Raw genomic sequence first — 72,089 nt, forward strand, 5'->3', positions numbered from 1 at the left:
GATCAATCACAAGAACAAAACTGGAAAGACTATAAGTACTTGTGGATTAAAGAACATCTTACTGAAGCATGAATGGGTTAACCAAGAAGTTAAAGAGGAAATTAAAATGTACATGGAAGCAAATGAAATTGAAAACATGACAGTCCAAAACCTTTGGGATGCAGCAAAAGTGGTTATAAGAGAGAAGTAAATGGCAATCCAGGCCTTCCTAAGGGAGGAAGAAATCTCTCAAATATACAAACTAACCTTACATCTAAAGAATGCAGAAAAACAACAGCAAAAGCCCAAAAACCAGCAGAAGAAGGGAAATAATAAAGATTAGTGCAGAAATCAATGATATTGAAATTAAAAAAAAAAGCAGTAAACAAATCAATGAAACTAGGAGCTGGTTCTTTGAAAGAATTAACAAAATTGACAAAACCCTCACCAGATAGATTAAAAAGAAAAAGCAAAGGAAGGACCCAAATAAATAAACTCACGAATGAAAGAGGAAAGATCACAACCAACATTGCAGAAACACAAACAATAGTAAGAGAATATTATGAGTAACTATATGCAAACAAATTGGACAATTTGGAAGAAATGGACAAATTCCTACAAACATAAACTACCAAAACTGAGTCTGGAAGAAATAGAAAATTTGAACAGACCCATAACCAGTGAAGAAATTGAATCAGCAATCAAAAATCCCCCAACAAACAAGAATCCAGGGCTGGATGACTTCCCCAGAGAATTCTATCTAACATTTAAAGAAGAGTTAATACCTATTGTTTTGAAGCTGTTCCAAAAAAATTGAAATGGAAGCAAAACTTTCAAACTCATTCTATGAGGCCAGAATTACCTGGAATCTAAAACCAGACAAAGACCACACTACAAAGGAGATTTACAGATCAGTTTCCCTGATGAACACGGATACATGTATTCTCAAGAAGATACCAGCAAATTGAATCCAACAATGCATTCAATGAATTATTCACCACTATCAGGTAGGATTTATTCCTGGGCTGCAGGGATCATTCAGTATCCACAAATCAATCAATGTGGTACAACATTAATAAAAAGAAAGGATATGAACCACCTATCCCCTCAATAGATTCAGAAAAAGCCTTTGACAAAATACAATATCCTTTCTTGGTAAAAAACCTCAAGAAAGTAAGGATAGAAGAAACATACCTCAAGATCATAAAGACCATATATGAAAGACCTACAGCTATTATCATCCTCCATGGGGAAAAACAGAGCTTTTCCCCTAGGGTTAAGACATTGTATTGGAAGTCCTAGCCTCAGCACAGACAACAAAAAGAAATAAATGATATCCAAATAGGCAAGGAAGAAGTCAAATTTTCACTGTTCACAGATGACATGATCCTCTACATGAAAAATCTGAGATACTCTACCAAAAACCTGCTAGAACTATACATGAATTCAGTAAAGTCACAGGATATAAAATCAACGTATAGAAATCAGTTGCATTTCTATGCACCAATAACGAAGCAGCAGAAAGAGAAGTCAAGAAACCTATCTCATTTACAATTGCATAGGATATCATAAAATATCTAGAAATAAACCCAACCATAGAGGTAAATGATCTGTATACTGAAAACTATGGAAAGCCTATGAAAGAAATTGAAGAAAACACACACACACACACACAAATAGGGAAAAAAATTCCATGTGCATGGATTGGAAGAACAAATATTGTTAAAATGTTGATACTACCCAAAGTTTTCACACATTCGATGCCACCCCTATCAAAGTGACATCAGCATTCTTCACAGAGCTAGGACAAACAATTCTAAAATTTGGGTGGAACCAGAGAAGACTAATGTATTAACTCTTCTTTAAATGTTTGATGGCATTCATCTGTAATGCCATTTGGTTTTAGACTTTTGTTTCAGGGGAGGTTTGTCTTGTTTTGTTTTGTTTTGTTTGTTTTTTAAGTTTTATTATCCTGAGAGAGAGAAAGCATGGGGAAAGGGAGAGGAGAGAAAGGGAGAGAGAGAATTCCAAGTTAGCTCCATGTAGTCAGCACAGAGTCCAACATGGGGGTCAGTCCCACAAACTGAGATCATAACCTGAGCTGAAATCAATAGCGTGATACATAGCTGACTGAGCCATCCAGGTGGCTCTTTTTGGGGGGAGTTTTTGATTACTGATTCAGCTTCATTGCTGGTAATCAGTCTGCTCAGATTTTTTATTTTCCTACTTTAGTTTTAGTAGGTTATATGTTTCTAGGAATGTATTCATTTCTTCTAAGGGTCCAATTTGTTGACATATAGGTTTTCATAGTATCTTGTTATAATTGTTTGTATTTCTGTAGAATGTTGATTGTTATTTCTCTTTCATTAGTCATTTTGATTCTTTGGGTCCCCTCTCTTTTTAATATATTAGCACACAGACTCCTACATTATATTAAAAATTATACAGCATGAATGTATATGTGGGGTTTATTTATTTTGGGGTGGGAAGGTGGTTGAGTATCTGTAAAACAATCAGAGTGATACATCATATCGGTAAGAGAATGGATAAAAACCATATGATCATTTCAATAGATGCAGAAAAAGCATTTGACAAAGTACATCTATTCATGATAAAAACCCTCTGCTGGAGTGCATGGGTGGCTCAGTCAGTTACATCTGATTCTTGATTTTGGCTTGGATCATGATCTCAACAATTCGTTTGTTTGAGCCCCGTGTTGGACTGTGCACTGACAGCACTCAGCCTGCTTTGGAATTTCTCTTCCTCTCTCCCTGTCCCTTCACTGCTTGCTCTCTCTTCCTCACGAAATAAATAAAAATAAACTTGAAGAACCCTCTACAAAGTAGGTTTAGAGGGAACATGCCTCAACATAATAAAGACCTTATATGAAAAACCCCCAACCAACATCATTCGTAATGGTAAAAAAACTGAGAGCTTTTCCCCTTAGGTCAGGAACAAAATGAGAATGTCCATTCTCATCACTTTTATTCAATACAGTGCTGGAATTCCTAGCCACAGCATTTAAACGGCATAAAGAAATAAAGGCTTACATATTGTTAAGGAAGAAGTAAAACTCTTACTATTTGGAGATGACATGATACTATATATAGAAAACCCAAAAGACTCCAAGAGAACACTGCTAGAACTGGTAAGTGATTTTAGTAAAGTCATAGGATACAAAATCAATGTACAGAAATATGTCACATTCCTATACACTCATAATGAAGCATTAGAAAGTGGAATTAAGTAAACAGTCCCCTTTAGAATTACACCAAAACCAATAAAATATCAAGGAATAAACTTAACAAAGAGGTAAAAGACTTGCACTCTGAAAAATATAAAATACCGGTTAAGGAAATTCAAGATGATGCAAAGAAATAGAAAGACATTCCATACTTACAGGTTGGAAGAAAAAATATTATTAAAATATCCATTGTACCCAAAGCAATCTACAGATTTAATGCAATCTCTGTGAAAACACCAACAGAATTTTTTACAGCACTATAAAAAACAATCCAAAAATTTCTGTGGAACTACAGAGACCTTGAATAGCCAAAGCAATCTAGAAAAAGAAAAACAAAACAGGAGTTATCATAATTCCAGATTTCAAGTTATAGTACAAAGTGGTAGTAATTAAAACAGTGTTGTACTGGCATAAAAATAAACACATAGGCCAATACAATAGAATAGAAAACTCATAAATAAACCCACAGTTATATGATCAATTAATCTTTGACAGAGGAAGAATACACATTAGGAAAAAGGCAATCTCTTCAACAAATGGTGTTGGGAAAACTGGGCAGCCACATCAAAAGAATGAAACTTTCATTCTTTCACAATACTCAAATAAAATTCAAAATGGATTAAAGACCTAAATGTGAGACCTGAAACCATAAAAATCCTTGAAGCAAGCACAGGCAGTAATGTCTCTGACATGGTCATAGCTACATTTTTCTAGATATGTCTCCTGAGGCACCCAAGGCAGTGGAAACGAGCAAAAATAAACTATTGGGAGTACATCAAATTAAAAGGCTTCTGCACAGTAAGGGAAACAATCAACAAAACTAAAAAGCAACTTACAAAATCAGAGGATATATTTGAAAGTGACATATCAGATAAAGGGTTAGTATGCAAAATCTATAAAGAACTTATCAAACTTAACATCCTGAAGCTAAATAATCCAATTAAAAACTGGACAGAAGACATAAATAGATATTTCTCTAAAAACAGACACACTGGTAGCTAACAGACACATGAAAAGATGCACATCACTCATCTTCAGAGAAATGTAATTTAAACCCATAATGAGATATCACCTTATACCTGTCAATTCTAAGATAACAAACATAAGAAACAGCAAGTGTTCATGAGATTGTATAGAAAAGTGTACCCTCATACAGTGTTGGTAGGAAAACAAGCTTGTGCAACCACTGTGGGAAATTCCTCAGAAAATTAAAAATAGAACTACCCTAAGATCCCATAACCACGTTACTGGGTCCCTGCCCCCCAGATACAAGAACACTAATTCAAAGGAATTCATACACACCTGTGTTTATTGCTGCATGATTTACAATGGCCAAACTATGGCAGCAGCCCCTGTATCCATTGATAGCTGCCCAGATATGTAAAGTCATGTACAGAGGTTGAGAAATTATCTCAAGGTCACAAAACTAGTGAGTGGCAGTTAGTGAAGGATAGACCCTTCAGTATAAGAAGTCTTTGAAGTTTGAGCTCTTAATTTTTATACCATTGGGGCTCTCATAACTGTCTTTTCTCCTTTGCAACTACTATAGGTATTATTTCTGGTTAGTGTTTCATTGTTTAACTAAAGCTTTTAAAGCAGTGTTAAGTATTAGCAATGATATGGGTACCTTTTAGCTATATTTATACCTTAATGGGATTCTTTTTTGTTGTTTACTATTAAAGTTGTTGGGGGAGGCTGTAGTTATTGTTATGATAAGCGTAGCTTTCATAATGTAACAATGTACTCATATTTCTTTTGAACTTAGAATGTTTGTCAAAAATGTGTTTTGAATACTATTAAATTACTCTAGTAGCAATATGATCATAGATATTTTTTCTTTTGAATCAGAGATATGATATATTTTATTGAGAAGTTTCTAAATAGCTGAATAGGTTTTTTTGTAGTCTAATGATAAATAACACTTAGTCATGGTTCTGAATTCAATTTGCCTAGAGTTTGCTTTTAATTTTTGCATTTATATTCTTTTTTTTTTCTTGTTGATCTGCCTGTTAGTTTATTTTTTTTATTTTTTTTTCTTTTTATCTTTTTTCTTTTTTTTATTTTTTTACAAATAGTTTATTGTCAAATTAGTTTCTACATAACACTCAGTGCTCATCCCCAAAGTGCCCTCCTCCATGCCCATCCCCCCCTCCCCCCCACATCCATCAGTCCTCAGTTTTTGTCAGCATTCAAGAGTCTCTCATGGTTTGCCTCTCTCCCTTTCCCCCACCATTTCTGCCCTTCTTCTCCCCCTTGTTCCTCCGTCAAGTTCCTCCTAATCCTCCTATACGTGCAAACATATGATATTTGTCCTTCTCTGCCTGACTTATTTCGCTCAGCATAACACCCTCAAGGTCCATCCATGTTGCTACACATGGCCAGATTTCATTGTTTCTCATTGCCATGTAGCATTTATATTCTTAAAGAGGCTTTATATCTTGTAATCTTTTGTCAGGTTTTTATATGAAAATCATATTAGATAATTCTTGGTCTTTCTTGGTCTTTGTGGATGTTTGTACCTGGTCTCTTATTTCCACACCCTTCCTCTCTCAGCTCAGTATTGGTTGTAAGAAAGAAGGGTTTATTTATTTATTTTTTAATGTTTTATTTATTTCTAAGAGAGAGATTGAGAGAGAGAGAGAGAGACAGACAGACAGACAGCGTGAGCAGGGGAGGGTCAGAGAGAGAGGGAGTCACAGACTGAAACAGGCTCCAGGCTCTGAGCTGGCAGTCAGCACAGAGCCCGATGCGGGGCTTGAACCCATGAACCGCGAGATCATGACCTAAGCGAAAGTCGGACGCTCAACCGACTAAGCCACCCAGGCGCCCCAGAAAGAAGGGTTTATATAACCTTATGGCACGAGGATCCATGGCATTACATTAATGAATACTAAATTGTGATTGCTGATATCAGTAGATGCCAGTCTTACTCTGTGCTCTCTGAACTTTGTTAGAGCTTAATGACTCCTTCGTGGGCCAATTTGGGCACCTTGGACTGGATCAAATTATGTAATCCTTTATTCGTTCTTCCTCTTAAGCCTCAGCTTAGTTGGCTTATATCTGAATGATACAATTATCATTCTCTCCTTTCTAAGCTGGGTTCATGGCAGACTGTAGGCTTTAAAATTAGTGTACATGCTTTTAGCAACTGAAAGAGACTGAGAAGTACAAATTATTTTCTTTCCTTTTCCTGACCACAGACCAGCTCTTTTAACATGCTGAGCTCTTCTTTCTATTCATTCTAGGCATGTCTTACACAGCAGACACAAGAAGCTCCAAAATGGTGATCTGAATTTTAAGTATTCTTCTAAACATATCAAGCATGCCCCACCTTCATTTGGAGTGAAACCTAAAAAAGTGAATTGGGACACCTGATAATAAATAGTTATCTGGTTCTTTCAAATAGAAATATTAAATTATTACTGTATTGGTTATCATGGTGTTGGAAGGGCAAAGGAGGGAAAGATAAAGTTATGGGGCAATAAGAAGAAAAGATGAAGCAACTCAGGAATTTTTTACTTTGTTCCTTTCTGGGCTGGAGATGGCAGAAACTTCTCCACACACTAAGGGTTCTGTGCTGAGAAGGCTTCTGTTGATGGATCCCGATGCCCAGGAGCTTACTCTTGGCTAAAGCAGCTGCCCAGATCCCTCACTGCCGCTGTCCTCTCCCTTAGTCCTGAAACTTCTGCCACACTGTCCTTCTGGAGATGCCACCAGAAACTTGAGGTGAAGGGAGTCACCTTTCCCTTTCTCCTGCCTTCTCATCTTCAGTATTTGCCTCCTATTGGAAGACCTTAATTGGAAACTTACCTAAGAGAATTTGGAAATATAGTTTGTAACATCATAGACTTCTTACAGCAGCACAGAAGAGTAGGATTGGAGATTGAGAGCAAAGAGACAAAAGAAGAAACCTTCGGTTTCTCAGTGTCTATTCTCAATTTCCTATGCATATCTAACTTCTGTACAACAATGGCCATGGTTTCATGCTCTGCCTAGTATGATAAAACCATACCCTCTTTCCCAAAAGGAAGAAGCAGTGTTTTATTGGACCTCATTGCCATCTCTGAGAATGGCAGTTCTTGTGGTTTAGTAATATTCTGACTGTATCCACAGTAACCTAAAAACCATATTTTAAGGATACTACCTCCATTACTCTTTATATAAAATAGTTGAAAGCAGGAGGGAAAAATAAGTTTATGTATTCAAATAAATAAGGAAGGACAATACCAATCTGTAGCTAATGGCTTCACTTCTAAAACTGTAGCTTTCTGTTCACCATGAATTCCGTCTTTCCCTGTTATTATCCAGAACTTCAGTTTGTAGAGGTTCTTTATCTAAGCAGTGACTCTCACTTTCATTACCAGGAAGTCTTTGTCTGTGGTCCTATATTCATAGGGTTGCTGTAGATTTCCATGAACACCTACCACTGCATGTGGAATAGTAAGAGAAACTCTAGAGAATTCCTTAGGTTCCAAGTGTAATTGTCTCTGTCGTAGTATATATAAAAAACTAGTTTCCTTCTCATAAGTGGGATTAGTCAATGTAACCAGTAAAATTACTTTTCCTTTACTAGTTAGTTCAATGAGAAGATAATTCAGTGATGGGCTTGTGGTAGTTTCAATGTCCAATTAAATAAAAAGAGTATTTTATCTCTTGGGGGAAGCATCACACCCTTGGAAACAAAGAACTCTGAACCATTAAGGACAGATGTTTTAGATAATGGAAGTAAAAAATCTGTAGGCAGGTATTTTGATCCAATATAAAAGAGGAATCACTTCCACTTAATCCTTGATTTCTGGACCCAGGTATTCTCGCTGTCAGAGAGGACATTAGAGATTTGTTTAATCCATATACTACGCCTTATGAGACTGTATTCCAACTTCACAGAATGCTTGAATTGAGCGTTTAGTAGGCTATTCTACCATTCTGCCAGTGTAGGTGCTATTGGGCGATGGGATATATCTGAGTACAGTGAATTCCCTGACACAGGCTTTTCTTGTTCTTGGATTAAAACCAATGTTGTTTGGAATACATGATGGTGAATAAAGCCTACGCAAGTTCACAGACTTTAAGCCTTGCAGAAACATTTTGCTTAGAGGAGACACATGCATATCCAGAATAAATGTCTATCAGTGAATATAAATTGTGATTCATATCACAAAGGAAGAGATTCAGTGTAACTATTGACAAGTGGCTTTCTGGTTCTTCCTAGCGAGTCATTGGTTTGATAATAGTGGACTCAGTATTGATCTATGCTGCAGGCAAGTTAGGCAGCCAGCAATAGTAGTAGTAAGGTAAGCCTCTAAGAGGAAAGACCATATTGTTGAGCCATGTATAATTGCTGTCTCCACCAGTATGGCTACTTTGTGTCCTTTTTACTCGAGGTTAGTAGAGAATTATGACAACCATGCACATTTTGTGTCATCTTTTTAATTTTTTCTACCTGATGTTTCAGATCTTCTACACACACACACACGCACACACACGCACACACATACACCATTTTGTTAGCACTTCATGGGTCTACTTAGATATTATTTCCTCTAGCAAAGTTTCCCTGAAATTCCAGGAATTAGATTCTGTTTTTTGCCACATAATATCCATTTAGTAACACTGCAACATTTGTAAACTATTCGTAATTGCCTCTTGAATATCATTCCCAGTTTGACTATAAAGTACTTGTAGACAGGACATCTCTTGTTTTTTAAATCTCTATTTGCTAGCTCTTGTTTATCACATAGTACTTTATGCTAATATTTATTGGCATTGATTACAAGTTTTTACTTAATATTTGCATTTATTATTTAGAAAAGTATCCTTTAAAAATTTCAGTGATTGTCATTTTTTGAATACTTATTCACTCTTTGTTATTAATATCTATTTTATTAACTATATTCTTAGATTATGACATTTAATTTCATTTTTTGTAATTTGAAATTTTCCTCTTGACTTCCTAGTACATTTGCTTTAGAAAATATGTCAATATTTTTAAAATGTGTATTTATGTTATCAAATATATGTATAATGTTATGTATAATGTTTAATTCAAGTATATATCATTCAGTGCTCTATCTCTGTTATTACTTGTTTATTTTTAATTTATAAGATCTGTCAGGGACCGAGAGAGAGGTGTGAAAATTTCTCATTCTTTCCAAAGCTGATATTTGTCACCAGACTGATATTGGTGTGACATTATTTCTTTCACAGTCCCTTGGATACTGGTTAAATTACCTTCTGAAGTTTGTGCAGGAGTGCAGATTGATGGCAGAGCTTTCTCCCAGCTGCTTTGTTCTGCAGTCATTTTCAAGGTTGCCCTGCTGTTCTGCAGTGGAGTGATTTCCTGGGCCCACAGCCTAGGTCCTGAACACTTCACTTAAGTGTAATTCATAGAGCAATAGTCTTCAGCTTTTCTTCATGATCTTTTACTACCCTAAGCTTTTGGGTTTGACTCATGATATTCAAATGGTAGCCATTCTTTCTCCCCCCCCCCCAGTGTTCGTCAAACATCACATTCAGGTTAGTTTTTCTCTTAGTTTTATAACTGTGGTGTCTGCCCTGCTTTTGCCACCTGATGATGTTTCTCAATCTCATTCTATCAGTTGTCAGTTTCCTTAAACTTTCCTCACTAAAATGTGAGGAAGCCACATATTGCTTGTTATAATGTATTTTCTGTCACGAGTTTTTGCCTTTTTAATATTTTCCTAAGTATTTTATTATGAATCTGATGAATGTGATTCAAAAGATAATGTGATACTTTCAACGAAAATGATACAAACACCAGTATCATGGATACATACTAGTGTAGCAAAAATCATTTGTAGAACTCTTTATTTTACATTTCTTTAGAATAAGTTCACAGAAGTTGAATGACTAAGTCATTGGGTATGAACATTTCAGAGCCATTGTGAAATTCTGAGCCAATAGTGAAAATTTCCTTCCAAATTGTTTAATGCTTGCATCAGTACACATGAGAGTCTTTTTTCAACAATTTTCAGCTATCTTACAATTTTTATTGAAATTATTTTTATACAAAATTGCATGGCAAAGTGGTTTTTCATTGATTTAATTTATGTTGAATTGGTTAGTGGTTTTTGTCCTTTCTTCATATTTCATTAGGTCCTTGAATTTTCACTTTAGTGTGTTGTGTGATATCATGCTTTGCCGATTTATCTGTTGACTTTTAAAAATATTTCTTATTAATACTATTCCAGTTTAGGATAAGTATCCATCACCCTTTTATTATGTTTTCATAGAAGTATATCTTTTGTTCAAAAAATTTTAGAAGCAGTTGTATTTAATTATCATGTGTTCATCTTCTATGAATACAAGTATGAAGATAAAAATCAAATGATATTATGTTTCTAAAATCCTGTCACATTGTTCAGGATTTATACTCAGAAGACTATTATTTAACAGTTGCATAGACAAAATTAAATATTCAGTGTCATATTTTGTTATTTAGTTGATTCTTTTTCTTCAGAAGAGAAAGAAAATACATCATTTTGAATGCTCGCTACTTTTCACAAGATAAGGATATTATTGCCTTGATGACTAAGTTTTATAGTTAAGTGAATTTAAGTTACTGTAGGAAATGTAATCTCCCAGCTCATATCTCAGGAGCACTACTGGGATCGTTCTAGGTAAGATCGTGTTTTCATCCAGTTTAAAATTCTGTCTTTGATGTTGACTATAAAAAAAAAATTTCCCATACATTTATACGTTCAATCTGTTTCCATTTTAGCATATATCTTTCCTTACATGTAATTAAAAATAAAGTAATCCCTATTGTATAAAACGTGTTTCTATGTTGAAAAATTCTGTGTCTCTACTTTTATTATTATCATATTAAGTTTTCTTTTTGGATAGACTTTATTTTTTTATTTAAAAATTGTTTAATGTTCATTTTTGAGAGAGAGAGAGACAGAATGTAAGTGGAGAAAGAGCAGAGAAAGAGGGACACACAGAATCTGAAGCAGGCTCCAGGCTCAGAGCTGTCAGCACAGAGCCTGAAGTGGGGCCTGAACTCACAAACCTTGAGGTCATGACCTGAGCTAAAGTCTGACTTTTAAGTTGACTGAGCCACCCAGGTGCCCTGGATTGATAGACCTTCAACAGATGTCCTCTGAGCCTTTACACATACAGGTTATAAGTAATCTTTTATTTTAAAAATTTACAAATATGAAATAATCTTGATAAGAAAACATGAAATCAGGGCATCTGGGTGGCTCAGTTGGTTGAGCATCCTACTCTTGGTTTTGGCTCAGGTCATGATCCCAGGGTTGTGGGATTGAATCCCAAATTGGGCTCTGGACTGAGCATGAAGCCTGCTTGAAATTGTCTCTCTCTCACTCTCTCTGTCTCTCATTCCCTCTCTCTCTCTGTTCCTCCCTCTCTCCCTCTCTCTCTCCCCCACTTGCAATTCACTCTCTCTCTCTCTCTAACATAAATAATGATAATAATAATAATAAAATTATAAAAAGAAAACATTAAATAATTGAAATTAATTTTATGTTAGCTTTTCATCCTATAGAATTATCAAGCTATTTTTAGTACCCTTTGAAACCCAATTACTCTATCATTTTATGTGGAAGTAGAGTAATATTTACATATTTTTGATGTATAAATCATGAATCCTGAAAGACTTCCAGTATCTCTCTTAAAGTCTTATTGCATTGGGAGAAAAACAAATGTGCTCTTAACAAAGTTGGTTAATTATATTGTAATTTCTCTGACATCTAAATTAGTCCTGCTACTATTTTCTCATTTATGGTTGGGGTGGCGGAAATAATTTTCTGGTTCCTAATATCCCGTCAGGTATTGAAAGACCACTTTTAGGTAATGTACATCTGAGTATTTAACTTTCTGCTGCATTCTGGTGTCAGACATCCTCTCCTTCAAATGTAATAGTGATTGTGGAATGATTGGGGTGATGAGGGCCTAACATGATGTAAGAATTTTTCCAGATCCCAGTTGGATTTTGTATCTTTTAGCATGGAGGGTCTGAGAAAATTCTATCATTTATGGAATACAATGAAGATTTGTTTAGTTCCTTGAGGAGACTACAGAATTGTTTTCTTTTTTCTAAAATCCCTTGGATTTATGCTGAATTAAACAAGTTATTCTATGCTAATGTACATATAGCTGGGAACCTGGGATGAAGATAGATTTGTCAAAGGAATAACTTGTAAACATAGAATGTTCATCTTAGATAGTTTTAATTGATTCAATGTGTTTTTCTAACTTTAATCCATGAAAATAACATAATTAATGGATACTATGAGAACCTACATGAATCCTTTACTATCTATTTTACTTTTCTCACTGATTGTACATATAATACTTTGCCTGTTTACATTTTTATTTCTTCATGTTCTTACTCATAACAATTATAACTGCTTAATAAGTAGACTAGAAAATTTTTTCTTATTGAGAATATGATTATGGTAATTCATTATGCCATATAACTTTGAAATATTTATGCAGTGTATTTTACATAAAATACAGAATATTTCTAGCCAATGCTAATTGAGAGGGAAGAAAAATGTTTACTCTAATAATAGAGATGTGGTTATTGATTCTTTTTCACCATCTTTCAGCCCTTACAAGACAGATAAAATCTTAGCAAATTGTCCAAAACATCTGAATCCAGTTGGCTAAGTTACCTGTACTTCATGTCTGAGGTAAAGTCATGTGATAGCACCCCAACAGCATTGGTCTGTTTGCCTGCAATTGCTAAAACATATTCCTTTTACTTCTTGATTAAATAAATATTTATTATGTGCATACTGTGCTCCAAACACTGTATTAAGTGCTTTTTATATCAAAACCTACTAAAGAAATTTTAAGGTTAGTTTTCATGTCATTATACTTTTAATAATTTCAATTTTATAGTTATTGTTGCATTCTGTCCTTCAATAATTTCATAGATACTCTTTCCTCCTCTCAAACCACCTACCATCTTCCCAGAATTATATCAGATTGTGTCAGTCCACATTCATGATGGCAAATCATTAAAAGAGATTATTTGTTTTTAGTGATAATTGACATTCTTAATTAGTATTCTTTTTTTCACTTACTATCTATTAATTCCTTGAAGTTTAGTGCCATGTGATTGACTGATTAAAAATAGAGTATGAATTCTTCTGGGCTTAAATACGACTCTGCCACTTTTTAGCCATGTGGCTGCTGATCTAAACATTTGGGTTCTTAATCTGTAACATGGGTATGTGAAATAGCTCAATGAGATAATGTATAATATATAATTAACGTTGAATCAATATCACTCTTTAATTTTTTCCCTTGTTGATTTATTTTTGAGAGAGACAGAGACAGAGAAGGAGTGGGGTAGGGACAGAGAAAGGGAGACACAGAACTCAAAGCAGGCTCCAGGCTCTGTCCTGTCAGCACAGAGCCCAACATGTGGCTTGAACTCGTGAACCATGAGAACATGATCTGAGCTGAAGTCAGACACTTAACTGACTGAGCCACCCAGGTGCCCCGAAATGGCTTCATATTTTGAAGCAAACGTTTAGTTCAGAAAAATCATAGTGTATTGTGTTTTTCTAATGATTATCATTTGAGAAGATCTATGGTGCATCTCCATGGCAAATGTTGATTTTTAGCTAGTATTTATTAAGTTTGTATAGCAGTCTCAGACATAGGCAATAAAAGTGTGCACTGGTGTATCAAACTGAATGAACACTTGAAAATGGAAGCATATTCAGAAAAATTATATTTTGTCCTTTAGGGCTAATGATGTTTAGCCTTTGATAAAATTATGTGTCTGTATTTGAAATGAGCTAGAAAAACATTACTTTGGAAGATTGTACTTCCAGAAAGCATATCATTTGCTTTTACTTGCCTTTTCCTTCTTTTCAGCTATTTTTATTTATTTATTTATTTATTTATTATTTTATTACAAGTCATAAATTTCTTGTAATAATTAAATTACTCATCCTTGTATAAAATTTTTATGTAACTTATAGAATCAAGATGTGTGACAAGATTTATTTTTGTCATAATTCAATGTTTACCTGGCTTCCGTTGTATCCTATTTTATCTCACTCCTATCAAGAAGAGTGGTGAGGAATACAGAATCATAAGTATGTTTTCATAACTTTGAATTTGCACTACAGAATTGCTGCGAGTATATTGAAAAACAAAACAAAAACAAAACTCAGTTGGCATTTGCCTTTGAGAAACCTGTAATAACTATACTTCTATTTAGGTGCCCAAGAGTTTATTCTTGATAACTTTGTATGATTTTTAACGCAGAAAAGCTCTTAAATTACAATATCCTTTCTTCAGTCTGTGCCTTGATGTTTATGAGAATTTGGCAAATAAAGTGACAAAAGGTGTGCTTGAAGGGAAAGTCCTTTTGTTGAGGGCATACAATGACTTGTGATTACAATGCTGTGCTATTGGGTTGGAGAATATAAGGCTCTTGTATCTGAGTATGCAGAATTTTATTTTTTTATCTTTAGTTCAATCATCACACTGTACACAGTGAGGTAAATAAGAGATTCTTCTAAAAGTACATGGTTGAAGGGGCTGAAAATCTTTTATGTAAGAGCAAATTTAACTTGTACTAAATCTTTGCCAGTTATTGTCTGTAAAAATCTCCTAGAGCTAATAGTTTTTATTTATCTAGGAATTTCAAACAAATTAGAAATCAAAGCATATCTTGGATTAATATAAAGACCTATATAAATAGAATCTTGAAATATGAATTTTGTCATGACTCAAATAATAGATCCGCTCCCTGAATCGTGTTTCAGTGGCTGGAAGTGGGTACAGTGCAGAGTTGGGGCAGCGCTGTGAAATAGACCATTGGCTTCAACGAAACAAAACAGTGTATTCTCTTTGGAGCAATCTTTTTGCTGATTGCATCTGTCTGTTTTCTTCATAATGAAAGCAACGCCTTTCTTTGGTCTGGCTGTTGTCCCTTCCTTGTGTCCTTGTTGCTCCTTCCCTTCCTGATGCTGAGGTCCCTTTATGAGCCAGGAGTACACCCACTGCATCAGGACTTCCCGTCCAAAATGCCCCTTTAGAAAGCATATGACAAGATGGATCACCCGTATATCAATTTAATTTTGTATGCCACTTGATCTAAGAGAAAGCCGGCTATCATTTAAATACAACTTTAAATTTTTACTCTACCTCCAACCTCATCTGACTTTATTGTCCCACACCACAGACACCAGCCAAGACTTTCTCATCCCTTACCCACCTGAGCTCCTACTTGCGGTTTCTGAGAAGAGGGAGTAGAAGTATCACATTGGTGACTTCTTTTGTCCCATTATAATAATCACTATAAAAATGTCACGTGTTCCAAGTGAGGGAAAGGAAGGAAGTTTAGTAAATAGGGAGAACTTCTCAGTCAAAACCACCATTTCCATATCTTTTCTGGTGAAATATGGGAGGAAGTGTCTCAATATGTGAGAAGAGCTTTGAGATTCAGGGCAGAATAATGGCAACATGAGTTTTTAATGTCGATTCTAATTTAAGTATTCCGCATGGCTGGTGCAGATTTGTAGCAGTGATTTCTGAGGATGTGCTTCATTACAATCCTGTTCTCCTCGGCTTAAAATGGATTGCAAGTCAGGATAAGGCACCAAATTTGGCTAATTTCAGGAATGATCACATTGCTTGCTTCGTGGGCTTGAAAATGAGACACAATTTATGAATTAGTCTATTTTTAACACATGCATTTTTTCTTGCCATTACTCTGAACAAATGAAAGCAATAATACAGTGCCCAGTAACTCGATGTCTTTGGTGAAGTGGCCTCATAATAATGTGCCAGGTTAAAGCACAGAAAATGTTAGTATGTGTGCTTTCTAGGAAATGTGTGCATCTTTTTAATGAGGTGAAAATTTTACACTCCTTTTCTGCTTTTTCTTTTTTAATCTCATAAAATTGATATCCTTTGGATTATAAGCTAAATGAAAACCATGTGGAAGACCAAAGGCAGGGGTATGGTGGCAGATAGCAATTATTGTAAAGGCCTTTCGTATGTTACTTCATTCATTATAATGCATTTTTGGGGCAAATGATATAATGGGGTTTTTGAAAGGATATATTTAAGCTGATGGCAATAAGAAATAGAACGTCTGTTGCTAATATTCTGGAGGATAATTTACTTCACTAATACATAATTTCATGCCTTGTGAAAACGGGAGAAACTCTTGACTGCTGAAGGTGAAATGAAAACACAAGCTTCACTGGAGAAAAACAAACTTCTGTGGTCTTCAGAGAATTTGACGTTTCCAGGGAATATGCATATGCATGTGTGGGGAGGACAAGACTTTGGGAACAGTAGTCTCCTGGGGCTGTTTTTATAACTTGGAAAACACTAATACGTGAATAACTTGCCTTACTGTGTTGGTAAGGTAGACAAGATGACGTGCACAGAGCATAGTGAACAGGCCCGTGTACATTTGCCAGCCAGATGGTACAAAACCGTGTATCAGCAGTGTGCTTAGATGATGTCTTCAATAGCCTTCTTAGTCAAGATGACTGTTAGTCTAGCGTGGCTCTCATGGAACCATGGATAGAATTTACATAGTAGGAAAAACCAAAGTCTAAAAAAACCAAAAGTACAGAGAGAAAGGTCTACTGACCAAATTTCCTAATACCTCACAAGGATAGAGGAAGACCCATGATCTGGTATCTGGATTATTTTGTATGTGTATGTGGGTGCGCACGCATGCGTGCTTTTGTGACTCGTAAACCGAGTTAGGATACCTGGATTGTACGAAAGGCATTTTTGTTGTTGTTGTTGTAGTCGCCACAAAACTAAGAAGAGACCTGATGCTATAATCTTAAGTGATGATTAAAGGAACATTCATAAAAATATGTTTAGCTTCCTGTATTCCCCCTGGAGATCTCAGGATTCTGAGAAGGTTTTCTTCTTTGGAGGGCTTAGGTTATATCTTTGAAAAAGGAAAAACAGTATTATTTTTTATTTAGGGACTTGTCAGAAAAGTTCTTATTTCACAGAAATCTTGCTTTGCTAAGTTATTTCAAAAAGTACTTATGTGATATGAAACAGTATTATTTCTCATAAATTTATATAAAGTCAGTGAACAAAACCGCTAACATAATTATGTGCTATTTTGAAGCAGAAATATTACTGATTTTGATAGTTTAATCTATAAATAGTATCTCTCAGCTTCCAGATATTTATCTAATTTGGCATTGTTAAATTATGATGATGTGAAAAATTTACCAGTGATAACTGCCTTGACCTTCACCCAACATTTTTTAGAAGTTTTTTTTTGTGACTTGAGAATTTCATATCTAATTCTCTGAGCATTTAGGGACTTCTATACTATTCCTGCTTTTAAAATATGTATATCTTTTTTCTTTTGAATCTTAAGCCAATGTGTTGCGAAAATATGTATCTTACTTTTATCAAAATAAAATAGGATGTATATGTAATAAAATAATATTGACATGATACTTTGAAATCTATAGAAGATATCGAGGAACAAATCTCAGTAGAATCTTCTGGTTCACTACAGGAAAATGAAAGAAGAGATTCTTTGAAAATGTTTATCTCATCTATAACTCAAACGTTTCTTCTAGTGAAAATCTGTGCTTCATTTTCTCCCTCAACCCTGCCCACTCTCATCTTTGTGAAAATGGGAATGTGATAAATTCTGATGTTGGAAAGGCTAGGAATCTGTCTTATCCTGTATAGTCTCAGGACTTCTTCTTCCTGTAACATGTCCAGATATCCTTTTCAGCCACATAGCCAGCGTACTTACTTGGTCTCACCGGGCACAAGTTTCCAAGCCTTCTTAAGGCTTAGGTTGAAAAGTAGCACAGTGTCAATTTAACCAAATTTTATTAATCTGAGTGTGCCACAGGGACAGGCCCAAATCAAGAGAATTAGTTTATATTAGAGCATGAATACTACACTGTGGATTATTATGAAGTATGTAATAGACATTGATCCACATTGATATCAATAGATTATGTCTATAATACCATTCATTCTTTCCATAATAAATTTGTATTATTACTGTTAACAGAAAGATACGGCACTTTAAGTGCAAGTGAACCCTTCATTTCAAATATGTGTGTTGTGAAATTCTATTTTATTTTGATGATAGTCAAATCATTACTACTGAAAAGCAGATAAAAATAAATAGAAAGGAAGATGAAATTCACCAAAAGGAAAAGACACAAATCCTTTTACAAGTGAATGTGAATACTTAGGAAAGTTTCTAGATGAGAAGGTTCATTGAATTGCCATGTTGGAAACTCTTACTATTTATTAAATTAGCAGTTATATTAAGCCTTCAGTTTATTCTCTGTTCTGCTAGTATTTTCGTATGTATCTCTTTCTTAGTGAATTCTATTAAAAATGAGAAGACATTGTCTAGACAATATGTTACAATAAGAAACTTGTATGTATTTACTAACATTATAAGGAATAGAGTTTCTGTAATAGTTCTGACTTTGGCAGTGACTATAATTGTTGATTGCTTTGTGGTAAATAAGTATAATCATCGTGAACATCTGATTTCCATTTTCTGATTTCAGTTTGGCTGCAAATACAAACTTCTCTTTTGTTCAGAGGCTTTCCTCCTGTTTTTTTTTTTTTTCAAATAGTGGTTTTCCAGGAAGAGTGAAACCATAATTTTTTGACAAAGAAAATATTTACCATTGTAACATATAGAATAGTGTTAATATCATAATATAAAATATATTCTTCAGTAAAATAAACAAATACAGAGACAGAGCATGAGCAGGGGAGGGGCAGAGAGAGAGGGAGACACAGAATCTGAAACAGGCTCCAGGCTCTAAGCTGTCAGCACAGAGTCCGACGCGGGGCTCGAACTCACAAACCGCAAGATCATGACCTGAACTGAAGTTGGACGTTTAACCAACTGAGCCACCCAGGTGCCCCCAGAAACACCTTTTAATAAAGAAGGTAAACTAGTCACATCTAATCTCTTAACCCAGGCCTTGAATTTTTAACTTCAGCATTAATATTCATTTTTTAAAGTTCCATGTAGTTCCTTTTAAAAAATGCGAAGTTATTACTCATAGTTTCCTGTTACCTGATACTATGGTAAATTTTGTCTTTTTTTCTTTAAACATGGTGATGATAGTTTTTAAATCCATTTCTTTGAATTCTCATATCTAATATATTTCTAAGTCTTTTTCTGCTCTTTGTTCTAATTTTTGTTCATAGTTCCTTATTTCCTAATGTTCTGGATTCTGGTTATTTTTTTCCCGATGAGCTGCTTATTATTATTTTTTATTTTTGAGAAAATGCATTGTTGGAATTCTTTGAGTTCTAAAAAGAAAGCTGTCGTTCTTCAAAGAGATACTTGCTTTTCCTCTGTCACGCGCCTGGGTCGCTACTTTGGAGACCTCTTAGAACTCACCCCCACCTTGAGTTCGCACCCTGGCATTCAACACTCTTTCCTACTCCGTGTAAATATCAAAATGAAAGCATATACACCATGCGGACTGTAGTTACTGATACTGTTCTGTATGTTTGAACGTTGCTAAGAGAGTAGATTTAAAAATTTTCAACACACACACACAAATCATAATTATGTGAGGTGATGATGTGTTAACAAACCTTTTTGTGGTAATGATTTTATGTCATATACATATTTTAAAAGCGTAAGTCATTCAAGTTGACAAACACCCTCAGGACAAAACAGAGTTCTAGCTTCCAGTTAATCATCTACATTCCAACTATCACTCAGACTTTGGCTTAGATATCAGCTATCTATTACTGCAGTAATGCTATGCAGCAAATATACACAGTACTTTAGTGATATATGGACATAAGGATATATTGCTTATGTATCTGAGGGAGTCACAGAGGCAGCTCTGAGAATCTTCAAGGGGCTTGTTTAGCTGTGTGTGGGTCAGCTGGCTGTCAGCAGAAGATGGTCTCAGTTGACATGATGGTGAATTGACACGATTTCTGATGGTTGTTCTCGTCTTCTCCCGGGGACTCCACAGGGCTAGCTGAGGCATAGCCCTCTCATGGTCATCTCGGAGGATATGAATGAAAAAATCCAAACTCTTAAGCACCTTTCAAGCTTTTGCTTTTGCAGCATGTTGACTAATTTCCCATTGGTTCAAATCAAGCCATATAGTAAAAACCATGGCAGAGTGCAAAGTCACTACATAACAAGGGGTATGGATACACTTTGGATTGAAAAATGGGGGCATTTTTTCCATTTGACAGGATTCAGTAACTTATTATTTTGTCAGCTCTGTGATGCTATTAAGTTTATTGTTTTAATATTTATGTTTTATAATATAAATAATATTATATTATATTTATTATAGGATATATTATATAATATATAATATAATATTTATTATAATAAAATAAATAATATAACATTTAGTATAAGTGTTTGAAATAGAATACCCTAAGAGAAGAGGTTTCTGTTCTCATCATTTGCATTATCTATAATTACTGATCTCCTTTAACATTTTGAGGCAGATGTCATGAAATACAAAGCATATATGAGGTTATCTTTACGTATGGGTAATTGAATTGGTGGGACCAAACATTAATGTAATTTAGGGTGATATTTGTTTTGTTTGGAATTAGATAAAAGATTAAGTTTTTCTTATATAACAGTTGAGCATATAGATTTATAAAATGAAGAAAATTTGAACCGTACTTACATAAGGCTTCTAGAAGAAATCACTGCAGATAGATTAAAAAAAAAAAAAAGATAGTAAGGATGCCGGAATGGCTCAGTTGGTTAAGCATCTGACTTTGACTCAGGTCACGATCTCATGGTTTGTGGTTTGAGCCCTGTGTCGGGCTCTGTGCTCACAGCTCAGAGCCTGGAGTCAACTTCAGATTCTGTCTCCCTGCCTTTCTGCCCCTCTCTGCTCATGCTCTGTCTTACTCTTTGAAAAAATAAATGAACATTAAAAAGTTTAAAAAAAATAATTAGATAGTGTCATTTGTACTATATATAGTGTTTCAGTTTACTTGAGAACATACTGAAGAAAAATTTTCCATGTCTATAAATACTCCTTTACTATATACTTTTAATGACTACATGTTATTTTATTCTGTTGTTTACTACAATTTATTCAGCCAAACTCTTATTTTTAGGTAGGTTGGCTGTATTTTTAAAATATTATTAATAAAGCAACAAGGAATATTCATGTATATTTCTATGTACTTTGTATTTATTTTTTTAGGATAAATTACTGAAATGAGATTGAATTGATTAAAGTTTATGCCCATATTCAAGGATGTGATACCTATTTCTTTTTTTTAAGAAGAAACAAAATGTTATTTTTATTTATTTATTTTTTAGCTTTTTAAAAGAAAATTCCAGTGTAGTTAGCATACAGTGTTATATTAGTTTCAGGTGTTGGATACAGTGATTCAACAATTCCATATATTACTCAGTGTTCCCATCACAATAAGTGTACTTTTAATTCCCTTTGCCCATTTCATCGATTCCCTCACCTACTTCCCCTCTGGTAACCATCAGGTCTTCCTCTACAGTTAAGAGTCTGGTTTTTTTTTTGTTTTTTTTTTTTTTGTTTTTCTCTCTCTTTTTTCCTTTGTTCTTTTGTTTCTTAGTTTCCACATGTAAGTGAAATCATGTGGTATTTGTCTTTCTCCAACTGACTTACTCACTTAGCATTGTATTCTCTAGATCCACCCATGTATTTGAAAATGGAAAGATTTCATTCTATTTTATGGCTGAGTAATTACTCCATGGTTTATGTATACCACCTCTTCTTTATCCATTCATCAGTGAACGGACATTTGGGCTGCTTCCATATCTTGGCTACTGTAAATAATATTGCAGTAGGTACAAGTATTCCTTTGAATTAGTGTTTTTATATTTGGTCAAATACCCAGTAGTGTGATTATTGGATCATATGGTAGTTCTTTTTTTTAACTTTCTAAGGAACCTCCATACCGTTTTGCATAGTGGCTGCACCAGTACGCATTCCCACCCACAGTGCACAAGGGCTCCTTCTTTACAGGGATGTGATATGTATTTCTATATCTGCCTCCAGAAAGGCTGTTTACCTGTTGCATGCTCTAGAAATGAATGAAGACCACTCCAAGGAGATCAGACAGAGGATTTTATTCTGAGCTTGCTATAGCAAGGGTGTCAGTCACCATCACTTGCATTTCACAAGTGGGAAACTTTATAGTGACCGAAAGGGGTTTCAGGTATTCTCTGAGTGGAATTTATTAGCATGGTAAGTTGGAGGCAGGCTAACTATAAGCAATGCTTCTTATGTGATTGGCTTAGGGAGCAATATTTAGTTCTCTCTCTCGTTGGTCCTGAGTTGGAGGCAGGGACAAAATAAAACAAAACAAGGTAAGAAATCCTGACAGCTTACAAGTTGTTGATCAAATCCTGACTGTTTGGGGCTAGTTGATGCAAAGGTTTGTTTGTTTGGGATGGTTTTTTACAGAAGTTCTAGTGTGGTTTTCTGAACTGATTATATAGATCAGAGTTCTTTTGCCATATATGGTCTGGCTAGTGCTCATTTGTATATTCAATCTTTTAATACCGAAAAAACCATCTAGGAACTAATTGCTTAATTTGCATTGTGCTTTTATTTATTTCAAAAAATCACTTTAAAAAATATTTTATTTATTTTTGAGAGAGAGAGAGAAAGAGACAGAGTGAGCAGAGGAGGGTCAGAGAGAGAGGGAGATACAGAATCTGAAACAGGCTCCAGGCTCTGAGCTAGCTGCCAGCACAGAGCCCGACATGGGGCTCGAACCCACGGACCGTGAGATCATGACCTAAGCCAAAGTTGGATGCTTAACCAACTGAGCCACCCAGGCGCCCCTCAAAAAATCACTTTTAAATTAACTGTATTCATGGAAAAGTTTTGGCACAATAATTGATCCATAGCAAGGTCTCAGTAAATACCAGCTATTATCATTTACTTATTTTAAGTTTAACTTTCTAAAATAGTGTACTCAGGATATTACCCTTCATTAAAGTTCAATGGCATTTAATTTCCTATGTGCTTATCTTAGTTCAGGCCACTAGAACAGAATACCATTGACGAAGTTACATATAAACAACAGAAATTTGTGTCTCAGAGTTCTGCAGACTGGGAAGTCCATGATCAAGATGTCGCAGATTGATTGTCTTGTAAGAGCCCGCCTCCTGATTCATAGATAGCCATTTTCTTGCTATGACAGAAAGGGTAAGGGATACTTCAGGGGTGTCTTATATAAGGACACTAATCTCAATCATGGGGGATCCAGCCTCGTGACCTAATCACTTCCCAAAGGCCCCTTCTCTCAATACCATCACAATGGGGATTAGGCTTCAACATAAGAATTTTGGGAGAAGACAACATTCAGTATAGCGGTGATGATATGAAAGTCTGTACCAAATGCTCAAGACTTTCATATTATTTCCCTAATGTGTACATCCAAAGCTCATGTGCCTACTCATAAGCTCAAATCATAAATCGTAACTTACTTATGTCTACACAAACTACTATTTCAGAGAAACTTTGTTTCTGTTACATTATTTTTTTCCTTTTCTAAAATACCTTCTCTTTTTAAGTCTACTTACATTTTATTATTCTTCAAAATTCATTCATTTTCCACCTGCTATATTAAAATTAGTTACCATCAGACTGTCTCCTTTTTGTATCGTACTGGATATCACTACTACTAATTTGATATCACACGGTAATGTATATTCCTATCTTATTTGGCCATTTCAGTTATATACAGAGCCAAACATTCTCATACGTTTTTATATCTTCTTTATTGCTGAATGAAATCATTTCTATAAATAGCTACTCAACACATTTTTTTTTTTTACATTTATTTATTTCTTTGAGAGACAGAGTACGAGTGGGGAAAGGGCATTGAAAGGTAGACATAGAATCCCAAGCAGGCTCCAGGCTCTGAGCTGTCAGCACAGAGCCTGACACGGGGCTCGAACCCACAACCGTGAGATTATGACCTTAGCTGAAGTTGGATGCTCAACTGACTGAGCCACCCAGGTGCCCCTCAACACATTTTTGTTGATCAATTAATATTTTCATATGAAACCAAAATCTAGAATGCTAATAAAGTTCTTTACTAGAGAAAATTACTTAACTTCAGGGTTTTAGTGCTCCCATTTTTGGAAGGGAGATAACGCTTAAAGTTTCCTTTCAGAGAAATGAGAATAATGATAACACTTAAAGTTTATCTGCTTCTAGAAAAGGCATTATGTAATGAATAATCATGTTGGCAGGAATGCATGAATAAACTTTGGGAAGTAGTAAAGCATTTATATTTGTTGTAGGAAAAATATTATGACCTAATATCATCAGTTTCCATGCTTCTCACTGCTTATCTCCTACAATGTATCAAATAGGGAAGAAGTCATGCCTTTTGTCTGTCAGAAATGACTCCCCCCACCGCCCGCTGCCCCCCGGATTTTGACTAGCTCAAACTGCAGAGCAAAAATGCTTTTATTGTTCCTCTTTATGGCTTCAGTATTTTTTGAAGAAAATCTACAGATGATGGTCCATATTGCTGGCATTGGAGTTATCTATTTGATATGAATTCCACTTTCTTGCAGCACTAAAAATTCATAAAAGACACAAAGAAACCCTTCTCTTTCAGATCAGAGAAGGGTAGTTGGGAAGAAGAAGGTATAAAGTTTTATTTCATGTAGTGTATACTTACAGTAGGAGCCAGAAACACACAGCAGGGTGAGAAATTTTAAAAGGAAAACGTATCACTGGGAAGCTCTGGGTTGTCAGTAACAACCTGAGGAGATTTCATATAGAAAGATATAAGAACAACAAAGTGTCTCAAATAAAGGAACAAAACAAAGCTTTAAATATTCATTATAGCGAGTTGGATTAATTTGGGAGAAATGTCATTGTCTGTAGGTGCTTTATTACCATTAATTTTTAAAACTTATTAACTAAAACAACAACCTTCCATTAAATGTGAGTGGGATGAATAAATATAGTTTTATTCCTTGATGGAAAAGGATACTTTGTATTTTTTTGATGTTTAATATTAATATTTAAAACTTATTTTTGATCACTATTAATTTTTGTTTTGAAATGAATCATAGAGAAAATATAAATTTTTGACTCACAGCATTTATTTATGGAGACTTGATAGCCTATACCAAAAAAATTCAACTGCTAAAGAAGAATTATGCCTTCTTTTTCTTTTTTCTGTTTCTTTTAAATTTGAAAAACACTGGTAAATACTTACAAGGAAACTTATTGATATTATTACTTTTATAAACTATTATTATCACATACAAAAGACCTGAGATGTTTTACTCTGAAGGGGAGATAAAATGCTGCTTATCAATGCTTACTTTTTAAATTCTAAGACTAATTAATTTATAGCTCAAAAATCAGGGTCAAAATAGATCTTTTGATTGCATTATTGAATACTTTAACAATAGGTTGTGGTGTTTGGCCCCGCATAAATAGGGTGTTGTGACCGACTGCATTATAGGTATTTAATTACTTACTAATATCCAGGAATAGAATTCACTTTGAACTTCTTAAAAACCTTTCCAAATGAAGAATTCCATGATAAAAAAAAATTCGGATAAATATGTCAGTTTTCATTTAAACCATGCTCTTTTGGAGAGAAAGAAAAGCACTGACTCAGGTGATAATGCCCTTGGGGCCCTGGGGACCATCATTCTAGGCTACTCAGAATATTTTATCCTCATACAGAGAATGCATACTGAACCCTTCCCCCATCACCAAATAACCAGGTTTTTAAATAAATCCCCCTTTGGCTTTATACACATACATACATTCTAGTAAGTCTAGGTAAAGACTTTTCAGAATTTATGGATGCCATCTCAAATTTCTGAGGGGAAAATGCCCTGCACACTTTTTTTCCTGCACACTTTTCATGGAGTACATTAGCTTTAGATGTTATTGAAGGCCTCTATATATCACTTATGTATCTTACTTAATGTTGTCATGACACAATTTAAAAAAACAGCCATTTTACATGTTTTGAAGCAATGTTTGCAACAACTCACTTTCTCTGACTGTAATGCATATAGAAGTGCAAAAGTGCAGTTTGAAATGTTAAGAATAATATCTATATTATAAGAGTTCAAGGTAACATCTAGAAAACTTTGAGCACACTGGAAAAGACTCTAACTTTTGTTGAAATTATGAGAAATAAAAAGAAGTTAGGCTCCTTGCATAGGGTTAGATGATGTAATCCTCACAGATGACACAATTGAGCTACTTGAGTGCAAATTTACTTTCTTTTTTTCCCATTGAGCATACATCAGTATCCTCTATTCCAAAAATTCCAGAAATACATTCCATATTCCAGAAATACATAGTTCTGTCCTAAAGCGCTGAAAGAAATTTCATAAATGAATCAGTTATTCATATTTGAGGAAACATGATGAACTGAAGGAAGAATTGATGAAAGACTAAGATGGTTAAAATGGGGAAAATTGGAGTTCAGAAACAAAGTACCCAAATAACATGATAATTTTTTAAAAAAATTATTTTATTTATTTTATTAAAATGTTATTTATTGTGTGTGTGTGTGTGTGTGTGTGTGTGAGAGAGAGAGAGAGAGAGAGAGAGAGAGAGAGAGAAAGCATGAATGGGGGAGGGGCAGAGAGAGAGAATTCCAAGCAGGCTCTGTGTTGTTAGCGTAGAGCCTGTCGTGGGGCTCAATCCTACAAACTGCAAGTTCATGACCTGAGCCAAAACCAGGAGTCAGGCACTCAGCTAACTGAGCCACCCATGCACCCCAGAAGTTATTTTAAAATGTAGCTTATGAGGGGCGCCTGGGTGGCTTAGTTGGTTAATCGTCCGACTTTCGCTTAGGTCATGATCTCGCGGTTCGTGGGTTTGAGCCCCGCGTCGGGCTCTGTGCTGACAGCTCAGAGCCTGGAGCCTGTTTCAGTCTGTGACTCCCTCTCTCTCTGACCCTCCTCTGCTCATGCTGTCTCTCTCTCTCTCCTAGAAATAAAAAAAACAAAAACAAAAAAAAACATTTATAATGTAGCTTATGAGCAAGTAGAAATAATGGCAGCATTAAATGGAAATGAACAAAATACTGATGTGAATGTCTTATGATTAATCAGTCCCTTTCTTTTATTGTTATTATTAAACTCATAATTTATTGGACTACTGTAAACATCGAAAGACCACAGTAGTCTCTTATGGTGACTTTACAGACCAAATTGAAGAACAAGAGCACAGTGACAAGTTAGTTGTTTGAATTTATAAGTGATTGAACAACTATGGTCAAAGGGTATTGATTAATAAATTGATGTAAGTTTTAGGACCATCCTTCAGGAGCATGTAACTGGTCTCTTCAAAACTTTTTTGTTAGTGGTAGGATGCGGAGATTACTAAAACATATTAATGAAATTAGAATGTGATGAATAAAAGAAATGGTAAAATACATAGTTTAGGAGAAATGTAGGAAAGAGTATCTCCAGTGGTGCTTAATAAATTCATCTTTAGACAATGTCAATTATTAGAAAGTTATTATGTATATTGAATGGAAATTTTATCTTCTTGTAAGTTTTTTGTTTTAATTCTTAGAGATTATAAAGAATGTTGAACCTCTTTTTTTTTCCTACATGAAAACCATTCAGTTATTTGAAAGCTCTCATGATTATCTTAGTAAATCTTCAGTTTTTTGAATTATTTGTGAAATGAGATGGTTCTGCATTTTTATGCAATATTTGTTATTCCATTGGTCACAGAATATTTTTATACAATATTAGGCTTATATTTTATACACTTTATCACATCTCATCCCAGGATTGTAAGTAAAATGAGAAATACTTGTGAAAATTAGAATAGCATGTAATTGTCACCTTCCTAATTTGAGGTTCTGTTCCCTGGTAATATTGCTGGAAAGCATACCAGAAAGTGAGTGATCACTATTAAATTCTCAAGAGTATTTTTTAGTATATGCTTATTCTAAACCAATGTTTATCTAACTTGTAGCAAGATAAATGTGCAAGTCCTTAACTAAATTTTTATACATTATACTAGCTAACCTAGTATCAAAATATGGATATTTGGGGGAAAAAGAGACCATACTTCATTTAAAAATCCCTCATTTTGTTTGCACAAAAAACTGTAATGTAGCCAGAACGTGACCCAGAAACAAAGCTAAGAGAATTTGATTTTGCAAATTGACTTATATACTAAGTTATTTGATTTAATGTAGACTAAATTTTCATTCTACACATGACAATACAGAGACAGAACGAAGATAAGCAGCTTATGTCAGTGCTAAGTGGCAGGGCTGAGAATCAATTAAAAGGTTTATTTACATACCAACAGTCTGTGAACTTGCTGCAAAAATGTTTTGTTTATTCAGTTTTGTCCATCTTTATGATAAATATTAAAGTCACATTTTATTGTACACTTGCTTTGAAGTAATAAAAATTTTATAATTGAAAATCAGGTAACACAAGTTTCTCACAGCATGATAGTTAGGATAGATTTCATTGATAGGAATTAACAGAAATGTAACAACCATCATGAATATGAGCATCTGTTTTTATTTACATCAGGCCAATGTTGATTATAAAACATAAAAACGTATAACAAAGCATACATGTTGTTTAATTTTATTTTTATTGCAAAGCTTGAGGCATGCCTCTTACATGGCCAGGATTTTTTTTTTTCCCCAATAAACTTTTATAATGCCGAGAAAGTTGAAGAAGCATGCTTTATTTATCCATCCTAAAAAATGTACTGATCGTGTAGAATTTTATTGTGAGTTTGAAAAGGCTAAAATGTTATCAAAACTTGAATTTGCCTCATCACAAAAGCCTGGGCTTGAAGCCTCCAGAATGGCTTATCACATGGCTGAGAGGAAGAATCCATACACATGGGAAACCTCTTGGTGAAGCCACATGTTCTGGAAACATCAGGTTGGTTTATGAGGAAGCACTGAATCAATGCCTCTATTAAGGGCATCATTTATGTCAAATTCAGTGATACTCTTAATATTTTGAAGCAAATCATGGAGGAATTGGCAGCTCTAATTTCCCTTCAACATACAACTAGATAAGACTACTACTGTTCTTTCAGTGCAACCAGCTCTTAATGTTCAAACATCCAATATCCATGAGGACAGTGCCTGGGTGGCTCAGTCAGTTAAGCACCAAACTTCAGCTCAGGTCATGATCTCACAGTTGTGGATTTGAGCCCCATGTCAAGGTCTGTGCTGACAGCTCAGAGCCTGGAGCCTACTTCGGATTCTGTGTCTCCCTATCTCTCTGCCCCTCCCCTGCTTATTCTCTCTCTCTCTCTCTCTCTCTCTCTCTCTCTCTCTGTTTCTCTCTCAAAGATAAATAAACATTAAAAAGTTTTTAAAAAACAATGTCAGTGAGGAATTCCTGTGCTCTGAGCCCCCTTTGCAAACTGTTAAGGCCATTATCATCTTCAGATGGTAAAATATCTATTCCAAGCCAAATTATACAGGAAAAAAAAATTCTTGTTACCCTGCATAGAGCACCTGCACCTTTTGGCAACACATCTGAATTTGCAAACTTTAAGAAACCAAGCAGTTCAGGGGTGCATGAGTGGCTAAGTCGGTTGAGCATCTGACTCTTGATTTGGGCTGATTGTGCCCCACGTTGGGCTGTTTGCTGACAGTGAGGAGCCTGCTTGTGATTCTCTCTCTCTCTCTCTCTCTCACCGTCCCCTGCTCATGCACACACACATGCATACTCCCTCTCTTTTTCGCTTTCTCTGTCTCTCAAAATGAAAAAAAAAAAAAATTAAAAAAAAAAGTTCAACAGGCATCATTGGGACTCATTGGTTTATATATTGTGAATGTTTGCATCAAAGACTTTAACAACCATCCCAAATAGATGTTTTCCTTTGCTCTGTTGTCTGTTTCATCAGCTATAGGGGTTTGAACATCCAGCTTTTCAAGATGTGTATTTTAAGTTTTTTAATTTTTTAATTTTAATTTTTTAATGTTTTATTTATTTCTAGGAGAGAGAGAGACAGCATGAGCAGGGGAGGGTCAGAGAGAGGGGTAGATACAGACTCTGAAACAGGCTCCAGGCTCTGAGCTGGCAGTCAGCACAGAGCCCGACGCGGGGCTCGAACCTACAAACCGCGAGATCATGACCTGAGCGAAAGTCGGACGCTTAACCGACTAAGCCACCCGGGCGCCCCTTATGTTTTTTTTTAAATATTTAGTTGTGTTTTAGAGAGAAAGAGATTGAGAGAGAGAGCACAAGTGCGGGAGGGGTAGAGAGAGAGGGAGATATAGAATCCCAAGCAGGCTCCAGGCTCTGAGCTGTCAGCATCCAGTCCCACATGGGTCTCGAACTATTGAGCTGCAAGATCATCACCTGAGCCGAAGCCTGCCGTTTAACTGAGTGAGCCACAGGCACACCTCCAGAAGTGTATTTTAAAATCAAGAAATGGAATAAAATGTGCAGTTCCTTTTAACTACTTTGATGAACATTGGCTTTCAGTGGATATGTTGCAAAAAGATTGATTAGATTTGTGGTGAGCAGAGCATAAAGTATGGAGATGTTGAAACATACATTATACAGTTGAAATGAATGTGGCACTGTGTGTCAACTATAGTAATTTTTTTAATTGGTCATATGTTAGACATTTCTTAGCAGGAAAATAATTGCCTTTTTTTTTTGTCAGCTAAGGTCAAGTTTGTCTACACACAGCGGGAGGAAAAACACTTTTACCTAAAGAGAGATGTTTCTCCTTCCCTCTTATATAAAAGGAGCCCAGATATAGACAGTCCAGAGACGCATGGCATTTCCATTAAAGATCTAGGACTTTGTCTTTCTGTTTCAGTACCGTAGCCCATTGTTTCTATCCTTACAGCTACCTCATGAGCGGGATGGTTGCTTCATGACTGAGTTTTCAGTCTCTAAGAAGGATGGAAGACAAATTGGCAAAAAACATTTTTCTTCAGCTACTTTTAGGCAACTTTCATGGGAGTCCTGTACAGCATATATGTTTATATGTCTCTGGCCAGAACTTATTTAAGTGACCATATCCAGATATAAGGGAGATTAGAAAACCTAATCTGAATCCTATGAAGTAATGTAGCTGTTCTCTATTCCTGAGGGTGAGAGGAGGCAATGGATGTTGGGTTAAGCAACTACAGTTTCTACCACATTGACTTAGAATAATTTAGTTGACTGTGTTTCTCTTTAGCTTGACTTAATTGGTGGATATTCTTGTAGTATGAATAAGTTAATACTTTTTCAATCAAGGCACTCCAGTCATCATTATAATTATTGCAAAGATGTGCAGGGCTAGTTACATAATTCAGGGGGCCCATGAATTGGTCAAAAGCAGGGAAAAGCTTTTTGTTTTCTTTTACAGTCTCTCTCTTGAAATGTCATGAGGCACCTGGGTGGCTTAGTCGGTTAAGTGTCTGACTTTCGCTTGGGTCATGATCTCGCGGTTCGTGGGTTCAAGCCCCGCATCGGGCTCTGTGCTGACTGCCAGCTCAGAGCCTGGAGCCTATTTCAGAGTCTGTGTCTTCCTCTCTCTCTGACCCTCCCCTGCTCACGCTGTCTCTCTCTCTCCTAGAAATAAATAAAAATATTTAAAAAAAAATGAAATGTCATGGTGTTATTTGCTATTTAATGTCATATTCCCTCAGGCAGAAAGATGCTCCTGGGGTGAGTACCAAATTCAGAGTGCCTGGGTCACTCACCACACTGCAGTTCCATGAAACCCTCCCTGCGCTCACACCTAGGTCCCTTCTGGGGACAGAGTGGCTGCAGATACTGGCTCCGTATGGGGGAGAGAGGCTGAGAACCTGTCTGCCCTGGGGAGATGGGCACAATGCGGGACCATGTGTAATCTGAGGCCCCAAGTCCTCTGCCACTTGCCCCACTGTCCCATCAGACTTCACTAGCAAAAGACAAATTCCAAGATAATATTATGAAGAATTTTAAGATGGCAGTCACAAACTTTTAACCCCTTGTTCCCATGGGGTGAAGTTCCCTTCTGAGCACGAAGCCCCATGTGATTGTACAGGTAACAGTCGCATAAAGCCAGCCCTGGTTGTGAGACTTGCCCAATCTGTTATTCTAAGTGAACGGGTTGGAAACGGATAACACTCCCAACACTTTTAGTTTGGATTTCCCAGAGACAAACCAGGACCAGAATATTCCCGTGAAAGCAATTCATTAGGATTCATTAGGAAGTCTTTCCAGAAAAGCACGGTAGGAGAACGGAAGGCGGGATGTGGTAGGAAGTGAAGGAACCCAAATGGGATTCTGAAAGCTCTCATGGGAACTTTGTCTCACATGCTCTGGAGAGCTCTTCAGCCAGTGGGGGTCACACCTCTGGGTTATCCTTCAACAGCAGGAGAGCTGGATTATTTAAAGCTCCACGCTTCCCAGTCTTTCGTTAAGGGATACCCCAGGAAGTTCCCAGTTGCTAGTCTTCCAGCAGCGTGCAGCCCAAGTTCACGTGGACAGTCTGATGGAAGCCTTTCAATAAAGAAATGGAGGTACAGTTTGTAGGAGAGAAAGCACACAGGTCAGAGCCCCGTTGCACTGCAGAGGGTGCAAGGGGCAGGAGGGTATGGCCCAACCCCCAAGGACAAGTACTGCAGTACTTGTCTAAACCTCAGGGAGGGCTTCTGCAGGCTACCGTAGGACTTGTTTTTTCTGTTGCTGGTATTTATAGGCAGTTGGAAACATTGTGAAGACGGAGAGTGTTGCCTGCATATGTATGTGTGCATTTTTCTATAGCGTTAACTATAAATCTAATCAAGTTTCAAAGCAGTGGTCCCCACGGGATCATTACTCTGGGACTGTATTCTTTTCCCTAATCCATGCTACTTAGCATGCATTAAACCCGAAAGAAGAATGTTTACAGTGAATAAAAGTTCAACTTTAATTTACATGTATCTATTACTACCAACCTCTTTACTTATTTATCCATTTAATAAATATTTATTTAGGGGCTCCTGGGTGGCTCAGTCAGTTGAGCGTCTGATTTCAGCACAGGTCATGATCTCACAGTTCATGAGTTTAAGCCCCACATCGGGTACACTGCTGTCAGCATGGAGCCTGCTTTAGATTCTCTACTGCCCTCTCTCTCTGTTCCTTCCCCTCTCTCTGTCTCTCTCTCAAAAGGAAATAAAACATTAAAAAATTATTTATTTAGCACTTAATTCCTATGTTCTGGGAGATAAGGGCTCAGTGTAGATATTTTTGATCACCCAATCCAAGGGGCTTTCCCATCCCTAATATTTTATCACATTATCCAGGGTTATTACCTTAACTGTGGTTTGCACAAGCTTACTGTGCCATTTCATTTGCTCATTTATTTATTCCTTTATATTCTTCTCATTTGCATAACCCCCAACAGATTGAATAGAGGATTGAATTAGAATACCCAAAGTAAGTTGCAACATTCATATTACATGATGCTATAAAGAATAATTTTTTAACAATTAGAGACTTTTCAAATCAAGATAGCCTTCTTCATGACATAGTGAGTTGTTTATTGCTGCACTTTTTACAATAGAGCCTGAATGTTGGTGTGTTTAAGATGTTGAAGAGATGATTCCTATATTAGTAAAGGAGATTGAATGGGATATCATTAAAGATAATTTTAGATTTTTTCAAATGTTTGTTTATTTTTGAGAGAGATAGAGCATCAGCAGGGGAGGGACAGAGAGATAAGGGGACCGAATCTGAAGCAGGCTCTGTGCTATAAGCGCAAAGCCTGATGTGAGGATCAAACCCACGAACTGTGAGATCGTGACTTGAGCCAAAGTCAGACACTTAACCAACTGAGCAACCCAGGTGCCCCTAAACATCATTTTAATCCTTGAGAGTGAAGCCAAAAAGGAAAACTAATAAAAGGATAAATACGAAAAGAAAGACTAATGGGCAGATAATTGACTTGTTTCTTTGTGGGCTGAAAACGGGCTGTTTCAGGAGGTTAGTGGAATAAACAGGTGGAAAACACAGTGAAATACTACTTTAAATGCCTCCTGATAAGTAGGCCCAGTTAGGAAAACTATCACTTTTATATATTTTTTAAATTATTTCAAGTTTATTTGTTGAGGGGGGGAGGAGGGGGAGAGGGAATGAGCATGATTGTGGGAAGCAGCAGAAGGAGAGGGAGAGAGAAAGAATCCCAAGCAAGCTCTGCACTGTCCACATGGAGCATGATGCAGAGCTTAAATCCCATGAACTATGAGACCATGATTTGGGCCAAAGTCAAGAATCAGATGCTTAGCCGATTGCCACCCAGGTGCCCTGTAAACCATCTCTTTTAGAGGAAAAGGGACCTGGATCTAAAAAGCTACGATCCAAGTATTGATGATCCAAAAAAAAAAAAAAAAAAATTGGAAACACCAGAAAACCAGGAGATAGATTATGCTTGAATCTTTTCTATATCACATCAAATGTTGCCCTGCCAAGCATCCTTGTTACCATCATGTGTGCCAATGTCATTAACTGTGCAAGGGCTTTTACTGTATTCAGACAATGGCATCATGAAATGAGAAATATCATTAGGCTTTCACTTTCGTTTCTCAAATCACATGTATGGGAGTGACGTTACATAAGAAGTAATATTACAGGCAAAAAAATGTTGAGATGTCAACAATTTCATATAGTCAAATCTAAAACCATGAGACGTTGTCATTGATAACTCTGAAAGAAACATCAAAGACCTCTTGTTTTTCTTATGTATTAAAATATACTTCCTTGAGACAGAATTTAAAAAGATTCTTTTACTATACCCTGTGTATTATAAATCACAGAATTTTCTTTAAATCAATATACTTTTTCCATCAATGATTTAGTAAATATTTTAAAGAATTTAATAATCTTCATCCAGTCAAATCAGACTTAATTATGTTCTCTTTTTGAAGAATTCTAAAAGTAGAAAAGATGAAAAGGCTCTGTGAGGCAGTCGCTGGAAGAAAAGAGGCCATCTGGATGTAAAAAACATGCTTCGGAAGGAAAGTTCTACAGTGAGTGGAGCCCTTCCATGTTTCTACTCTGGGACAATTTTAAATACCTCTATTCTGATTCTCCTAGTTAGTTTTTATCCCCTCTCATGGGGTAATCTTATGATTTCCCTTTCTGGTGTCAGGAGCTGGCATGGATCTGAGACTTTACCTTGCTTGAAAGATAACAAGTTAGTCTGCCAGCTTCACAGATGCTGACAGAAGACACAGGCTTTTGGGTCAGAGACAAAATCTCATGCCTAGCGCAACAGGCAGAAAGAGCTTCCGTTGTATCAATTACCCTTCTCTATAAGTGTCATGGAGTGATGAGGAACCACTCGGTTGAGTGCTGTGCACGTAGTAGGCGTGTGTCACAGTCAAGGAACCCCAAGCTTGAGAAACTTTTCCTCATACAAGGGACTACTGCCAGACCTATCCAATATTTGCCTAGGAGGAAGGCATTATCTTTAGTATCCTGATTTGAAAGAGACACAGTCTCTAACTTCGAAGGCTCTCTGCTGTGTAAACATCCTTGAAGAGAACATACAAAATAAAAAAAGCTGTCACGAGATGTATAGAAACATACCTCAGAGGAATTGTCTTATTATAAGATTAGCATGAGTAGTTTTTTGTTTTTGTTTTGTTTTGTTTAGTAAAATAGATCAAGCATTATCATTTGACTTCTGTTATTTATTGTCTGGAGGTCAGAGTCTGTGTGTGTGTGTGTGTGTGTGTGTGTGTATAGACTACACCTTGATGTTGTCAATATCTGCAATACCATTGTTGCAGTATTTACTTGGATGCAAATAAAAATTCTTTTGCATTTTGAGAGGGCTATGTGGGTAAAAGCAGAAGTGTTCTAGAAAATAAAGTATTAAAAATTATTCCTTGTTTTGAAGGAAGCAGGCTCATTCTCCATAAATTATGTATTATTTCTAGACTTTTGTGGTCCTAATATACTGTCTTTTAATGTTTTCCCCTGAACACTAGGAATAAAGTGGCGATTAAGTGTCTGGACTATGGAATCAGATCTAAGACAAATGGTGACTCTGCTACTTATGAGCTACATGTTCTAGGGAAAGGTACCTACCCTTCATCAGTCATGGGTACCTTTTCTAGTAAGGGAGGAAATAGTAATACGTGCCTTATAAAATTTAGTAAAACATCTGGCATATTGTTAACATGCAAAATGCTACCTCTTAGGAAATATAGAAAAGTGTGAATAAGAACGTAATTTTTTCTTTACCGGGAAAAACACCATTAGCGTTCTGGTTTATTTGTTATAGGAACATGTCAATGCACATACCACATATAGAGAATATCGTATATTTATTTGTATATTTGTGTTCTAAGCTACTTTTCCTTCTTAAAAGTATGTCAGGTACATTTCTTAGGTTGGCTAAATGTTCTGTAAAAGACATGGTTATCTGTGGCTATACATTATTATGTCATGTAGCTGTATTATAACTTAACCAACAGACATTTAATTTTGTACACATTTTTATATATACCTCTGGGATGAACATCACTATGTGTAAGATAAAATCTGAGGAGTAGAATTAGAAGGCTAAAGGGAGTGAGCATATTAAAACTTTTTGAGACCTGGTACCAAATTGGTCTCCAGTGTTCAGCAATCCAGTGATAGAATCTCCCATTTTAGAAGAATTACTCTGGTTGCTCTGTGGAAATAGAAGACAAGGGAGAAAGTAGTGGTGTAAGTTAGAATGAGACGTATAAATGTTTACTGTGACTGTGATCACATGGGATACCATTAAAATGCAGACTCTAATTCAGTAGTTTGTAGTGGGCCTGTGACCCTACATGTCCAGCAGTGTCCCAGGTGATGTGTGTTGCCTGCTGGTCTGTGGACCATTTTTTGAATAGCAGGAAGTAAGAGGCCAATTTCAGTAATTGAGTTGAGAGCTCCTGGTGGCTTACCTGAGAGCATAGCAGTGTGGAAATGTGGATGTTTGATGTATTTTAAAGGTAAAACAGATACAATCTTTAAGAGCTGAGTAAATCTAATCCAGTTAATTAACCTCTCTGATCCCCAGTATCATAATTTGTGAAAAATGAGCTATACATATTCCCCAAGATTGCTGGAATAAACCCAAAAGTGTTTTATGAACTATTAACTACTATTTAATACATTAGTTTTTTGCCATCTGTTAATTTTCAATAAATATTGGTTTTTAATAGCATATTTATTCTGTAGATTAGAAACTTCTAAGAGAATTTCATAGAATTGATTTTTTGATGTTTTTTCTCCATAGGTAGGGGTAGATTACATAAGTAAAGGTATATAAAATCTTTTATACAAGCAGCTAAGAGATAAGATGTAACCTATTTAAGGAAGTGAAGATGAAAATTTTACCTTGGCAGTAAATTTTAGATAGGAATTTTCGGTAGCTCATTTGTATTGATTGGAACATTCTAGTGGGAAAAGTAACTGAGACAAAATTCCAGAGAATTGAAAGTTTTTAAAAGGATTTTCCAGCATAATAAGGCCAAGATGCTAAGCTAGGTAAAGCGAGATATGCAAATTTTAAAAGGCAAAGGCAAAACCTACAAGGAAAATAATTGTAATGTTAAGAATGGGTAAGAATGAAATGAGCAAAATTGAAATAAAAAAGGAAATGGAATTTTGATGGACCATAGAGCAATGCTAATGCATATACAAGAGAGAACTAGAGTCATAGAGAATTTTTTGAAGTGCAAGTTAGTTGTAAACTATATTGTTTTCTGAAAGAACATTAAAAAATGAACACATGTGGGGTGCCTGGATGGCTCAGTCAGTTAAGAATCCCACTCTTGATTTTGGCTCAGATCATGATCTCGCAGTTTGTGGGATCCAGCCCACAGTTGGGCTCTGTGGCCACAGTGCAAGCAGTCCACAGACTGCTTGAGATTCTTTCTCTTCTCTCTCTGCCCTTTCTCTGCCTGAATGCACGCACACACACATACACACACTCACACTTTCTCTCTCAAACAACAACAACAACAGAACATTTAGGTGCCATGGCTTAGTCAATTAAGTGTCTGACTCTTGATTTCCACTGAGGTCATGATCTCACAGTCCTGAGAGAGATAGAGCCCTGAGTTTGGCTTCACGATGGGCATGGAGTCTACATAAGATTTTCTCCCTCTGCCCCTCCCTTGCTTGTATGCTCACATGCTCTCATTCTTTCTGTCTCTCTCTCTCTCTCAAAAAAAAAAAAATATATATATATATATAAAGGTGAACACACACAAAGGACAAACAATCTGTCCAAGGCATAGTGAATGAAGATATGCAGCTAAAGGATGGCCATTTACCTTTGGCTTCCTTTTAAGTCTTTCAGTTTTTAAGAAGTGCTCAAAAAAAGGAGCTGGCAGGCAAAGTAAAGATTGTTTAGTTTTTACTGTTTAAATTTTCTCTAAAGTTATCAGTCATCACTTATTTGGATTCATTAGTTTTTTTTTTTCTTACATTGAATAAACTTTTATATTCTTGAATTTTAATTTGGTACTGGGTAATGATGTGCTTCACGGGTTACTTTAGAATAATTTACAGTATTCAGCATCAACATTTATGAGATTAAGTATTGAGTTTGATGGATGTGCCTAGTGGATTTAAAGTGTAAATCAGAAATAAAAGTGTAGATATGTTTAAGCTGATTTTTTAAAAATTTCTTTTTTAAAATCAGAACTGAGAATGAATATGCTTCTCAGGTAATTTGGGAATTTGACATCTTACAGAAGACCAGGGACCATTTTTTTTTTTTTTTTTACAATTTACCTTTTATTAACATGATGTTATATTTCATATCTAGTGTGGTTTTGGCTTTGGCTTTTTTCAGTACATAGAACCAAATATATTACCTGTCATAACCTTTTTAGAGAATTTTGGATACCTTAAGAAAGAAGATGGACTCATAGAAAGATAAATTGATGTCATTCTCCTTTATGAGCTTTAACTGTAAATTGGGAAATTAGATAAATGAGAACATATAATTATAAATAAAAGGCAGTAATTATTTGCCCACAAGTAGATTTGTATAATATGAACATTGGAATTTCTCAAATTAGAAATTTATTTAGGCCTAGATGGTCAAGGATGAAATCGTTTTTCTTAGGATGTAGGCTAAGTCATGGTGGATCGATATGACTATTCAGCAGAAATGGCCCATAAATGTGGTTCTGGAAGTATATGGATGTTCAGAAAGCAAAAAAGTGAGAACAGGTTAGAATTAGAATATGTGGTCAAATGGAGGGTGAACACAGTAGTAAAACTTGCAAAATTAAAGTAGGGGTATGTCACTGTATTGGTTTTCTCTTGCTGCTATAACAAATTACACCAAAGATAGTGGCTTAAAACTGTTCACTTACTGTCTTACAGTTCAGTAGGTCAGAAGTCCATGTGGACTCAGCTCCTGATAACACAAGACTCAAAGCAAGGTATTGGTTTGCCTGGGCTCATATCTGGAGGTTCTGGAGGAAAGTCTGCTCCCAGATCATTCAAGGTGGAATTTTCATTTTCTTGTGCTTATAGGGTTGAGGTCTCTGTTTCCATGCTGTCAGCTGAAGGTCTTTCTCAGCTTTTATAGGCATTCATTGGTAGGGCTTTATTTCTATGGATGTCATTAGGATTATGAGTACAGTAGCCAAATAAGTGTTTTAGGAAAATTCATTTGGATATGCCTTTAAGCAAATTTCCTTTATTTCACATATATGTATTTATATTTAATAACTTATGAAGGCTTACTTTTCCTTGAGGAGTATTCATTTACTTAATATAATTGTTTGTGGCAGTGATTTTTGTCCTAAGGTTTAAACTCTAATATAACATACTTTTTACACCTTTTATAAAAATATTAATCCGTATTTAATATGCATTTCCTGTTCTCCATAAAGATATCTCTTTCTCTTAAAGCTATCTGAAAGTATTTTCTCTACCATTTTTTTCTTTTTGTGAGCTCTCATCAGAATAACTGGCTGTTTCCTTTCTCCTTGTCCTAGATGATCATATTTCTATGGTTACTTTTACTAATCCTCCTCCTAATTATGTAATTCAATTTTCTTTGCATTTATGGAATGCAATATCTTGAAAATAATGTTCTTCATGTTGACTCATGTATTTCAGTTTCTAATATATTTGTTTTTTATTAATATGTCTTATCTTGAATTATAAACTCATTACAGGATAGGGATATTTCTGCTAGTAAGCTATAATTTTTAGTCTAGAGCAAAGACATATGAAGCATTTAATGACTTATTTTAGTAGGAAATATGAAAACTATTATATTCATATTGGTCATTTAAGAATGCCAATAATTAACGTCAGATATATTCTGAAATTATAATGGACAAATTTTCACTGCATCAATTAATCAGAAACTGGAAATGAGCACCTATTATGTGTTGGGAGACAATTTTCCATGGGTCTTTTGTGTTTGTGCACATCTTGTGAACAGAGGCACTGACAGCTTTTGTTCTGGATGATCTTTTCACGAATATTTCTAAGGCAAACAGCCTTTGAAAATAGAAATATTGTCTCTTCCAGGAAAGAAGGATTTGTTGGCTGTCCAGTATAAGAAAGATAATATGTTGCTCTGCGGCAAAGGCCCATTATAAACATTGGAATTAAGACTGAGATTCCTCTCCTGTAATGCAACCCATTGCACACACAGGTGTCGCCTCTCTTGTGTCAATATGTGATCATTGTGGTGTGGGAAATGGGTGCATGAAAATGATCATACTTGGGCTAGTGCCATTGCTACGAGTAATTCACTGCCTTCACCTCTGACTCAGGAGTTCTGTGTTTTCTGCAGCATCTGTGAAACTGAGGCAGCCTACTTTGTTAGCTTGTGAATAGAGTAAAACCCCAGACCCTTCTAGTTCTTGATATTATGTTTCAGATACTTTGCTGCATGTATAAAATAGAATAACCTATATCTTTGCCCTCATATAGCTAATAATCTATCTTGGTTTGCTTATATTTGAGACAATAATGACAAAGAAAAAAACTATAGGACCAACAGTTTTAGTTTCCTATGAGTCCAGTCTGTTTTGCTGTTTTTTTTTTAAACTAAGCCACAACACCTTCATCAGTGTAATTTTATTATTTCTGCATTAAAAAAAAAACTTGACTAAGCTTGAATAACATAACCCTTAAAATTTACTCAGAGAGCATTAATTTAAAATTAGTCAAATCTGCAGTCATTTATATGGTTTAAAATTGTTTAGAGGGTCCTTATTTTTGTTTTTGTTTTCAATTGTTTGGGGTGATTGGGTTCTTTTTGAGATTTGTTGGGATATTTTGATTTTTTCTTTCAATTTTCTTTTTATTTTCTTTGAGAGAGACAGTGCACTTGGGCGGGGGTGGGGAGTCAGAGAGAGAATCCCAAGCAAGCTCCATTCTTAGTGCAGAGCCTGACACAGAGCTTAATCCCGTGACACTGGGATCATGACCTGAGCAGAAATCAAGAGTTGGATGCTTAACCAACTGAGCTACCCTGGCACCTCTATTTTTAATCTTCACATAGTAATATTGACTCTTTGTGTATGTGTGTATGTATACTTCTGTAGCTTTAGGTATTTGCAACCAGAACCATATCAATTCCAAAATCCCCAAGACAACTAGAGGGCCCTTAGTTTAATTTCCATTTTCCTGCATTGTTGTAAAGGTTACCTTTTTCTTATATTTGGTGACCATTAAAATCTAAGTTGCATCTCTTTGTGCTTCCAGACAACCCCGTGTTAGTTATTTTAGGATTAGGGAAAAAATTATATTTAATAAAAAAAAAAGAAGATGCATTAAGGTGGTTTGAGAAAGGCTATTGGAGAGATTCTGAAGCCTAATTCCAGTTTTTGGCCATCTGTTCCTTGAGTCTAACTTTTCTTCTGATAGAATGGTTTTTTTAAATTAGAATGTGAACCATTACTCATTTAGCCCAGTGACACTCGAGCCGGAGGGACAGAGGGGTCTCATTCTTGGATCCTGGCCCAGGATGAACAGCTTCTAAGACAAAAGATGGGAGACCATAATAAGCACATTTCATTCGTTTAGAAAACAATGTTAAGAGGAATAAGGTGAGAACTGTTGGTTATATCATTTGCAGTACTATTGGTACCTCTAGATGTCAGGGGCAATAGATGATGTGATAAATCATGGTAGTAGAGAGAAGTGTCTCCTCTTATAAGCCAAGGTTGATCACTTAAATCTGGTTATGGCAACATTTTTTTTTTCCTATACAATACCCACCTTCATTCTAGGAAATAAGATCACTAGTAGTCTATGGGAGCTACAAAGAAAAACAAATGAAAGAATATGAGCCTGTCATGACTCTGCAGGCCAGTGGTTCTCAAGCCGTAGCCTACATCAAAATACTAGGAAGACTTACAAAAACATAGATTGCTGAGCTCCACCTCAAGAGTTTCTGACTCAGTGTATCAGGATCAGAATTGGCATTTATAATAAACTTCTATGTGATACTGAAGCTGCTGGCTCTGGGACCTTACTTTGAGAACCGTAGTTCTATGCTATTGCCAGAATGGACAAAAAAATGCTCGTGTTGAGGTGCCTGACTGGCTCAGTTGGTTAAGCGTCTGTCTCTTGGCTTTGGCTCAGGTCATGATCTCATGGTTCATGAGTTCAAGCCCTGCATTGGGCTCTACACTGACAGTGTGCAGTCTGCTTGGGATACTCTCTCTCTCTCTCTGCCCCTCCCTCACTTGCCGTCTCTCTAAATAAATAAACCTTGAAGAAACTTTATAAAAAATATAGCGCTCTTTGTTATAAGGCTTGTACTTTTTTTTTTTTTAATATTTTTATTTATTTCTAGGAGAGAGAGAGACAGCGTGAGCAGGGGAGGGTCAGAGAGAGAGGGAGTCACAGACTCTGAAACAGGCTCCAGGCTCTGAGCTGGCAGTCAGCACAGAGCCCGACGTGGGGCTCGAACCCACGAACCGCGAGATCATGACCTAAGCGAAAGTCGGACGCTTAACCGACTAAGGCACCCAGGCGCCCCAAGGCTTGTACATTTTGCCTCTGTAATTAATGTCTTCATCTACTCAACAAATTGCTAAGGGCACATTAGCCAAGGAATCATACCGTAGTAGTTGTGGCAGATAAAGCTGATGAGGTAGACATGAATTGTATCCACAAAAGGGTTCCAGGTTAAAAGAAGAGATAAAACATGTAGAAGACAATGATTTCCAATAGAAAGTCTAAGTGCCATGACAAAAAGTGCCATGACAAAAATAGTACTGTGGTGGGTGAAGGAGGGAGAGATTCCTGACAGGGGTCTAACAGGGGTGGAGGCTCTGGTGACCAGGCTGGGCTTCATAGCTCTACCTATAGTTAAATTTTCTTCTTGCCACATAAAAAAATACTCAATTTCCACCTTTAATTAATATGTGGTAGTAGTTTTATTACATTGGTTCTATTAACGTTGTTATTATAAGTACCTGTGAGATGTCAAATTGTAATTAGTACTGAGAACCAGGAAAACTGCCCACTTTCAGGAAGGGTGGTGGCGAACACATATTTGATAAAAATATGCATCAATTTTGGAGGGGTGGTGTCTTTCAGCCTAACTCATCAGCTTGACATTAAACAATTTAGAATTTCTGGTTATATTCTATAATCATTTGCTTAGAAAATAGTGTTACTTTCTAAATTCAGTTTCTGTGCTGGAAGCTCTCCAACCATAAAATAAAGCCACACCCTCCTTTAAATACAGAAGACATAAGTAAAACAAACATATTTGCTTATGTGGAACAAATTCTTCTTTTGAGTATTAAAGAGGAAACAAGAAAACATCATCAGGTATATATTTAGTGAAAAATCCAAAACCATGTTGATGTTTAAACCATATTTAACAGTCACATCTTTTAAAAACCTACTTATCAACCTTTAACACACATTCGTCTCAATTGAGGAAAAAATAATTTCAAAAACAGTTTTATATTTTTTTAAATCTTATAGCTTTAAAATGTTTTTTTAAAGTTTATTCATTTGTTTTGAGAGAGAGGAGAGAGTGAGAGTGTGTGTGTGTATGTATGTGTTTGTGTGTGTGTGTGTGTGAGTGTGTGTGTGTGAGTGTGTGTGTGTGTGTGTGTGAGAGAGCAAGCAGGGGAGGGGCAAAGAGAGAGGGGAAAGAGAATCCGAAGTAGTCTCCACACTGCCAGTGCAGAGCATCATGTGGGACATGAACCCAGAAACATGAGATAACCTCCTGAGCCCCAAACAAGAGTCAATTTTTAATTGACTAAGCCACCCAGATTCCCCTATTTTAAATATTTTTGTATCTATAATTATTTAATTATATAAATATGTATACACATATAGGAATATATATACTAAAATGTTCATGAAGTGGACTTTATATTATTCAAGGTGAATATGCATATCCTTAGCCTCTTTTACTTGGTCTTTTCTAGAAGTCCTTAAACATTTTTTTAAATATTTATGTTTGAGAGAAAGAGAGCATGGGTAAGGGAGGGGCAGAGAGAGAGGGAGCCACAGAATCCGAAGCAGGATCCAGGCTCTGAGCTGTCAGCACAGAGCCTGACATGGGGCTCAAACCCTTGAACCGAGAGATTATGACCTGAGCCATAGTCGGCTGCTTAACCAACTGAGCCACCCAGGTGCCCCATAGTCTTAAATATCACAAGGTAGAACTCAGGTTTACAGTACTTAGTGTGGGGAAAAATCCACATAGGCAAACACTTTACAGTAAAGAACACCTCCATTTTCTTAAACCAGATGTCAGGAATTCTTAAAGTACTCATTTAATATTCCTGAAACTCTACTATCAAGTAGCACTGAACTACAATAGGAACGTAATAGGACTATGCTTTTATTTGTTGATGTGGTGTGAAGATGTGGAGAGAAACATTTGAAACAGAAAATTAACTTGAGCCGTAGTGAATAATAGATGAAAGTTCATTCTTTAGTGTGCCTCCTCTTCACTGTTCTCTCTGTTAATGAAACTTCCAGTGAGTAGATGTGTTTGACCATATGAAATCGGAAAGTGTGATTGATTTTTTTTTCTACTGTGATTACATGAGTAATCTTGTATCTTGGGTGGTAATAGCATTTAGAGAGGACTTCTATGTTAAGAATTAGGTGAACTACTCTTCACCTAATTTTGTTGCATAGGTTTTTACTGTTGCACAGTAAATGCAATTTTCACCCAATTTCTTTCCATGTAACTTTATTGGCATGTCAAAATCAATACATGTTGCTACTCCAAGACAGGTTCCACAAGCAGAGTCAGGCTTTATACCAAGCCTGTGGCTCCTATTATTTTTTGAAACCTCTCAAAAAGCTAGATAGTAAACTGTCAGGGTATGTTGAATTTTAAAAGTAAAAACAAATATACAGGGCTTTTCCCATTTATTCAAATTAATGATGAAGGGTGAATTGATTATTTTATGCCCTTATCTCATACACACATAGGTGTAAGTTTATCTGTTCAAATTCCATGTGTTAGAAGTTTATATAGGCTACAAATTTGAAATGTGCTCAATTAATGAGTTTTCCTTCATCTTACTTTAGCTTAATGATCTGCCTATTTATTTACTTTATTACTATTTTTATTTCCTGTATTTCAATCACCTATAAGTATTATTATTTCTGATGTTCAGATCATCCCTGGTTTGACCAGCGGAGCCTCTTCAAGGTGACTCCTGTGGCCTCCTATCGACATCCTTGCAAGTTGCCCCAGGGCTTTGTGTTTGTTTATTTTTCAAATTAAAACAACTGTTGTTTCTTTCCAGCCTTCATTCCCAGTATTGGTCCCATAATATTTCTTCACTTTTTAAAAAATAGAAACCATTCAGTTTATTTAAACTAAAATCAAAGAAAACAGTTAAGCCATTCTTCCATCCTTCTGTCCCTCTGCCTCTGGGCACCAATCTGTTCTTTGTATCTATGAGATTGGATTTTATTTTAGATTCTACATATAAGAGAAATCATGTGGTATTTACAGACACCTATCTATATATAGGTAAATATAGATAGGTAGGTAGGTAGGTAGGTAGAGAGAGAGAGAGAGAGATTACATTTTCTTTATCCATTCACCAGTGCATGGATACTTGTTGCTACCATATCTTGCCTCCTGTAAATAATGCCGCTGTAAACACAAGGCTGCACAATATCTTTTAGAGTTAGTGTTTTTGTTTTCTTCAGATAAATAGTCAGAAGTAGAATTTCTATATCATATGGTGCTTCTATTTTCAATTTCTGAGGAACGCTTCATACTGTTTTCCACAGTGACAACACTGGATTACATTCCCGCTAACAGTGCACAAGGGTATACTTTTCTCTCCTCGCCAACACTTGTTGTCTTGTCTTTTCAATAATAGCCATTCTAACAGGTGTGACATGATATCTCATCATGGCTTGGTTTGAATTACCCTGATAATTAATGTTGTTCAATATCTTTGGTGAGTCTGTTTGCCATCTGTATGTCTTTTTGGAAAAATATCTCTTCAAATATGCCCATTTGGTAATCGTATTGTTTGCGTTTTTGCTACTTAGTTGTAGGAATTCTTTGTATATTTTGGATATTATCCTTCACCAGATACTGGATTTGCAAATATTTTCTCCCATTTGATGGGTGGTCTTTTTATTTTGCTGATGGTTTCCTTTGCTGTGAAAAGCTTTTTAGTTTGATGTAGTCCCATTTGTTTATTTTTGATTTTGTTGCTTTTGCTTCTGGCATTAGACTTTTAAAAAATCATCACTAAGACCTATGTTGTGGAGTTTACCACCTATGCTTTCTTCTAAGAGTTTTAAGATTTCAGGTGTTATTTTCAAGTCTTTAATCAATTTTGAGTTAATTTTTGTGTATGGTATAAGGTAGTAGTAGTTCAGTTTCATTCTTTTGCATGTGGCTGTACAATTTTCCCAATGCCATTTATTCTACATACCGTTCTTATCGCATTGCATAGTCTTGGCTCCTTGGTTGTAAATTAATTGGGTATATATGCATAGGTTTATATCTGGGCTCTATTCTGTTGCATTGATCTATGTATCTTTCTTCCGTCTTTCAATCCCCCGTCAAACTGTGCTATAGAAACACTGAAAACAACTAGTGGTATCTGTCAGATTGCTTAGAAGCCATAATTTAAGGGGCTATATCTCTGGGTGAGGTAGATAACTAAGCTCTCAGAACCTCATTACCATTAATTCAATGTAAAACATACAACATTTCACAGACCCATTTTTAAAAAAAAATTTTTTTTTAATGTTTTTATTTATTTCTAGGAGAGAGAGAGAGACAGTGTGAGCAAGGGAGGGTCAGAGAGAGAGGGAGTCACAGACTGAAACAGGCTCCAGGCTCTGAGCTGGCTGTCAGCACAGAGCCCGACGNGACTGAAACAGGCTCCAGGCTCTGAGCTGGCTGTCAGCACAGAGCCCGACGCGGGGCTCGAACCCACGAACCGCGAGATCATGACCTAAGCGAAAGTCGGACGCTTAACCGACTAAGCCACCCAGGCGCCCCTCACAGACCCATTTTTAACAACTATTTTTGTTAATAAAAGTCTATTAATTAGATCTAAATTCATTAAGGTTCATCCACATAAAGTTTACTTAGAACCAGCGAATCCAGTGTGTTTGATTTCAGTACTCTCATTAAAAATGCTTACCTTTTTTTTTTTTTTTTGCCAGTGTCAATGTTTCTTTCTTTTTTTTTTTTCTTTTTAATCTCTGTTGGTTTATTCACATGGAAGTACTGGGTAACATAGATATTTTGCTTCCTTAAGAACTTCAAGCACTAGTTTCCAATCACTAGGCAAAGAAAGAGGGAATTATATATACTCTGCACTGAAAAATATATTTTAGTTATTTTCTTTCTAAGATTTATGAGGTAGTTAATTTCTTAAACTAGTCCAAATAATCTGCTTTTATATTTCATAGTTAGGGTTTAGGCAGTGATTGTTATTCTTCTAAACCTATGGAGAACCTCCAAATCATATTCATGTGCAAGAGAATGAACCTCTGACATAAATCTACAGAGAAGCTGTGGATTTAAGTTATGGTTGTCAGGTTGTTGATGAATCATTTATTTACTATAAGCACAGAGAAATGCCACTGCTACTCTCTATTTATACCCTGTATATGTTACTGCACACATTTATAAGATCCCTGGTGAAGATTTCAAACATCTGGTTTCACTAAGATAGTTAACTCTTTGATCAGAGACAGTAATATGTTCACGTAGTACTTTATGTTAAAAAATTATACAAGAACTCTTCTATCTTTGAAAAAATGTTAACTAAAATATAAACATTTATTCACCTACATAAAATTAATGGATGTCAGTAGCAGTTTCTATTTGGTGTCCTAATGGTATGACATGTCATGATGTATGAGGCCATCTGAGGGCATCTGGAACACAACCCAGCTCTGGAGAAACTGTTGCTTCATATCCAGAGAAAAGTGAGCTTTGAGTTCACCAGAAAGGACCTCAGTTGAGATCAGAGTCATGCTGTTGGCCAATAAGGTTCAAGCAGCCAGTGCCGTAGCTCCATGTGAAGTTACTGTGCCAGACCAGAACACTGGCCCAAGGCATAAGAAGACCTCCTTCCTTCAGGCTTTAGGTATAACCACTAAAATATCCAGAGGCACTATTGAAATTCTGAGTGATGCACAGCTGTTTAAGACTAGAGACAAGGTGGGAGCCAGTGAACTGCTGAACATCTCCCCCTTCTCTTTTGGGCTGATCACCCAGCAGGTGTCCGACAGTGGCAGCATCTACAACCTTGAAGTGCTTGGCAACACAGAGGAAACCACCTTCTTGCTTCCTGGAAGGTGTCCATAGTGTCGCCAGCATCTGTTTGCAGATCAGTTACCCAACTACTGCATCACTACCTTATTTCATCATCATGGATACAGGCAGGTCCTGGCTTTGTCTGTGCAGACTGATTACATCTTCCCACTTGCTGAAAAGGTCAAGAGGCCTTCTTGGCAGACCCATTTGCATTCGTGGTAGCTGCCATCTTGGATGCTGCCCCATAACCTCTTCCCCACACCTCTGCTCCTCCTGTTGCTGTAGCGCCAGACAAGGCGGAAGCAAAGGAAGAGTCCAAGGAGTCAGAGGATAATTTGGATTTGGTTTCTTTGATTAGTCACCAAAAAGCAACCAACTCAACCAGCCAGCTGTATTTGTGAAACAAGGAAATAAAAGTTTACTTCTCTATACTAATAATGATATGTTATTAAACTAATTATATATATCACATGTATTTAGAGGGAGATGTGTGGAAGTCAATTCATAACACATATCTGTTAAATTCTCTGGAATTGGGATTAAGTGACCTGTATATGAGATGTCCAACTCTATGATCTCGTCTGAGTGACTTAATAAAAATTATTTAACTTCTCTAACTTCAGTATTGTTGTTTATAAAACTGTACCTATTATGACAAACAATCATTTGGAAACTAAGAAAGTACTACACCTGCAAAAAAACAAAACAAAAAAAGAAAAACAGTAAACAAAAAAAACAACAAAAGCAAACTCTGTAAACCAAAATATTTGTTTGTAAACTGGGAGGTGCCATGTTTATTTTTTTAATAAAGTCAGTTTTATGTGATATTTACTATAGAATCTTTTAAAAGTTCAGATAAAGAGCTATTAATGAGGTAATGGTAATACGTAGTTTATCTTTTGAATGAAAAATAGTAACAATCTTGCAGGTAGTATTTTAGATTTTATTAAATTTAATGTTTCTTGATCTTACTCTGTGTCATAACTTCCATATACCTGAGTTTTGGTTTTATCCAAGCATATACCTCTTCGGTTCTTTAGGCCTGTTGCAGTCTTACCTCTGTTAACAGATTTATTAATATGGCTTTACTTATACATTAAAGAATACTTTTATTATAAATTTTACCCAGTAATAGATGAATACAGATGAGTTAAACGTACATTTACGATAAATATTTAAGAAATACAATGCCACAAAAATGTTTTGACATATTCTCTGTGGTTATAGCCACTAAAGGATGGTCAGTAGTGATGATGACTTATAATATATAAATGATTTAATTTGAGTTTTAGAGTTGTCCATATAACCAAAGAAATTGCAAACTAAATTAATTTTATTTGGATGAAGAGTCTGGATTGATAGTTCTGAAACTCAGTTGAGTTATTGGCCATTTATAAGAAATGATGTGAGATATTTTTCTCTACAGAAGAGTATGCAAACTCTCAGATACTGGATATTTTGCCTGAGGTTTCAGAAGATTCCCAGATCCCTGTTGATGTCCATTGATCCATGGAATCCATATTAGGGTGTTTGGCTTGAGTAATTATTCTTTTTCTTTTTTTTTAATTGAGGTATAATTTAATGTGATAGTTAGAGGTGTACAACATACTAAATTGATGTTTGTATATATTGTAGAATGACCATCACAGCAAGTTTCATGAACATACTTCAGCATACATAGTTACAATTTTTTAATGATTTTTTAAAAAATGAGATCTTAAAAAATCCTCACCACAGGAACAAAAATTTGTGAGCAGTAAATTTTTATTAAAAAAACCCAAATACTTAAATATTTGGATACGATTTGTAACACACAAAAATGAAAAAGATAGTTTCCTATAGTCCCACCTAAGGTGTTCACTTTTCTCTTGTCATTAACCATGCCATCAAATATTCTTACACAGCTTCACCCGTAACTGGTATTACATCGTTGAACTGAAACATCATAGTTTTTAAGCCAGTCTGCTACCTATTCAACAGCGTGTTTATTTTTGATATTATAACCCAACTCCAAGGAACTTAACCCGCTGCGAGTGAAAATTTTCTAGAAATAGAATTGTAGAATAAAGAATATAAACTTTTAAAAAAGGTGTTAGATTAAATTTCCCTCTGGAGATGTTTTACCAACTTTAATTATAACTAGGAGTTGATATCCTAGGTCCAGCTTCTCTGAATCCTTGCCTCTCCTAGACACTACTACTTAAATAAAAGTCTTTGCAGATTTTGAATGTGAAACCTAATAAACTAAATTTATTGTAATTTCATGATTACTAAATGGACTTGAAACATTCAAGCTAAATTGTCTATGATTTATATTGTAGTAAAAGCATTTATGACAATTAGGATCTAATCACCACAAATGTGGCAAGAGAGTTGAAGCCTCAGAATAGATAAGAAGGCAGTTTTTCTACTAATGATGCTTGGGGGTTGGAAGAGGAGGGATCAATAAAGGTATTATTTTTATTTATTTATTTGCTTTTTTAATGTTTTATTTATTTTTGAGAGAGAGATAGAAACGGCATGAGCAGGGGAGGGTCCGAGAGAGAGACAGATACAGAATCCGAAGCAGGCTCCAGCCTCTGAGCTAGCTGTCAGCACAGAGCCAGACACAGGGCTGGAGCCCACGAACTGTGAGATCATGACCTGAGTCAAAGTCAGACGCTTAACCGACTGAGCCACCCGGGCACCCCTCAATAAAGTAATTAAACACATAGGTGTTAGAGAGCTAGATTTTGTATCTCAGTTTTAAAGCATAGTAGCTATAAAATCATAGACAAATTATGTAATCACTCTGAAACTTTGTTTACTCCTGTGGAAAATAGAGGTGACGTTATTGCGTATTTCATAGAAATTTTTGTGAAGGTTAAATATTGCAAATCAGGAACTTAGCATGGTGTTTGGTGTATACTAAGAGCTCAGTATAAATTTACAATTCTTATTTGTTGGTATTGGCAGCCATTTTTATCACAGCATGCTGCAAACCGAAAAGTAATTTGGGCAATGCAGATTTATTTCATTACTGTATAACCATTTTGGGTATTTTAACCTCCAAAAGATTTTCTGTTGTGCTTGGTGTTTTGAATATATTCTGAAGTCATTTTTTAATGAAGCTGATGAATAGGAAATCACATTTTAATGTATTAAAATTGGATGCAAAAATGAACAATGGAACATATGGAAGTGGGAAACTAAGGTGAGATTACAAGGCATCTCAGCATATTTGCCTTAGAGGAATCACTGTGCTCCTACACATATTTCAGTTGTTTTTTAAAGTATGTAAGATTTTGAGAAGGATGCTTTTAACAAACTATCTCTGAATTTGGAGATCTTCTTTTCTCTTAGACATAATGCACCCGTTTTCAAGGAGTCAACATACATAGGAATTTTAGTCAGCATAATACATACTCATAATCTAAAGTGCACAGTCTCCCACCTCAGTCTCTTGATCCAGAGGCAGTTACTGGAGACCGCTTTTGCTTTTACTTGTCTTGGTGACTGTGTTCACGAATCTTCATTACTTATACTCCTAATGCTTGCAGTGTTCTTTGATTCCCACAGACATAGATGAAATTTAGCTTATTTATATACCCGCCCCAACCATCACCGTTCTCTTCATATACTCTGTTTTTTCTTTAATGTTTATTTTTGAGACAGAGAGAGACAGAATGAGAATGGGGAAGGGACAGAAAGAAAGGGAGACACAGAATCTGAAGCAGGCTCCAGGCTCTGTCAGCACAGAGCCCAACACGGGGCTCAAACTCACAAACTGTGAGATCATGACCTGAGCCGAACTCTGTTGCTTAACTGATTGAGCCATGCAGGAGCGCCATCTCCCCATATACTCTAATGTTTTAAGTGGGATTATTGTGATTGGCTAGTCTATTAACAACTTTTTACATACAGAATCTCTTGTATCTTGGTCCATGAACAGCAGACATAAACTTTTGACTTTTATCACATAACATAGATTTTTGTGGTGGAGGGTTGTCTTTCTCCGGTTTTCCCTTGTAGACCAAAATATAGCATAGCATTTTACATACTCAAAAGCATCTTCTCATACCGTCGTCTCCTCTTCCATTTACCTACCTTATCTCTTGATCATTTTCAACCCACTATTCTAATCTCACTTTCTCACTTGGAAATGCCCTCCCAAAGATACACTGATTCACTCATGCTGAAAGTTATGATGAAGTTATTATCTGTCCTACACAAATTTATTATGTATGATACTATATTAATCACTAAATGGAGCCTTTTCTAAACCTTAACTCTTCCACAATGCCATTTTCTCATGTTTTCTTGCATACTCCACAGTGCCTCATACCCTTGTGGACAATCAGTAAACATCCCACAAAGTTGTTTAATTATAACTAAAAGCCATTACACTCATACATATCAGTTGTGATTAAGGTGAATCTTTTGTACTAAAGTGAACTTTCCACAGAAAATATTTCTGTAAACAGATAGTTTGATCTTGATGAAAACATGGATGGCAGATTATTCGGCAAGGTTATTGGAGAGCAACTTTTCATCTTCACTGACAGAGAGTGTTTGATAAGAATAAAGTTTAGTTGTAAGAAGAATATTAAAAATGCTTTTACTGCATTTGAAGGTTATAGGACAATAGAAAAAAATGTATAAGCTTCTGCTCTAATTTTTTTAAAAAACAAGCTAAATTCTCGTTTTTCTCCCAAAAAGCCATCTATGGTGGGGGGAATAATCCTTGTTTTTGTTCTTGGAAATAGTATAATTTATTATTATAGTAAAATAATATTATTTTCAAGTATTGTGGTAGCACTATATCATGGCAGATGGTAGCTACACTTGTGGAGAGCACAGCATAATGTGTAGAGTTATCAAATCACCATGTTGTACACCTGAAACTAATATAACATTGTCAACTATACTTCAGTAAAAAAAAATAAAATAAAATTCTAAATTTAAAATGGATTTATTTTGTAAAATATTATTAAAAGTATTCAGATATACTATAATTTATACATAGAGAAAACAGTAACATATTTCTTATTCATATCATATTGCTTTGTCTATTGTCTGTTGTTCTCTAATTGGGTTTTGCTTTCCCAGGGGTTTTTGCTACTGACTATTTTCAGTTTGTCACTTGTAAAATCCCTATGAAATTTAGAAATCAGAAGGGAGAAGAAAACACTTTTTCAAAAATTGTTTTCTCAAAAAATACAATACTGTTTTTAAAAATCTCACATCCATCAGAAATAAAACCTTTAAAGAAATATCTGTGGATTTAAAGAAATATCTATGGATTTAAAAACAGTGGTTTATATATACAATGGAAAACTACTTGGCAATGAGAAAGAATGAAATCTTAACCATTTGCAAAATGTGGATGGAACTGGAGGGTATTGTGCTAAGTGAAGTAAGTCAGAGAGACAAATAGGTTTTCACTCATATGTGGAATTTGAGAAACTTAACAGAAGAACATGGGGGAAGGGAAGGGGAAAATAGTCTCATTGTTGGAGGGGACAGAGGGAAAAGGAAAATGGGTGTTGGGCGTTGAGGAAGACACTTGTTGGGATGAGCGCTGGTGTTGTCTCTCTCTCTCTCCTAGAAATAAATAAAACATTAAAAAAAATAAAAAATAAATAAAAATCACCCCAAGTGTCCTATTCAAGCAAACCTAAGCTTATCACTTAATAATCAATAATGTTACTACAAATCAATACAAAGAAGATGGAATTCAATAAAGTTTAATATGCCCTGCAATATATGACCACAGATATATATTTTTTAATTTTTTAAAATTTATTTTTGAGAGAGATAGCATGAGCAGGGGAGGGTCAGAGAGAGAGGGAGACACAGAATCTGAAGCAGGCTTCAGGCCCTGAGCTGGCTGTCAGCACAGAGCCCAACACGGGGCTTGAACCCACAAACCATGAGATCAGGACCTGAGCCGAAGTCGGACGCTTAACCGACTGAGCCACCCAGGCACCCCGTGACCACAGATATTTTTTGATCGCAGGGCTGTCCAATAGCGCTTCCTGCCACCAAGGAAATGTTCTGGTCTTCAGTATATGATAAGGTGGTCAGTAGCTACATGCTGCTGTTGAGTGTTTGACAGGTGCCATTAGTATAACTGAAAAAGTGAACTTTAATTTTATATATCTAATGATGAGTGGCCAGTGGCTAATGTATTGGACAATGTAGTCTTAGAGAAAAGGAGAACTTGGATACAGTATCAGTTTTCTGGCAGGAAACACATTGTACAATCAACAGGATTTAACTAAAGAGAAAAATAGTGGCAACACATTGTACTTTTCAGCATTGTAAAAATAAAATGACAAAATAGCTCAAAGAATGTGAAAGAATAATAGGAAATTGTTGTAAGTCTCTTAGACAACAACATAAAGAGTAGTACAAAGGATAGTTTTCAACAAATGGTGTTAGGACAGTCAGATGTCCATAGGCAATTAAATTAATTTTGATTTATACCTCACACCTTATATAAAATAAACTCAAAATGGATTGTATTCCTATGTACATAATGTAAAACTATAAAACTTCCATAAGAAACCATAGGAAAAATCATTTTTTTCCTTTTGCTAGGCAAAAATTTATTGGATGTGATACAAAAAGTGCACTCTAAAAGAGAAATAAAAAAGATTAAGCTAGACTTTATAAAAAATGAATATTTTGCCATTACTGAAAGCTTAACTGAAAAGTCTTCGGAAGAGACCTGCATACCAAAGTAGGTACAGGAGTGAAGGAAATATAAAAGCAAAGGTAAAGTCCAGAGACTAGCAACTGCCAAGTGCCATTTTACCCAGAGTTGATGGGACCAGAGAATAACCCAGGATGAGCTAAAACCTTGGGAGAGAAGTTGTCTGAGAGAAGCTGAATTTGATGAGAAAAGTAGCCACTGGCAAAACTACAGGGAGGTAGGAGGTACCCCAAGAAATGAATAACCTACCTTTATCATTTGCTCCAACTATATTGCTTTTACTTCCAGGTAGAATCTAGAGAGTGTGGGAGCCTGCATGTTATAGTCCACAGAGGTTATCTCCTTCTCCACATACAACAGGGGAGACAAAGAGAGCAAGTGGACTGGGGAGAATCCTCTTCAGAAGCTACTCTCTTTACAAGTCAGCTTCTATTTTCTGATTAACTTCACAAAAATGCATTCCTGATGTAGAAATTCAAAGGCCCATAGCCACCATATCTTTTCAGAGTAAAGTCAATTCAGTCATAATCTTACCTGTATCTTAGATTGTACTGAAGGTCTGGGTGTTTAGCTTTTCCCCAGAGCTTTTTTGGTAACTTTGATTAATGGCCAAAACTCCCTCTAGAGAAGACTTGGGAAGATTGGCAGTGTATAGTGTTGCCATGTCGCAGTATTTCAAAATAACCAAACCTCCTGCTAAGTTAATACGTTGCAGGTATGTAAACTGATTTAGGCCCAGGGTTAAGTTAAGGGGCGTGAAACTCCAATAGTGACTAGATTCAAATTTATGCCCACCACACCTAAGAACTTTATCTTGTATTTTATCCAGAAACTTGGTGAATACTCCCACGCTGATAGTATTGGCTTATACCATCCTTAGGTTATTTCCCAACACCCCCCTTGGCTCTTGCCAAATGAAGTTATCAAAGATCCTGCAATTCCTTTACTCTGTACAGTTTTGCCTTTTGGAAAGGACTGTGTGCTTTTGCCTCTAATTAGTACTCAAGTATACTTCTCATTATTAGACTGGAGGCAAGGAGGGATTATTGGTGATGTTGGATGTTGAGAATAATCAGCATACTCTTTTGAGGCAGCTGCCCAAAGTCACTGAAACATTTCTTTGCAACGAAGACTGGTTCAGTGAGCTGAAGTCGAGGGGTTGCTGCCATGGCCAAGAACATTCCGGAATATCTAAATCTCTGTTACTGTGGCTCTACTCCTTCCGAAAACAGTTTTCTTCCCTTAGCATGACAGATTTGGCAAGCTGTCCATTTCACTAACGTTGTAATTCTTCCTCTCCTACAGTCAGACTTGAGTTTGGTTCTTAGCCTTGTCCATCCTGTGTCACTAAAAATAAGGTTTTTTTTTTTTAAGGCTGCTATTAACATTTTCCGCATATCCACCTATGACATGAATTGAGCGTTCAATGTTTGGAACATATACTTACCTTTGCATAAACTCTCCAGAATAGTAAGAAGCAGTTATCACATCCCATAATCTTTGCAGTCACCATTTTTTTTTTTTGGCCATGGCAACTTAGTGTCAAAGACAATTCCTTAATTGTTTGTGCTCAATTAGTAATTCATTTCATGCCCTTCTAGTAAAATAAAATGGAAAATTGTGATGCCACTCTAGTAGGTTATCATTCTGCTCGCATATGTGAGAGCAAACCAGTCACAGAATCCTGCTCATGATACCGGTTATTGTATCAGGATAATGGCAGAAAAAAGCATATTCATAATGGTTTTACTAAAAATAATTTAAAGAAGACAGAGGTAAGTGAACCAAAAGAGATGGCGAGGCGGACTGTGGGTAATTATAGTGGGAATCCTGGTAGGAACAGCAGAGAAATTAGTGCATCTGGAGAGACCTAGAAAAATTGAAGTATCACTCAACAGGTGTTATAGCTAAAGAGAAAATCAGCTACTGTTAGAAACATAATGAAGCAGAGTGGGGATTGGGAGAATAAATACCATGACCTCAGTTTCCTCAGTCCTCCATATCCTTCTTGTACCTTGCACTTAAACCCAGCCAAAGCCAGAGGATATAGTGGTGCCATTGATGCACTCTATACTATGTCTTGGGATACAGGGCAGAGTAGGGAAGGGCAGAGAATGGAAGAGAGAGAGGCCAACAGGAAATAATGAGAACAAACATTTTTAACGAATCTCGGACAGTTTTTGAAAGACCAATGTTAACTTCTCTTGTGGGTACAAATTTTAAGGTAAAACCTCAAGGATCTAACCTAGTGAATAAATTTTGTAGTAAACTGAGATGCCATCAGCATCCTGTCCTTTTATGTGAAAAGTATTATGACTTAAAAACCACCATATCATTCTGTGATGAGTATATTATTACTTGGGTAGGCAAAATATTTGCATTTGGCATGTATTACTGTGGTAAGCCAAAGCAACTGTGAAATGCAGGTGGTTCAGTTTACCAGGAAGTTATAGCAACACCACCATTGTATGTAAGTAATAATAAACAAAAGTATAATAATAATTATTTTTTCAATTTATCTTTATCAGTGTGTATGTAATGGCATCTAATTTTGATTTAATTCGTATTGCCAGATGACTATTTTTTCATACACTTATTTATCAATTATATATCATTGATGAAACATCCATGAAAATAATTTGCCAAGTTTATTTTGGGTTGTCTTCATATTGAGTGATAATAACTCTTTTTCATATTTTCAATGTATATCTATGCTAAATAGACAGATAAAGGCTTAGGTATAAATATAGATGTGTAAACATAGCTATAGGGGTGCCTGGGTGGCTCAGTCGGTTGAGCGTCCGGCTTTGGCTCAGGTCATGATCTTGTAGTTCATGGGTTTGAGGCCTGCATCGGGCTGTGCTGACAGCTAGCTCAGAGCCTGGAGCTTGTTTCAGATTCTGTATTTCCCTCTCTCTCTGACCCTACCCTGCTCACGCTGTCTCTCTCTTTCTCTCTCTCTCACAAACACAGAAATAAATAAAACATTAAAAAATAAACATAGCTATACATATTTATAATCATACAAGTGAAAAATATATATGAAATTATATATATAGAATGAGAAGATAAGCCACGAGCTGGGAAAAAATTTATCATATATTATTTACATGATATATTTTGTTATATATCCTTTTATGGAGCTGGAAGTGTTTTTAAAATTGAAATATAACTGGCATGTAACATTGTATTAGTTTCAGGTGTACAGCATTTTATATTCATATATTTTATATTCATATATATTATGAAATGGTCACCACAATAAGTTTAATTGGCATCCATCACCACAAAGAGTTACGAACCACTTTTTTCTTGTGATGAGAACATTTTTTAATATAATTTATTGTCAAATTGGTTTCCATACAACACCCAGTGCTCATTCCAACATGTGTCCTCCTCAGTGCCCATCACCCACTTTCCCCTCCTCTCCTCCACCGTCCCATCAATCCTCAGTTTGTTCTCATTATTTGAAAGTCTCTTATGGTTTGCCTCCCTTCCTCTCTGTAGCTCTTTTCCCCTCTCCCTCCCCCATAGTCGTCTGTTAAATTTCTTAAGATCCACATGTAAGTGAAAAGTTATGGTATCTGTCTTTCTCTGACTGACTTATTTACCCTACAGTACCATGCACATTGTTGCAAATGGCCAGATTTCATTCTTTCTCATTGTCAAGTAGTATTCCATTGTTTATATAACCCACATCTTCTTTATCCATTTGTTAGTTGATGGACATTTAGGCTCTTTCCATGATTTGGCTATTGTTGAAAGTGCTGCTATGAACATTGGGGTACATGTGCCCCTATGCATCAGCACTCCTGTATCCCTTGGGTAAATTCCTAGGAGTGCTATTACTGGGTCATAGGGGAGTTCTATTGTTAATTTTTTGAGGAACCTCCACACTGTTTTCCAGAGGGGCTGCACCGGTTTACATTCCTACCAACAGTGTAGGAGGGTGCCCGTTTCTCCACATCCTCGCCAGCAACTGTAGCCTCCTGATTTGTTCATTTTAGCCATTCTGACCAGTGTGAGGTGGTATCTCAGTGTGGTTTTGATTTGTATTTTCCTGATGATAGGTGACATTGAGCATCGTTTCATGTGTCTGTTGGCCATCTGGATGTTTTTGGAAAAGTGTCTATTCATGTCTTTTGCCCATTTCTTCACTGGGTTATTTGTTTTTCAGGTGTGGAGTTGGTCAGTTCCTTACAGAGTTTGGATACTAGCCCTGTAACTATCTTTTCCCATTCCGTCAGTTGCCTATTAGTTTTGTTGATTGTTTCTTTTGCAGTGCAGAAGCTTTTAATCTTGATGAGGTCCCAATAGTTTATTTTTGTTCTTGATTCCCTTGCTTTGGGGGATGTGTCAAGTAAGAAACTGCTGTGGTTGAAATCAAGGAGGTTGTTTCCCTCTCCTCTAGGGTTTTGGTGGTTTCCTGTCTCACATCCAAGTCCTTCATCCATTTTGAGTTTATTTTTGTGTATGGTGTAAGAAAATGACCTAGTTTCATTCTTCTGCATGTTGCTGTCCAGTTCTCCCAGCACCATCTGTTAAAGAGGCTGTCTTTTCCGCTGGATGCTCTTTCCTGCTTTGTCAAAGATTAATTGGCCATACATTTATGGGTACAATTCTGGGTTCTCTATTTAATTCCATTGGTCTATGTGTCTGTTTTTGTGCCAATACCATACTGTCTTGATAATTACAGCTTTGTAGTAGAGCTGAAGTCTGGATTGTGATGCCTCCCATTTTGGTTTTCTTCTTCAATATTACTTTGGGTATTCAGGGTCTTTTGTGGTTCCATACATTTTAGGATTGTTCCAGTTTTGAGAAGAATGCTGGTGCAGTTTTTACTCAGATTACACTGAATGTGTAGATTGCTTTGGGTAGTACTGCCATTTTAACAATATTTATTCTTCCAATCAGTGAACATGGAAAGTTTTTTTCCATTTCTTTGTGCCTTCTTCAATTTCCTTCATAAGTTTTCTAGAGTTTTCTATTTGTCTTGTACATCTTTGGTTAGGTTTATTCCTTGGTATTTTATGGTTCCTGGTGCAATTGCAAATGGTGTCAGTTTCTTTATTTCTCTTTCTGTTGCTTCATTATTGGTGTATGAAAATGCAACCAATTTCTGTATATTGATTTTGTACGCTGCGACTTTGCTGAATTAATGGATCACTTCTAGCAGACTTTTGGTGGTGTCTGTCGGGTTTTCCATGTAAAGTATCATGTTGTCTGCAAAAAGTGAAAGTTTGACTTCATCTTTGTCGATTCTCATGCCTTTTATTTCATTTTGTTTGATTGCTAATGCTGGGACTTCCAGCACTATGTTAAACAACAGTGGTGAGAGTGGACATCCCTGTCATGTTTTTGATCTCAGGGGGAAAGCTCTCAGTTTTTCTCCATTTAGGATGATATTAATTGTTGGCTTTTCATAGATGGCCTTTATGATGTTTAAGTATATTCTTTCTATCCTGACTTTCTCTAGGGCTTTTATTAAGAAAGGATGCTGTATTTTGTCAAATGCTTTTTCTGCATCTATTGACAGGATCATATGGTTCTTTTCTTTCGTCAGTGTGATGTATCACATTAATTGATTTGCAAAATATTGAACTAGCCCTGCAACCCAGGAATGAATCCTACTTGATCATGTTGGATAATTCTTTTTATATGCTGTTGCATTCGACTTGCTCGTATCTTGTTGAGGATTTTTGCATCCATATTCATCAAGTATATTGGCCTATAGTTCTCTTTTTTTGCTTGGTCTCTGTCTGGTTTGTGAATCAAAGTGATGCTGGCTTCATAGAATGAGTCTGGAAGTTTTCCTTCCATTTCTGTTTTTTGGAACAGCTTGTGAAGGATAGGTATTAACTCTATTTTAAATATCTGATTGAATTCTCTAGGGAAGCCGTCTGACCCAGGGCTCTTATTTTGTTCAGAGATTTTTGATAACAGATTCAATTTATTCACTAGTTGGGGTCTGTTCAAATTTTCTATTTTTTCCTGTTTGAGTTTTGGTAGTGTGTGGGTGTTTAGGAATTTGCCCATTTATTCCAGGTTGTCCAGTTTATTGACATATAATTTTTCATAGTATTCCCTGATAATTGCTTATATTTATGAAGGATCTGTATAATAAATCCCTTTTCATTTGTGATTTTATCTATTTGGGTCCTCTATTCTTTTTGAGAAGCCTGGCTAGAGGTTTATCAATTTTGTTTATTTTTTAAAAAAAGCAACTCTTACATATCTTATACATGTATGTAATATATAGTATTTTCTCCCACTCCATGGCTTACTTTTTTATTCTTTTTCTTTTTAAATTTGAGAGAGAGAGAGAGAGAGAGAACGTGCACACATGTGTGCTGGGGGAAGGGTCAGAGAGAGAAAGATAATGTTAAGCAGGGTCCATGCTCGATCTGAAGCCCTAACATGAGGCTTGATCTCAAGACCCTGGGATAATGAACCTTTTGTCTATCCATAGTTTTGATTACTAGATTTAATTAAGTCTTGAAATCTGGTAATCCAAGTTCCTCAACTTTGTTCTTAATCAGGTTTGAATCAAAGTGTGTATTCTGTACATTTGCATATGGACATTATAATTAGCTTGTCAATTTTTATACAAAAATTTTAATTTTGATGATAATTGCATTGGATCTATAAATTTTTATTGTAATTGCATTGGAGCCATAAATTTAGAAAGAATTGATATAACAGTATTGATAATCTAAAAACATAATACATTTATCAATTTATTTTCTCTCAGCAATGTTTTGTAGTTTTCAATGTACAGATCTTACATATACCATAATGTATCCCTGAGTTTTTTTTTTGGGGGGGGATGATACTGTAAATGGTACTTCTGAAAATTACATTTGATCATTGTTTGTGGTCAGTATATAACAATAAAATTGATTTTTGTATATGAACTTTCAAATCTATAATTTGTCTTAACTTACTTACTTCTAATTGCTTGTTGTGAGATTCCTAAGTCTTGTCCACTTACCTGATAATATTTTCTGGAAACAAAGAAAATGTTGACTAGAAATTATGACAGTGATTATTCTTGTCTTATTTCTGATCATAGGGAAGAAAGTATTTAGGTTAAAGCGTGGTGTAAACTAGGTTTCTCTTTTGAAGTATTTTTTTAAGTGTAATTTTGTAATTGAATTCAAAGTTTTAAATATTTATTTATTTTGGTTTTTGTAAAATTATTTCTTTATTTTTCAAGTTTTTATTAAATTCCATATAGGTAACAGACAGTGTAATATTTGTTTCATTTGTAGAATTTAGTGATTTATCATCACTTGCATAGAAAACCTGGTGCTCATCACAAGTGTACTCTTTAATCCAATCCCCATCACCTATTTAACCCATCTGCCCACCCACTTCCCATCATCAGTTTGTTCTTTATGGTTTAGTTTCTTGGTTTGCCTCTCTTTTTTTCTCCTTCTATTAGCTAGAAATTTTAAATATTGTTCTCTATCAAGTTGAGGGAGTGTTTTCCTTTTTCTTCTTAGTTTGCTAAAATTTTATTGTCTCCAAGTGTTGAGATTTATGAAATGCTTCTCTTTATTCATTGAGTCAATTATGTTTTTATTATTTTTTTAATCTTTACTACAGAGAAATACATTTTTTTATATTGAACTAACATGCTTACCTGGGATAAGCCTTATTTTGTGATGTATGATCCTTTTTCTATTCATCTTATAAAATTATGTTAAAGATTTTTCAATTATGTTTATAAGGGATACTGGTCTAATTTTTTCCCTTTGGAATATCTTTGATTGAGGAGTAGCTTTGTTCTCAAATTAGTTGGGAAAATGTACACTTTTATATTTTCTGAAAGAAAGACTGTGTGTCAGACTAGTATTTGATTCTAACTCAAATATTTATAAAACTCAATAATGACATATGCACCCAGAATTTTCTTTGCTGAAACATTTTAAAACAGGAATTCAATTTCTTTAATAGAAATAAATTATTAAGATTTTCTGTTTCCTCTTATTTCAGTTTTATTTATTTATATCTGTGAAGGAATTTAGGTATTGTATCTAATTTGTCAATTTTAAGGACATAAAATTGCTTATAGTAATTTTAATTACCTTTTTAATGTGTGTTGATTATCTAGTGATGAGTCCACTTTCATCCTTGTCATTGGTATATTAGAGCCTTTTTTCCCCTCTTGGTCAGCCTACATAAGAATGTATCAATTTTATTTATCTTTTTAAAGAATAAGCTTTTAGGTTCATTGATTTTTCTCTATTTCTCCTAATTTACTAAAGTTTATTTTTCTCTGTTTTCTCCTAATTTACCAACATTTTCTATTTTGTTAGTATTTTCCTTTTCATTTAATGTGATCTCATTTTATCTTTTACCTTCCTAGAGTGGAAAGTTAGAACATTACTTTTAAACTGTTTTCCTTCTCTAGTATAAATCTTTAAAGCTATAAATAATTTCCCTTTAAGCAGTGATATAAGTGCATCCTACAAGTTTTGATATACTATGTTTTCGTTTTCATTCATTTCTCAATGTTTTTAAGTTGTCTTTGAGATTTCTCCCTTACCTCATTGGTGCTGTTCAAGCATATTGATTGATTTCTAATTATTTGGGTATTTTCTAGATGTTTTTAAAATGTTAATCTATTTTGAGGATGAGAGAGAGATCGAGAATGGGGCAGGGGCAGAGAGAGAAGGAGAGACAGAATCCCAAGCAGGCTGCATACGTCAGTGCAGAGCCCAACATGGGGTCCAATCTCACAAGCTGTGAGATCATGACCTGAGCCAAAATCAAGAATCAGATGCTTAACTGACTGAGCCACCCATGTGCTCTGAGAGTTCCTTGTTACTGAATTCTAATTTTATTCCATTGTGATCAGAAAACAGATATTTGATTATTTCACCTCTATTAAATTTATTGAACATTTTTCACTACTCAGGGTGTATCTTCGTGAAGGTTCTATGTGCACATGGAAGGAATCTGTTCTGCAGTTCCTGTATGAAGTTGGTTCACCGTGTTTTTTTTTTTTTTAAATTTTTTTTTTAATGTTTTATTTATTTCTAGGAGAGAGAGAGAGACAGCGTGAGCAGGGGAGGGTCAGAGAGAGAGGGAGATACAGACTCTGAAACAGGCTCCAGGCCCTGAGCTGGCAGTCAGCACAGAGCCCGACGCGGGGCTTGAACCCACGAACCGTGAGATCATGACCTAAGCGAAAGTCGGACGCTTAACCGACTAAGCCACCCAGGCACCCCTGTTTTTTTTTAAATATATTTATTTCCACCTTTACTATCGATGACAGAAAGAGGCGTATTGAAATCACAGACTCTGATTATAGATATGTCTACTTCTTCCTGTTTGAATGACATATATCTTTACGTTTTTATTTAACCTATGCATGCTTTACATTTAAAGTGTTCTTTTATAGACTACATATAATTTGCTTTTGCTTTATTAATAAAATCTTACAATTTCTGCCTTTTATTCAGAGTGTTTAGACAATTATATTTAATATAAGTAGCAATACTTTGTAATTAACAGTTTATCATCCTGCTGTATATTTTGTTGTTTTATCTTTTTACTCATGTTTTTATTCTTTTTTTCTTTTCCCTTGTTTTATTTTGGAATGAGTATTTTTAGAATTTAATTTTATTCACATATCTGGCTCAAAACTATGTAGTTTTGTTTTATTTTTATAGTGGTTGCCAGCATTAAAATACTTATATTTATTTGATCATCATCTACTATCATAACATTTACATGTATACCTTAAATCATAGTATTTTACATATATAAGACCTTTATGTTGATGGTCTCATTTATTCTTCCTTCCATCCTTTGTCTTATTTTTTTTTTTTAATTTTTAATGTTTTTTATTTATTTCTAGGAGAGAGAGAGAGAGAGAGAGAGCGTGAGCAGGGGAGGGTCAGAGAGAGAGGGAGTCACAGACTGAAACAGGCTCCAGGCTCTGAGCTGGCAGTCAGCACAGAGCCCGACGCGGGGCTCGAACCCACGAACCGCGAGATCATGACCTAAGCGAAAGTCGGACGCTTAACCGACTAAGCCACCCAGGCGCCCCTCCTTTGTCTTATTTTTATACATTTATTTATAAATGTTATAAATTCCAAAATGTATTGCTTTTAATAATTGATTTTTAAATAAAACTTTTAAACGAGACAAAACATGTCTTTTATAGTTACGTATTTACTATTTCTGGCATTCATATGCCTTTGTGTGGATACAGATTTCCATCTGGTGTCACTTTCCTTTTGCCTAAGGAACTTTCTTTAACATTTCTTGTGATGTAAAATTGTTAGCCTAGATTTTCTCAGTTATTTGTGTGGAAATTATATTGAGTTTTGAAGGATATTATCTTTGGTTTTTAATTTGGACTTGACAGATTTTTTTTTTCTCTCAGATGGACTAAAGAAAAGTTGGCATGATTCTTATTTTTCTTCTTTCATAATAAACAGGTATTTTTCTCTTCAGCATTTTTTTAAAATGTTTTATTTATTTCTAGGAGGGAGGGAGAGAGAGAGCATGAGCAGGGGAGGGTCAGAGAGAGAGGGAGTCACAGACTGAAACAGGCTCCAGGCTCTGAGCTGGCAGTCAGCACATAGCCCGACGCGGGGCTCGAACCCACGAACCGCGAGATCATGACCTAGGCGAAAGTCGGACGCTTAACTGACTAAGCCACCCAGGCGCCCCTCTCTTCAGCATTATTTAAGATTTTCTTTTAAAGGTTTTCAGAAATTTGAATTTGGTATGCCTGGGTCTGATTTTCTTTATATTTCCTCAGTTTTGGGTTTCATAAACTTCTTGAATTTGTGGATTTAATTTTCATACATTTTGGAAAATTTTTGGCCATTTATTTTTTTGCGATATGATGTCTGTCCCCTTCTTCTCTTCTTTTCCCTTCTGGCCTTCAAATTGCATGAGTGTTCAGCTGCTTGGTTTTCTCCTGTATTTCACTAGTTCTTAGTCTTTTATTTTTCAGTCTTCCCTCTCCGCCCCCACTACAGTCTAGATAATGTTTTGTTGTTGCTATATCTTCAGGTTTATTTCTCCGTTACTCTAATGTCTATTTTGGTTTTAAGTCTATTCGTGGATTTTCGTTTCAGATATTGTATTTTTTATATTTAGAAGATTCATTTTTTATATTCAAATATATTTTCTCCTACCTTTATGTTTTCCTCTCAGCCAATTTAATTTTGACTATGAATCAAATTTTTCTGCTTCATTATATGTCTAGTAATGATTTAGCTAATGTCAGATATTCTGAATATTCCTCTCTGGAGAACATGGATTTTGCTATCTTCCTTTAAAAAGCGCAAAAAGTTGTTTTGGCAGGCTTAATTTGTTTCAGTTTACTTTGTTCCTGGTGTAAAAGCTCTATTTAGTAGAATTTACTTTTAAGGTATAATTGGGGATCTCTAGGGATACAGAAATGCTGATGCATAGGAGCACATGTACCCCAATGTTCATAGCAGCACTCTCAACAATAGCCAAAACATGGAAAGAGCCTAAGTGTCCATCAGTGGACGAATGGATCAAGAAGATGTGGTTTATCTATACCATGGAATACTACATGGCAATGAGAAACACTGAAATCTGGCCATGTGTAGCAACATGGATGGACCTTGAGGGGGTTATGCTGAGCGAAGTCAGGCAGAGAAGGACAAATATCATATGTTTGCACGTATAGGAGGATTAGGAGGAACTTGATGGAGGAACAAGGGGGAGAAGAAGGAGGGAAATGGTGGGAGAAAGGGAGAGAGGCAAACCATGAGAGACTCTTGAATGTGGGGGGGAGGAGGAATGGGCATGGAGGAGGGCCCTTGTCGGGATGAGCACTGAGTGTTATGTGGAAACTAATGTGACAATAAACTATTTGTAAAAAAAAAAAAAAAAAAAAAAAAAAGTATAATTGGGGATCTCTGCTGAATATTCCATGTTCCATTAGTTCTGTTGCTAGATCTTGAACCCTGTGTAAACTCTGGGATTTGTTTGGTATAGCTCTGAGATAGTTCTTTCATTCCTTCATCTTGTGAGATCTCACCTCACAAACATACAGGTAGACTTAAGGGAACCTTTATATAGATTTCTAGAGCTCTTTCTCTACAGATACTTTCTGATTCTTTGCTTCACAAATTCTAGTTATCTCCATTTCCCCCGACTTCAATATCTGTATCCTCCACTAAGATAAACAACCATTTTATGGTTGTATTCTTCTGTGTACCAGAGTCTAGAAATTGTGTCTGGGCAGAAAACCAGAGAATTATAGAAATCATCTCATTGTTTCCCCCCTTTTCAGGAAACATGTGTCTGCTGCCTAGAAACATTTGTGTAGGGTATTTTTCCCAGTTTATTTCTTCACAGTTGTTTATTGTTACACATTGGGAGAGAAGGCCTCAGAACAATGGAGGAAGAAATCTCCCTAGCTTAATTTTTAACATTTAAACTGTTTCCTTCCTGGTACTCTCTACCTTCTGTCTACCTGATTTTATGATTTCCATTCTGTTCCTAGGAATTTATAATTTAACTTTTCTTGAGTGTTTAGAATGTTTCATGATCTGTGTGCTTTACACATATATAGTCTAATTGTATGCCTTTTAAACCTGTATGTATTGTCCTCAAATGAAGTTTTTAAATGTTTTATTTTTTTTAATGTTTTAATGTTTTTTTTTTTACTTTTGAGAGAAAGAGAGAGAGTGGGAGAGAATAAGAGAGCATGGAAGCACATATGTGGGAGCAGGGGAGAGATAGAGAGACAGAGGGAGACAGAGGATCCAAAGCGGATTCCATGCTGACAACAGAGAGTCTGTTGCAAAGCTTGAACTCATAAACCATGAGATCATGACCTGAGCTTAACTGATTGGGCCACCCAGGTGCCCCTATTAAATGGTTTTCTAGTATTCTTCTCATACAAACTCTTTTTTTTTTTTATTTTCTTCTCATACAAACTCTTATCTAACAGCAGGTGGTAATTTACTTAAAAGCAATTTAACAGATAAAATATATATTATCCTCTTTTAAAAATTAGCCTCTTCTTTAATAGAAAAGATAGATTATTGGACAATATGATTTTTTATGCTTTCAACTCTATTCTTAAGTGGAAATTTTATGTGGTAATTTTATATGGCCTAAATGGCCATCACTTTCTTTCATGTCTTACTCAGTGGCCAGTTGTAGCTATTTTTGGACAAATTTTGGGTAATTGCAGCTTCTTCTACAACAAATGAAAAATCATCAGTTAATTTTAAGATTACAAACACAGATCTATATTTTTCTTGCTTTATTATGTTGATGTTATTCTCTCTATAATAGTAAACATTTTATTAGGTAGTTCTATGAAGGAAAAGATATCAAATTGAAGTATCAGTATTTGTCATTTGTGTGGTCTGGGAATAAGTACCTCTTAAAATTCTATTCAAGTGTTCTTTCTTCTTCAGTATAACCTCTGCAGGAACTAAAATTAACTATTAAATTCTATCCAACTAAAACATTGTATTAGCAAGTATTCTAGTCAGAATAATGCAGTTTAATCTTCTAAAGTATTTTACACAAAGTTGTTCAGTTTCTGTGTGTTTGTGTGTGCCTGTCTGTATGTCTGTCTCTCTTTCCTTCTAAATTTATGTTCACTGAATGTTTTATGTACCTGCCAATTCCTACAGAGCTCTTAGGGTGGTAAATTAAGCTGGTTTTCTAAAATTTAGGTACTACTTATAATTATTTGACATCCATGGTGAGTGCCATCTGTGAAAATTTTCAGGAAATAATCTCTTGCCTAACACTTATCTTTTCAGTTCAATGATTTTTAATCCTGCATAAAAGCAGTTTAGAACTTCTGTATTTCAATTATTCTTTCAACTAGTTATATGTATATGTGTGTGTGTGTGTGTGTGTATACATATATATATATGTATATATATAGTTTATTGTTACATTGGCTAACGTACAGTGTGCTCTTGGTTTTGTGGGTAGATTCCCATGGTTCATTGCTTACATACAATACCCAGTGCTCATCCCACAACACCAGCAATGTGGATGGAACTGGAAAGTATTGTGATAAGTGCAATAAGTCAGTATTTCAGCCAGTTTAAAGTTAGTTTTCTAGACTTTGACCTACTAGTACTCCACTGATTCTACATTCTTCAAGAGATGTCCAAAATGTATAGGAGCTTGTGATAGATGTACTCATTTTGCCCACTTATACGGAAACACAGATGGTATTAGAGAATGCATTGAAGTGGGTGTCTATTACTGAAATTTTAAGACCAATCATTGACTGTTTGACTTTGTGGCATGGGCTGCATGGACAGTATGATCAGACTACCACGATGAATCTGATGGGTACCGCTCACAATCAATATTGTAGTTTTTCTGTATCCTGTCAATCAGTACTTTCTATTAATATGTTGTTTTAAAGGTGCTTGGTGTCAGGCAGAGTTAAATGTATTCTGGAGTCAGTCATAGGAACTTGACTGAATCATGGCTTTTAGAGTCTTAGTTCCTTTCTTAGTTAAATAGAGATAATAATTCTGCCTAGAAAAATTATGATGCGAGTGAAATTGGGTAAGATATATGTGTAGAGCCTGATACATTATTTGGCAGCTAGTAGATGGCTCAAGAAATAGTAATTGCTATTGTCATCATCATTATTTTTGAGACTATAATAACTCAGATTTGTAATAACGACACTGACCTACTGCAACCCTCTGATCATGAAAAGTTACATTGTATAAACCTACAGCTTGGATGTAAGGTATATGCTATTTTCTTAAAATTCTTGTTTTTTAAATAGTGTTTATCAGTTTAACGTGTATATTTCTATTTATTCAACAGGTGGAAATAACTCCCTTTACATATAAGATACTGGGTTTTACTGGTGTTTGAAGCTTTTTCATTAGAGTTTGAAGGAACATACCCAATTATGTTTTTAAAAATTTATTTAGGGGCGCCTGGGTGGCTTAGTCGGTTAAGCGTCCAACTTTCACATAGGTCATGATCTCGCGGTTCGTGAGTTCGAGCCCCTCGTCGGGCTCTGTGCTGACTGCCAGCTCAGAGCCTGGAGCCTATTTCGGAGTCTGTGTCTCCCGCTCTCTCTGACCCTCCCCTGCTCACACTGTCTCTCTCTCTCCTAGAAATAAATAAAAAAAATATTAAAAACAAACAAACAAAAAAAAATAAAAATGTATTTAATCTTTCATATTATTTTAAATATAAGTACATTTTTATAATGGGAATATTTATTATATAATTTTAAACTTCAGATGTAGTTTTTTACATGGTGCTTTACTCCATGACGGGCCATGTGCCAAGAAGTTTATAGGCATTATCTCATTTATTTAAGGTAACCCAGTGCTCCTGTGTTAACACTATTTATAGAAAAGTAAATGGAAAAAAAAAATCTCTCAGAATCTTATTGGCTTCAGAAATTGAAAAATCTAGATAATTATTAACACTGTTAAAAATAAGTAAATTATTTGAATGATTATTATACCACCCTAATTCATTAGATTTTGGAGATCTAACCATGAATATAGATAGCATCCTATAAAAATGATATACCTCTGATAAGTCTTTTGATTTATTCTTCTTAGGACGTAGTTATAATAATATTCTGATTCAATAACGCACTTCCAAATATTTTATAGTATTTCATACTTCATTTTACACATTTTAATCTTCTAAATAAATGTCTCTTTGAAATTTTCTTATAGTTATTTCTTATAGTAATAACTTTAAAAAAACCTTTAGTACTTCAAAATTAACTATATTAGGAAACTGTCCCATTATTCTTGCCTCCTTTGGGAGCTTTTACATGTAGAATTCATGTGTGTGTGTGTGTTTAAGTCAGTCACTTCAATTATAAAGAGAGTGTGTAATTAACAAGCAATATAGTCAATAACTAAACAGGTAAATTCTTTATATTTGTTACCACAAGCTGGTGACTTAAGTGTTCTGTGATAAGATCTACGCTTTTATTCCCTGTGCTTTTCTATTTCATTTTTTCTGCCATCCTGTATAGTAAGTCATCAATAGCAGCTAACTCTCTGCCTATTCATACTGAATCTTACTTTAATAAAGGAAATGGTATCATAATGTTAATAACTTAACACAAGGAATTATCTTACATACTAAGGATAAACACAAAATCTGATTTCACGGAATCCCCAAATTAAAAGATGCTTATAGTTATTGAATCCAGGTTTTTGGTTTTTTGGTTTTTGGTTTTTTGATTTTTTATTTGACAGACAATGTTGCATCAGTTTCAGGTATACAACATAGTGATTTGTTTTCTCTATACATTATGCTATACTCACCACAAGTTCAGTCTTTAAAGAAATTTTTACGTTTATTTGTTGATTGTCGCAATAAGTGGTTGTGCATCCCCTAGTTGTACATTAAAGTTTAAAATGAAAGAATAGAGATTTTAAATTTAAAAATTGTTAGT

The 72,089-nt window shown here is 35.5% G+C and overlaps 1 pseudogene; it reads left to right on the forward strand.

Annotated features, from left to right (window-relative positions):
* Positions 1 to 32,504: 32,504 nt before the first annotated feature.
* On the forward strand, positions 32,505 to 49,312 carry LOC120239979 (annotated as a pseudogene).
* The last annotated feature ends 22,777 nt before the right edge of the window (positions 49,313 to 72,089 follow it).

The sequence above is a fragment of the Hyaena hyaena genome, unplaced genomic scaffold, assembly GCF_003009895.1.
Source record: "Hyaena hyaena isolate Hyena2069 unplaced genomic scaffold, ASM300989v1 scaffold_244, whole genome shotgun sequence".
NCBI lineage: Eukaryota > Metazoa > Chordata > Mammalia > Carnivora > Hyaenidae > Hyaena > Hyaena hyaena.